Source organism: Mixophyes fleayi, chromosome 4 (assembly GCF_038048845.1).
Source record: "Mixophyes fleayi isolate aMixFle1 chromosome 4, aMixFle1.hap1, whole genome shotgun sequence".
In the NCBI taxonomy this organism is placed as follows: Eukaryota; Metazoa; Chordata; class Amphibia; order Anura; family Limnodynastidae; genus Mixophyes; species Mixophyes fleayi.
In genome coordinates, this window is record NC_134405.1 from 71574628 (window position 1) to 71646716 (window position 72089).

General features: G+C 40.9%; 2 protein-coding genes across 5 annotated transcripts; one reads left to right on the forward strand and one right to left on the reverse strand.

Annotated features, from left to right (window-relative positions):
* The first annotated feature begins 4385 nt into the window (after positions 1–4385).
* On the forward strand, positions 4386–29554 carry C4H2orf42 (chromosome 4 C2orf42 homolog). 4 transcript variants are annotated; one of them, XM_075207428.1, is made up of 9 exons: positions 4386–4510; positions 9299–10134; positions 12529–12654; positions 15960–16052; positions 21886–21990; positions 22946–23053; positions 23290–23390; positions 25115–25274; positions 28555–29554. In XM_075207428.1, exons 2-9 carry the CDS (start codon positions 9312–9314, stop codon positions 28764–28766), a joined length of 1728 nt encoding a protein of 575 aa, XP_075063529.1. In that variant the 5' UTR covers positions 4386–4510; positions 9299–9311; the 3' UTR covers positions 28767–29554. The 4 variants fall into 4 exon arrangements, with proteins under 4 accessions (XP_075063529.1, XP_075063527.1, XP_075063530.1 ...); XM_075207426.1 differs by having other exon boundaries at positions 4387–4514; XM_075207429.1 differs by lacking the exon at positions 4386–4510 and adding an exon at positions 4525–4622.
* An 18174-nt stretch (positions 29555–47728) lies between these two features.
* Positions 47729–56773, reverse strand: LOC142151608 (low molecular weight neuronal intermediate filament-like). Its single transcript, XM_075207430.1, has 4 exons — positions 55967–56773; positions 50046–50366; positions 48753–48877; positions 47729–48194 (listed from the first exon to the last, which is right to left on the reverse strand). The coding sequence occupies exons 1-4, from the start codon at positions 56663–56665 to the stop codon at positions 47951–47953; spliced, it is 1389 nt and encodes a 462-aa protein (XP_075063531.1). The 5' UTR covers positions 56666–56773; the 3' UTR covers positions 47729–47950.
* Between the last annotated feature and the right edge of the window lie 15316 nt (positions 56774–72089).

Below are 72089 nucleotides of genomic sequence, written 5' to 3' on the forward strand. Positions count from 1 at the left end.
GATCTAGTCTGCTTTCTAGCAGGCAACTTGACCCAAAAACCAGCTCTGCCATATTCAGTGCACTATGGGTAGGATTCTAATATTGTATTTATTTTGTAGAATTATAATACAATGAGACATTCACAAAAAGTAAGTAAGATTGTTGCATGACCATGTTTTGAGGGTAACTACTTTTTCTTTGTTACATCCAGACATCATTTCTGCCCCCTTCCTACTACTCGCCTCATTTGCTACCATATATTTTTGTAAAACAAATCTGTTTTGTCAGTCTTATGCCAGGGTGTGTCTACAGAGCTGCCATACATGGGCTCAAGGTTCGATGTTATGCAGTGTGTTCAGCACAGTGACAACATCTATAACACAATTAAAAATAGGGACGATTTCTGCTTCCACAATTTAATTTGCATTATTAGCCTTTATTTTATAAAGCACAAACCTAATACATAGTGCTGTGTAGTGATTGGATTATGATACAAGTAGCATACAATAATGAGATAAAAATGGCCCTGCTTAAATGAGCTTACAAGCTAAGGTGAAGCAACTGGTACATAAGGTAGCGGAATAACAAATGGAGCTGTTGGTGGGTAACGTGTCTGTGGCTACAGTAAGGCAGAAGAATTATCAGCTACCACTACAGAAGCTGGCATTTATGAGCAGACACCAGTAGTGTGGCATGCTGGGATTGAGGAAAGAATTGAAGTAGGGAATGCAAGACCAGTTACTGCAAAAATCCCAAGACAGTCGATGGTCTTCCTCACCACCTACAGTATATCAATTGAATCTACTTCCTGGTCTGAAGAAGGCTTTCAATTTCGTGGCGTACAAGCGCTCTCGTGGACATCTGCCAGCATTGTGTAAATGCGTGCTTGGTACCCTCCCCTAACATGTTCATTGCTAGACTGAACCCAAGACACCTGACACAAAAAAAAAAAATCCACAAACATGGTAGCAGAGATCACCAGAAGTGGAACCAACCCCACCCTTCATGTGATGACTCTCCTTGGTACTACAGTAATATCACACTGCCTGCACAATTTTTTTTTATTGTTTTATTATGTGGCCAGCAAACTGAGAAGATTATTTTGGAAATAGAGCAGAGTTCTAAATGATAGGATACCATTCATATTCATTCATGCTGTATTAAGTCTGCGTCTGGAGTCACCATGTTTAGGCACAACACCGCAGCAGAGATGCATATAAAGTGCCTGTGTGTGCATGCCCTAACAATAGCATATAGTTTTACAGAAAGGGAGCTTTGTAGAATAGGAATTTGAAGACTGACCAAACTGACATTTTTCCCCAGAAGGCGTCTACTGCCAGCAAATTGCAGTTTTTAAAGCACATCCAAAAGCACAGGAACAACGCTTGGAACGGCACGTGTATCTGGATATTTTTTTTCTCATATCGAGTGAGATCATGGAAGATTATACAAGCATCATTTTCCATGCAGTTAAGTGATTAAAAAACGTGCACAAACATTAACTGAAATAAATAGAAAAAAATATACATGTGGAATTGGGCTAAAACGAAAAAATAAAAATCTATGCAAATATGAATGTAAGTGTACATAGTAAAACCATGCACCACTTGATCACTGATTCCAGTTTTGTGCCATTGCTATTTGTAAAATAATTGATTTTGTGTACCCCTTTAAAAATAAGCACTATTTTTTCTAGGCTACAATAAAATAGAAAAGTAACTCCTTATATGTATCCTACCAAAAATGCATTCTATAGCTCCTTTTTCAAGCAGAATGCACATATCTGTAAACATACAAAAAAGATACTTAGGGCTCCACCAATGAGGGACCAGAGGAGGTTGGTCCACGGTTTAAATTTGGGTTCTCAAATAAGTACACACTACAGTGGTTTCAGCCGATTATTGGGTTAATATCACAGTAGTTTGTACCCTGGAAAGACAAACAAATGATCGTTCCAAAGCACATGAAATTGTTGATCGGGATTTTCAAACTGACTTGAAAATCTCGTTCAGCATTGGAACGATTACGTTCCAATTCCTGCGTGTGTATACATTCCATTGATGTAGAGCACATATCTGAAGGTAAAACGTGTATAGTGGGTGCACATGGAATAGCATGCTGATCAGGACTTTGTTTTTTGATCAGTCGTTGGTATAATCATTATAGATAACACATTGGGAGAAAATTTCTGTAGTATGTACCTAGCTTAAGATTGACATTGCATATTGAGTATGAGAAAATGTCATTTTTGCACTGAACTGTTTATTTATTGTACATTTGTACACTAAACCATAAAATCCAGTTTTATATGGTTACACAAATTGTTACTGTTGAAATCACAACGTTATTTCTCTTCATGTCAAACGTAGTGACTAGACAATACAAAGACATTCCTTTTGCAGACTTTTTTGTTCTCCTGTCACAACAAGAAACATGAAGTACAGGTTTAGAGTGAAGTCTTAACCTGGTCTGTTTTTCCATTCACTCTGATCTGAAACTAGGAACCTGAACATTACATAGAATGCTAATTCAGGTACCTTAAGGGTGTACAAAAATACGTGACATAACTTTTCAATAAAAAAAAGGCAAATAAATAGAATCAGCAATTTCTTGACATAATTCAAAGAATCATAATAATTTGTTAATATAGTTCAAATAATTTTATTTTATATATATTTTTTATTGGGTCTATGTCTACAAATCTGATACATCAAACTTGTAACAGTCCATCACAACAGACCATCTGTCCACATTGGACAGAAATGTCAGTGAATAGCTGATCATGTCACTCAAACTAATAGTTAGGCTTACTTTGTTCAAAACATCAGCAACTAGTTACCAACCAATATCTCAATGAGAAGTCATGTTACAAAGAGTACAGTACATATTATAATTAAGGCAATCAATTTCTTAATATGCTGATATATTAAGCATTGGTCATTAGCTATCATTTACAGCAGAAGGAGTTGATTATATATTTATTAGGAGAAATTATTGTACATGTCCGATTTGTAATGTGTAGCAATTTTTATGTATTAGCAAATTATTTGAGGGAGAAAGAGATTTAAAGACGATCCAATGTTATGCCACATTTATATAACATACTAGGGGGGAATTAAATTCAAATTTTAAACTTGACTTTTTGCCTTCCGTTCTGAGACCCCATAAAGGAATTACTCGCACAACAACAGCTAAAAAGTACAGCTTAAAGAGAGATACTTTTACTAAAGATTATAAAAAGGTATAAGAAAAATAACCAAACTATATGAAATTTAAGTCTCGTTATTTCATTTTTACGTAGCATCTAATACTGTTTTTATTTAACAACCCTGGAATATAAACAGGTAACAAACATAAGTTTTTACGCTAGCATACATCTTTGTTAACTGCACTTTGTTTGCTAATTTAGGTCAGTCAATGAGATACTTCAATGCTTCAAGCAAAATATAGGAGCATACATCACCCTGCATCTAAATGTATTTCTAAGGAAATACTGTGACATTCAAGTGAAGACGTCTTACGTTATGTAACGCTGTGGGGCCCAATCAATTCTGCCGAGAATAACGCGGCGTTAGCAGTTTTACCGTTAACACGGTAAAACTGTGCATAATTACCCTTAATACGGTAGTTTCAACGGTGGATTTTTACTCGCAGCAAGATGAAATCCAGGTTAAAATTACAGTATTAACGGTAATACTGTTAACCGTGCTATTCGCGGCAAAATTGAATCGGCCCCTATGGTGGGAATTCAATTCCCCCTGAAGTAGCGCCGTGTTATAGATATTACTGTTATTACGGTAATATTAACACGGCTTTCTGCTGAGCTGCGAGAAAAAATCCAGCGTTAGAACCACTGCAATAACGGTAATTACGCTCACTATTACCGTAATAACAGTAATAGTTTTAGCACAGCGGTGCTTCGGGGGGAATTGAATTCCTATGTGATGTTAAATACTTTTGTGTAACACTAAACATTACTCATTAAATGAGATATATGTATTTTAAACTCAGGTGCTGTAGATGCAACACACCATGACTTTTAGGTTACCCACCTGCCTAGGATTTTAAAAGAAAATACCTTAAGGCAATGTTATTAATAGGTAGTACAGAGCTAGACAGACATTCTTGAGCAAAGGTGGCAACCCTAGTGTCTTTATGTCAATAACACTTCACACCCTATATGTTTATGTATAATTGTATTTTACTGATACTCATGCTAACTGTTGACACGAAACACACTGACAGAAACCCTGCAATGCACAGCACATCTGTCTGAGTCACCATGCTGTGACTTGTAGTTACAGATCAGTAGGACAATCCACTCTCTGCAATACAGAGAGGAGTGCAGACTAAGCTGGACAAAGAACTACATTTCCCGTCATCCCTTTGTGACGTAGTTTTCCACGTGCTCAAGACCGTGCAATCACTCCCTCTGTTACAGAGCTCGCACCGTTTGTAAGGAGCTCCGGTGACGGGTCTGAGGCCGAGGGCTCGGCTGTGAAGATAGGGGCACCAGGCAGCGCTCATGCTGTAGGTAAGGGCGGAAGGAGGTGTGAGGGGACCGCTCGGTGCATAACGGCAATCGCCACCTACATACCGGCGGTGGCGGCTGGTACCGGAAGTTACGTCACGACGCGCCTAGGTCTCCATTAACATGGGGCTTTGTGTGGGCGCAGGGCTCCTGTTGTGTACAGATGTGGCAGTGTGATCTCCACAGGGGAGGGCGTGTTACTAGTCCTCACATACTGAGATATGGTCTTCTTGTCTGTACCTTCACCTATTGTCTTGCTAATTACAGGAATATATTCGGTTTATTTTATCTTGGTAACAGGGATATCATCTAGGGGAAAACCTAGAAATGGGTCATATATTTTTAGGTGTGAAATTAGCCCTATCAGGCTATGACACGAGTGTGGCTTGTGTCCAAAACAGATGTGAAAATGGACCACACACTGTACCAGGGCTGGTCAGGAGCCAGGTAGACATGGCACCTAAATAGTTGTGATTAAAATTCAATTCAATAGGATTCAAAATCCTTTCCTAACTTAATTATACTAGAGTTTTTTTACTTTGATTTTTTTAAGACGTTATCTTGGTTGATGTAGATTTCAGGAAAATTACTGCTTTTGTTAGTACATTTTAAAAAGAAAACCATGATTTATAGGTAAACTTCTCATGTTAGAACTAACTTGGGGGGTATTTTAATTTAAAGGAAATTTATTTAAACCTTTTCAAATTCGGTTTTATCATCATGCACCTTTTTCCTCTGGCATTTTGGACATTAGAATCTTGAAAAGATATCTCTGCATTATCTTTTATCCTCCAACCAGGCGAATGATCCCAAGAAAAATGTCCATGTGATTGTAGCCTTACGTTGGTGCTTGATTTCCTATTCTAGTTACCTGTAAACTGGGTGATTGACTGTTAGTTGGTTGGTTGACCTTGAACATTCTAAATTTTAAATTGCTGTTTCTCATCCTTTTTGTATCCCATACAAACTTGTGATGGTAAATGTTTATCAAGTAACTCCAATTGTTTGTCACTTTATCCCAAGCATGTAAGCATTTAAAAATACCCATTCTATTTTGTCTGGAAAAGTTTTCTTTTTGTCTAATATATTTAACTGTTATTTTGCAGGTTGAAGTATCCATTAAATGTGTCTGATGTGCATGGTTTATTGATCTGGCCCCTAGTTCTTTTAAGTTATTTTTTTTTATAACCTACATAATACTATACAGACCCACTGATTTTCCACTTCCAGAGAGAGTGAAAATAACTGTCTCTATATAAAATCATTTGACTGCACAGTGTTCTCACCAGAATGCTGGGTGGGGGCACTATAATACTTTGCAATAATATTGAAAAATGTTCGAGATTATTATCCACACCTGCCAGCACTGGTCAGACTGGTGGTCAGTGGTTAACACATACTGCTGTCTGTAGTGCTCACATAGTGCCTGTTCTAAAATGAGAAGCAATGGTTTATTCTCTTATAATAGGACTCTGGTGGTCTCCAAGTAAAAGCAGCTGGGTGGAGTACCTGGGAAATAGGTGCTGGGGAGCACACTGGTGCATATTGCACACACTGTGCTCCCATAGTAACAGCATAAAGTGTTTGTGGCTAATACAGCATGAACTGGCATGTACTGCCTGCAGGAGGCACCCATGCTTTCTATTTTGGTCTCAACAGATATGTCCAAAATGTGGGATATATGGGTTGTAAATAGTGGTCACTAATTATGTAAAAAAAGGAGTGTTGTTTTACACAGAAATACCACACGAGTTTGCTCACATAACTAATGCTAAATGAAAAATTAACCAATTGTTGATGAAGACAGATCATATACAATAAAATGAAAAAGAAAGAGCACATAAACATAATATGGAAAGATACACAATAGATATAGACACAAACTACATTTATAGGTTGAGGATCTGTTTTTAAAGTAGCCAATTTTACCACCACAAGGTAAAAAATATACACACACACACTCATTACATGTGTCCAGTTCTTGATCTGCTGGGCTTTTAAATATGGCATGCAGCTCCCATAAGATGATTATACAACTATGCTGCCTGGACCCAATGACCAGTATATAACGCTGGTGGCCATCTTACAAAACAGACCCCTTTCATGACCTCCGCTGGGTGGATCCTGGAGCTACTTTCAGCCCACCTGCTTTTCTCTCCCTCTTAGCCCACTCTTGCTTAAATGATCTGTTTCCTACTTGGCGCTCAACCCTGACAGCTAAAGTTCATTCCAGAGTAGTAAATTCCTTTAAATCTGCCCTTTGGAATGTACGCTCTGTTTGTAACAAACTTGTCAATACACGACCTCTTGCTCTCAAACAACCTCAACCTTCTGGCACTAATGGAAGTATGGCTTACACAAACTTTCTCACCTGTAGCCCTTTCACATGGTGGCCTCCATTTCACCCACACCACCAGACAAGGAGGTGGGGTTGGGCTACTTGTCCCACCCCACCTCCTTGGACCACAATGAACATTCACAGCTCTACCAAATGTCCCATCACTTACATTCACGTCTTTTGAAGTACACGCTATTCAGATTTTTAATCCATTCTCTATGCGTGTTGCTGTGATCTATCACATACTAGAGTAACAAGAAATCTACAAAAATCTCGTAAAGCACAACTTTACTGGCGTAAATCTTCTACCTCTAATGATTTCTTCACATATCTTCAATCTATCTCCTATCGAAATGCTCTGGATACTGCAAAACAAACATGCTTCCAATCTTTCATCTATGCTCGGGCTTCTAACCTCAAATGCCTGTTTAACACATTTAAATCTCTAACAGTCCTCAGTCCTCCCACCCCAAAACCTCCATCTATGATCTGTGCCCAGGATCTTGCTTTCTACTTCAAGGACAAAATTGATAAGATCAGAGTAGAAATGGTATCCTCTTCCTCAATAAGCAATCGGCTCAATTCCTTCCCAGCACCCTCTGACACCCTCTCTTCATTTGACCCCACAAATGAAGAGGAAGTTTCTACTCTCTTCTTATCTTCCTACTCTACCTCCTGTCCTCTTGATCCTATAATCTCACAATTTGGTAAAACCCAGTCTCCTCTGTTCATTCCACTTCTAACTAAAATATGTAATCTCTCGCTCTGTACTGGTATCTTCCCATCATTATACAAGCACACTGATTACTCCTATTCTGAATAAACAAAATTTTGACATAAACTCCCTTTCAAATTATCACCCCATCTCTCAGCTCCCATGCCCTTCCAAGTTACTAGCGGGACTTGCCTACACTCGCCTCACACGCTTCCTTTCCACAAACAACCTGTTGGATCCTCTTCAGTCTGGCTTTCGCTCTCAACACTCCACAGAGACTGCGTTGACTAAGGTTGTCAATGATCTGATCACTGCTAAAACTAAACGCCATTACTCTCTTCTAATTCTCCTGGATCTCTCTGCTGCATTTGACACCATTGACCACTCTCTTCTCATACAAACACTACAATCCCTAGGTCTTCAAGACACTGTCCTATCCTGGTTCTCATCCTAACTTTCTAATTGCTCTTTCAGTGTTAATTTCTCTGGATCCACCTCTGCTTTGCTTCCTTTATCAGTTGAGTACCACGAGGCTCAGTATTAGGTCCTTTGCTGTTCTCTATCTATATCGCTTCTCTTGGAAAACTAATAAGCACTTTTGGATTTCAGTATCATCTCTATGCGGATGATACCCAAATTTATCTTCTCCTGATCTCTCACCATTTGTGTTGTCCCGCATTACTGACTCTTTCTGCCATTTTATCTTGGGTGTCCTCTCTCCAACTCAAACTCAATCAATTTAAAACCGAGTTAATAATATCCCCACCCACCAACAGAAGCATACCAGACATTTCTATTTCTGTTGACAACATGACCATAAGCTTGCTGCCTAGGTGTGATCCTTGACTCAAAACTATTGACTATATATCTATACATCTCCTCACTTGTGTCAAAATATCTCCCAACTCGACATCTCCGTTCTGCACAAGATCTGCATCTCGCATCCACTCTCATTACATCCAACCATTTCCGTTTCTTTCAAGCTGTGTGATTTCTTTAGGATAGTATGGGATGGGAGTTAAATAAAAATGCATTATTGTTTCTTCTTAGTGGTGCTTTAATATATCTCCATGCATATACACAAAAGCAACCCTGACTTAAAATGGTCAAAAGCGATCCACCCATTTCTCTCTTACAAGCAGTCAGACATTTTATTGAAACTGAATGTGTTGAACAGATTGAAACTTCAAATGTGAATAAAGATTCTGTTTGAGTTACCTACTGAGTGCTTTCTTTTTTGTTTCTGTAATGATACATGTTGGCATTGGTTATTTCATTCTAATATGTGTATTACCAATGTTATAGTCTGTTTTTGTGGATTGTTGCTTGTGTGTGCATGTAATATTCCCAAGGTACATACAAGATCAGTGTCAGGAATGTCACATTCAAACAGTAGCGTCCTGATTAGCTTTCTACACAAGAAGCTCTGTGATACATGAGCCAATAAGGCATGATTTACTAATCATTTTTATCATTATGTGAATGCAGAAATTCCTGTAAAGTATATATTTTTATCTCATGTCTGGTGATATCACTGGTGTCGTCTGACTTATTTTGAGTGTTACTGTCAAGTGGGTGTGTTGTGATTATTTGGAACTAGACTACAGAAACGTGATGGGGCAGGGATTGTAAACATTCTGCTTCCTGTTGCCTTAGGTTGGACTTTCATGATGCTAGGTGAGGATTCAAGGAAATGTGGCAGTAAGTCTAATTCATTCTTTTCTGTCATTTCAGGCAATAAACAAGCATGGAACCTAGTCCTGTTAAGTCAAAAGTCCCTGACTTCCTCTCCAACTTGGGAAAACCTACCTTGCGTGGTGTTCGGAAATGTCCACGCTGTGGTACCTACAATGGAACCCGTGGTCTAAGCTGCAAAAACAAGAGCTGTGGGACTGTGTTCCGCTGTCGAAACAATAAGCAGCCAAACAAGGATGCCGTGAAGTTGCTCACAGGGTCTGATATGCAGATCTTCTCTGTTAGACAAAGGGACAGAGGACCTGATCACAGATGTCTGGTGGTACTGGGTATTTCTGAGACCACCATACAGACAGCTGAGGGGACAATTATCACCCAGATCAGCTCTGGCCGCTGCTTTGCTCCAACCTGTCTTAAAGCTGCAGCTCGAGGGGTTGTAGAGAACCAGTGCCAGCACATAAAACTGGCCCTAAACTGCCAAACCGAGGCAGAGCCGCTTCCGCTTAAAAGCTCAATATTAAATTCTATGCAGATCCCAACAGAAATCAAGCAGGATATCTGGGTACTAGCTAGTGAGTGCATGGGGCCACTCGTGCAGAGGGTAACCAAATCTGTCTTGGCAGTGCGATGCAAGACTAGCCAGCAGAACAGTCTGGGTTACCTTCATGTGTACTTCACACAAAAATCGGGCCCACAAAAAGGGACCAACCACCTCTTTCTTTGTTCCTGCGAATCCCAGAAAGCTTCCAAAGCAGCAGCATCAAAGACTGAAAATGAGGAGAAATGTGTGCATTTCTACACCTGTCTGGGGGCGTTTGCTAGCGACGACAGCCTTACCGAGGAATTCACAGAGTATTTTTATGTCCTGTCTGAAGGTAAGAGAGTATGACGCATCAAACTGTGTTGTGAGTAGAATTTCTTTTAGATTTTCCCTTCACATTAGGTACTGTATCCTGATAAATTTACTTCTAGAAAATGGGATTATTTTTTTATCTTCTCATATTGGTATTTATTTGTAAAGCCCTTTACATTTACTATAGTGATGTTACATATGTACATTGTTCTCTGTCTCTATAAATATATTGGGAGTTATTTACTTCTGTGTGAAAATATCGACTATACGGCTGTGAACAAAATTCTGTATGAGCCGAGGGTACACTTTCTGCAACTGCTGTAGCGTAAAAAATTCGACCATTGTGAATTTATGTGTTACGTATGTAAGCAAAAGAATAAACTTTGAAGCAATACCATTGTTCTTGTCAATATGGCACCATAAAATTCCACAGCACCTAATTTGCAAGTATCTGCAGAGCTTTTACAAGCTTAAAATGCTGGGTCATTCCACATCAAAGCAACACAATTTTAGGAAAAATTCTAACTTCTATTCACTAATTTGAATTAAGTTTGGTATAATACATGCTGCCATGGGTGTAAAGATAACACACATATATATATATATATATATATATATATATATATATATATATATTAATGTGTGTGTGTGTTTCAATAAATATGTTCAAATTCTTGATTTTCTCAAAAAGCCATATTTTTTGAAAAACCTCTCAATTGTTCATACTGTTGGTAATAAATCCCCAAACTTTTATTTTGGGATCATCTGCTACAATGCTACAAGAGCTTTTTTAAGTTTTTGGTGATTCATGAAAATTGTATTTATTGAGGCCCTGCACATCTGAGAAAATCAACAAAACAATATTTTTTCCAGTTTACTTCATTAGAGGAATGCACGTTCCTCTTCAGATGTATTTGAGGACAAGATTTTTACAGACAGCGTCTGTTCCCACTTCTGCGCAGGAGTGCAAACCTATGTTGAAAGATACTCTGTGGAAAGACACTTCAATTGTGTACAATAGACCTGCCTTTTACAGGGACAGGTTAGGTTTGGATGGGCTTTACTTAGTGAAAAAAAGCCTGGAAGAATGTGCGCTGGGAGCAGGGAGGAACATCAACTTGGAGAAGTGGTGCTGGAAGGGAGAGAGACAGCAGACTGGGAGCAACACTGTACTCACAAGAAGCGCCGGCTGTGCAATGTTTTTTTTACCAAGTCTTCTATATTAGTGTCAGCAAGTGGAAGCTGATATCAGAGGATATGTTAGTGCTGTCTATGACAACAAATGGTAGCTCGCGTTTATTCTGGAGGAAGAGGAAAACATTGGTGAAATGAGTGACATTCTTCCATCCACCTGGTCCATCACCACCTTTTACATACCCAGGGAAACCGGATGTTTTATGGATTACTATGGTAGATGTTCTGTGTAAGGTGAATCCGTTAACTCAAACAGGTCGAATATACACCCTGTCTGAAATGGAAATACTAAAAGCAAATGTCGCCTTCAGCAAGTTCCAACCCATCAAGTAGCACCATCCATCCAGAGAAGCAGCTCCAAATGGAAATAATCTGTATTAAGCTTTCTTAAGCTATGAGAAAGTCATAAAATTATCACAAATGTTTTAAATATTTCAGTACTTAACATAATGTGTCATTGTTCATAATATACATCAAAAGGACTGTTTAAGGAGATAAATTAAAAGTAATGAACAGGCCTAGGTAGATCTAATTTTCATTATATTAACAAAATGAAAGCATTTGTAGCAGAAGATCCCAAAATAAAATTTTGGGGATTTATTAACAACAGTGTGAACACGTTTTGAGATGTTTTTCAAAATTTAAAAATATGGCTTTTCAAGAGAATCAAAATATTTATTTTGAAAATGTTACAATTTTTTATTTATTGACACACGCTGCTGTGTTGTATATCATATGAAAGCCCATAAAAGAGGATTAAAATGAGACCTTGCCCAGCTCTCTAGCTCTATCAGGTGAGCTACAAATGCAATTTAAATAAACGATAAACGCAAGTTTTTCGTTCCAAAAAGTGCAACTTTAAAGGTGTATAACTTCAAAACCAGTGCACATATCAGCCTAAAATTTGAGGGTTTTCTTTACACCCATGACAGCATTTATTATACCAAATTTCATTACAATCTGAAATGGTCAGTTTGAAGCCCTGAGTTGATTTCTTGTGGAATTACCCTGTTGTTATTCTACACCTGCTTAGGTGTACCTATAGAAAATAAATGGATGAGTGGTTCATAGCCAATCAGATGCTGCCCTCTGCAGCACTAAACGCTGACCCTCTTCAAAGCACTTCATCCGCTTAACTGTACAGCGCCACACAAGTAGCTTTAGACATGAGTTGGATCAGCTAAACAAGCCATATACTGTTAACTACGCCACCTCTCTACAGGTCTTAAAGAGATAACCGTGTTAGAAACAGATAGCAAGATGGATACAGTGGAAACTGTGGTACAGATACATGAAGAATCATCCCCAATGCTGAAACCCAAGAAACCAAGAAAGGATGACGTACCAGGTAATTATACTCGGAAACCAAGTACTTTATTGTACTGTTGTGGGTACAGATCAGCACTTGTGATGTGAAACCATAAATTGGTGGAGAAGAACCTGTTGCTTTTCAGCAATAGAGGGATATGGGTTATTTGAATCAGCCAGGAAGTTATTTTATTATTGCATAGTCCATTGCTTCACACCCCAAACATTCCTTAATGATGAGCAAACTTTACTCATTTTCTTCACTTGATTAATTCCAGTTATTATTGCATTAGTTATACCTTTCTCAAATATTTTTTTCAAAATGTATTTTGGTTCAAACTGGTGATACTAAAGAGGTTGCGTTGTTTTTCACATTATGTAAAGGCATATTTGGATACACTCTCCGCACATTGCACACACTTCTCTTACGTATAGCAAAAGAGAGTCATTATCAAAATTGGACAGCATTGAAATATTTTATTAGTGTTCTAAGACCTCTACTGCCAGACAGTATTTGTATACACTAGAAATGTACAGTGTAATAGATACATGGAAATATGGGGATCACAGATGTCAGGAGGATGTCCTGTATTTACTGTGCAATTACTTCCTGTGTTTTGCTGTGTGAGCTCCAAAAATGAACACATTGGTTAGTTTATCTCTGCTTGTTAATTTCCTCCATCTTAAAAAACAAGGCAGTGACCAAACAGAAAGGACTATGTTCTACTCGGTGTCGGACTTGGGCATGAAGGGCCCACCAGGGGAATGTACTGATAGGGGCCAATGAAATAGTGTGTGCACCATTGCAAATCCTGAAGTGGTGTGGTCAGCCACCAGATAACAGCCCTAGTCACCTTACCCGAGTGATTCTTCTCCTGGCATAGTGTCAGATTTAAACAATCATCACTCAGGTGACTGGGGCAGTGATTCTTATTTCCTGGGACACATGGCGAGTTGGAGGAAGGGTGGTGGAAAATGCAAGATTTATACAGGGGTTTTTCATGCAATACTACCAGAGTCTGCATGACATAGCATCGCTAGCTATCATTTTAGCCTGTATGAGACTGCTTTTCAACCCCTACCCATCCACTTCAAATATACCGCCAGTGCTGCGTGCACTACTGCTATAGGTGCAAGCACCTCGCCTTTCACAAGCAGAGTAGTGTAAAGAAGGACATACCTGCCAACTGTCCTTGTGGTTGGGACAAAGTCCTTTCTGACCAGGACAGTCACCCAAAACTGGGACTGCCCCACCAGAATCAGGACAGTTGACAGACTGTCCTGCTCTCTCCTTCCTGTTCTTGCGAATGTGTCACTTCCTGCTGCTGGTGGTGGTGTCGTAAGCTCAGCTGCTGCTTCTCTGGATCCTGGAAGGTTAGGGCCCTGTTAAGAAAAATGGATAGATACAAGAAATATGGAAAGCCTAGCAATGCGTAAAGCCACCAGTCCTCCCTCACCCAAACCAGCCCCAACATTAAATCAATAGCACCCAAGTTTAATAGGCCTGCCTACCTGCAACCAGCCCCAAGATTAAATGAATAGCATTGACATGTAATAAATAGGCCAATTTCCCCCCAACCTGCATGACATTAAGTATTCACATTTAATAAAGCCATCCATCCCCCGGCAGCAAACTAAATAATTAGTATTCAGATTTAATATATAACCCTCATTCTATAATTAGACGAAAATTGAATTATTTGTCCCCAAACCACCCCAGCATGAAATAGTCCCGTCACCACAAATTAAATTAATAGGTACTACCATTAACCCCCCCCCCCCCCCACTATTAAATTAACTAGCCCCCACCAATAAATGAAAACATATCATACTGTCTAGGACTAGACCTCACATTAAATTAATAGCCCAAGCACCCACATCCATATTACATAAAGAGCCCTCATTCCCTCCACACCTATCTTCTTCACTACCCACCCCCTTGTTGGTTCTCTCAACCTATACACAGTCTGGGCATATACAGTTCATCTACTGTTCAAACTTTCAGATTTATACCCAGGATTCAGAACAAGGCAAATAATACTGAGCACTCCATAGGTACAGCACATACACAAACCTACATCTAACACACTGAAGAAGAAATGTGGTACTGAGCTCTGTTTATATTAAAAATAGGAATATCATCAAGAGTCACAATCTTTTAGGAAGATATTAAAAAATGAGACTGTTGCTTTTAGTTACTATGTCAGCGGCTCAACTACTATAGAGCGAATTACTAAAAGTGGAACCCTCAAATATACTTTGATTTGCACTATTATGAGCACAAAAAACTATTTTACAATGTTATAAGACAATACTAATATATACAGTATATATAACACATTTAGACATGCACTGATTCACATGTCTCTATCCTAATACAAATATTGTATAGAAGTAGTGTCCTTGAAAATGGTTAAATCACTGAAAAAGTGGATACACAATCCTAAAATGCTTGTTATGACAGCCTTGTTGGGGACAACTGAAATATGATTTTTATGCTGTGCTTCCTAAAATATAGCTTTGTATAGCTAACATCGCACTATTTTAAAAGAGAATGAATGCAGTTCAGTAAGCTTCTGATTGCCTATTATTCAGCATTTATCATTAATTTGTGACGGATTAATTAGAATTAGAAGAATGTAATAGAATAGGCTGCACTCCAAAACAATCCTTCTTTTTTTTTCTCATCTAATAAAGTACACGTGACGATACTCCCCTATCTCACTGTCCCTATAAAACCAATAAGTGACTTGGATACCCTAGTTCTCTGCCACCCTCTCATTCCCAGTTATCACTACACTGTCATCACCCACACTCAGTGTCTCTCTAATCACTGAGTCTGTTTACTTACATGTCAGTTTTGTCTCTTCTCTCTTCCCCTGCGTCGCTCAGCTGACACACGTGACTTATTGAATCACACTGCCTCGCCGTCACGGTTAGTATTCAGGGTGCAGGGAGCAGTACTCAGTCTGTTCCCCGCCCACCTAAGGTTGGTGAGGGACCCTTAGGAAGTGTGGCTCACCGGGGACCAGTACCCCGGTGGTCCAGTCCGACCCTGGTTATACTTTCTCAGCCAGCAGGCCTCACTAGATCATGAAAATTATGTTTGGGAACGTTTATGAAAACTGGTGCAGAGTAAAAAGGTGCTGTAACCAGGAGCAACAAATCTGTGTCCTACTGTCATATTTCTAGTAATGTTTAGAAATTAAAACAAACACCTGCTTGGTTGCTGTGGGTTATAAATGTCATGTTTTAATACTTTGGAATTGCTTTAGAGACGTATTCAGCAGTGCTCTTCAAGATATAATTTTACGTTCATGAGCAACTTCTTTCTCTGTGTTTAAGGCGCAAACACCTCGGTGCAAGATTCTGCAATTAACTGTCTTAAGAAGAATACATTGAAAAAAAATGCTGTCAACTCTGCTGCAAAGAGACCAGGTACACACAGGGTTACCAAGCCTGACAGTATTTTTACTTGAAACTTTAGCATATCTACTGATGCTCTCTATTATTTACTGATGTTTGGACAACAGGGCACACAGCTTTAGTTAGTGGACCAAGCCACTGATGCTGTGCTTGTTTTGTGTACACGGGTGTCAATACCGATCGCAGAATTATTATTTTCTCCTTCACACCAGTTGAGGGGACGCTGCTCACCTTGGGGTATAGAGGGCACTGTGGGAGTAAAGGCACTAAAAGCTTGTCTAGCCTGCTCCCCTTCCTTCTATGCTCCTTCAGCCGGAAGTACTCAGTTTGATTTAATAGTGCCTATGGAGTAGGGCACGTTTTTAGTCTAGTTCTTATTTTAAATTTTTATTTTTACAAATTTTAATATTTCAGTGTATTTTTTCCCACGGCTATCACCGCCCCGACTACTTCAGGAACGGCGCCCACAGTGCTTTAGTCCCGCCTCCCTCCCCCATGAAATTATGTATGGCTCCCGGACAAAGGGTCACCTGGCACTATGGTAGTGCTCAGGAACCAGCCACTTCAAGGGAGGTGTTGCGGGCCACTCCGGAAGCTGCGACAGCATCCTCCGGCTGCCCGTGACTGCTGTGGAGGCGGAGATGCCAGCGGCCCTTGCCCTGCCTGTCAGCCATATCAGAAAATACAGGTAATGGGGCAAAGTGACTGGGGTGGCTGTCGCTGGAACGCGGTTCCCACCAGTGTGCTGTGTGCAGGTAAGGTGTGCATTTTATTTGGTAGATAGCACATTTCATAGCAGGCCATAGTGGAGGTGGAGCTTATCAGGGGTTAACCCGCTTGATTTTTCTGCACTTTCTGAGCTCCGCAGCCATTTCCCTCCATGCCTGCGGTGCACACAACTTCCCTGGAGCAGAGAACCTATAGATAATGATATAGCTTGCAAGAGCATATTCTAAGTACATAATAGGTTCTATTTACATATATTGCTGGCACACTTGTATGCATACATACGTAGTGGTACAGCTTCACCCTCCTACAATCTAAGGGTGCCTATACTGTCAGACATTCTTTTTCATAAGTTCTACAACGTTTCTCTCATTTTCTTTCTGTTTACAAGATGTCCAAAAGAGGGACTGGTTCCAAGTCCAAGGCTTTCTCGATGATGTTTTTCACCTGCTTCAGGTGTGAATCCAAATTGCCTGGTGAACGGTCAGACCTGGAGGGCCTGTGCACTATTTGTGAGTCTGAGGACCTGGGTAGGCGCTCGTCTGTGAGTGCAGATGGCATTGTGAAACCAGCCTGGGCCAAGGAGCTGGCGTGCTCCATTGCATCTCTGATGTGGCACAAACAAAGTCTCAGGTTTCCATGTTCAAAAGGGCAAAGAAAAGAACTGTGTTCTTTCCTCCTTATTCCCAATTATTAGAAATTTGTGATGAAGCCAGACTTAAACCTGATAATTTCAGATACTCGGATGGTATAGGATTTATTACCCTTTCCCGACTCGGAGGTGGGGTCAGCGGAGACCGTTGCAGTTCTGGCAAAGTGTTATCATTCAGTTGTTGAGCGCAACCAATCTCAAAGATAGTACTGACAAAAAGTGTGAAGGGATTTTAAAATCCATTTCTCTTTCATTTGGAGCGTCCCTGTGCCCTATTAGGGCGGCGGCATGGGTCATTGTGGCCATTGAAAAATGGGCTACTGTTCTTCATGACCGCATTCAGTCTGGAATGGCTAGAACTGATCTGACTCCTCTGGCAGGTGCTGCAGAGTTTTTAGGGGACGCAGTTCTGGCTACAGGGCAGGGGTTGGCAAAAACTTGTTCCTTAGAAGTGGTGTCTTGGGAAGCAGATGCTGATTTCAAGAAAACCTTAGAGTCCATACCATACGATGATCAGCATTCTTTGGCACACCATTGGAACAGTTTATTGCGCAGGCCACAGGGGGGGAAAGAATTCCCTTTTTCTGGTGCCCATGCTTAAAGTAAAAGGGAAGTGTTTTCGCACCTTTTGGTTTGTCGGTCCTTCCAGAAGTGCCTCCTTGAGAAACCAGACCCCTGCTCCAAGGTAGGGGGGGGGGGTGGGGGGACAAAGCCAACCGACAAACCGCATACCTCCTTGCTTCCACCACAGACGCCTGGGTGAAAGGGGTAGTGTCCAGTGGGCTCGTTCTGGACCTGGCAGGGGCGCCTCCAAGGCGCTTCATGTCCACACCGCTTCCCAGGGAAACTGTCAAACGAGAGACCCTTCAGGGAGCAGTTAAATTGCTTTGGGACTCAGGAGTGATAGTTCCGGTCCTTCCAGGCAGAGAGGTCAAGGTTACTATGCTCATCTCTTCCTGGTACAAAAACCTGACTTGTCAATCAGGCCCATTCTAAATCTGAAGACCCTCAACACCAACTTGTTGATGCCCAGTTTCCGGATGGAATCCATCCTGTCTGTGATCAATTTTATGGAAAAAGGCAAGTTCCTGGCTTTGTTGGACATCAGGGATGCTTATCTACACATACCTATCTGGAAAGGTCATCAGAACGTCCTTCTGTTTACAGTAGTCCAGTACAATTTTCAGTTCAGGACCCTTCCTTTCGGTCTGGCCACTGCACCAAGAGTGTTCACAAAGGCGATTCTTGTCATGGCAACTCAGTTACGTCTACAGGGTGTGGCTATCTTATCTTACCTAGATGGTGTCCTGATAAAGGCTGAGTCTATAGGTCTTCACTAGTCACACCTGCGCCTGACCACTGACACCTTGCAAGCTCAGGGCTGGGTAATCCACTTCAAAAAGTCAAGTTTGGTAACTACCCAACACATGGTGTTCCTGGGATTGTTGTTTGACACTAGTTGTCAGAGAGTATTTCTATCTCCAGACAAGGTTGGAACACTTCAACGTCAAGTGAGAAATTTACTTTACTCGAGCGTATTTCAGTGCATGAAGCGACTGGGATGCATGGTGTCCTTTTTCAAGGTAATTCAATTTGCTCGCTTCTATTCTCACAAGTTTCAACAGAAGGTTCTGGCAAAGTAGTCCAGATCGGATTCTCATTTGGAAGGGCAGGTATTCGGGTTGTCGGTGACAACACGACTGTCCCTTCTCTGGTGTCTGAGGAAGGACAGTATCAATAAGGGAAATCCTTTCTCTGTTTGGAATTGGACCATGGTGACCTGTTGGGATGGGGTGCAGTCATTCTTCATCTCGGATTACAAGGGAATTGGACATTGAAGGAAGTTTACCTATAAATGTTCTGGAACTGAGGGCTGTATTCAATGCTTTACTTCAGACACTGTCCTTTCTGCAGCATCAGCCAATCTGAATCCAGTGGAACAATGCCACTGCAATAGCTCACATCAACCATCAAGGCGGAACAAGGAGTACTCTTACCATGAAGTATCCAAAATCGCTGGTGTTCATTCCGGAGGTGGACAGTTGGGAGGCTGACTACTTAAGTCGGCATGCACTTCATCCAGCAGAATGGTCTCTCCACCAGGAGGTGTTTGCTCATATAGTACACCGATGGGGTCAGCCAGAGACAGACATGATGGCCTCTCGTCTCTACCACAAGGACCAGGGACCCTGAGGCGTTCTTTGTGGACCTGTTACCTCCAATTACGATGCTACTATGGATTTTGAAAAAGGTAAGGTGCAAAATGGTTCCAGTGATTCTACTAGTGCCCGACTGGCCGAGAAGAGCTTGCTACACAGATCTTCTCACCATGTCCGTGGATCTGCCTTCGCGTCTTCCTCTCAGGGAGGATCTTATCAGTCAAGGACCATTCTTCCATCAGGACCTAGCACGATTGGCTTGGAGGTTGAATTCTTGATTCTCAGGCAAAAAAGTCTTTCTCAGAAAACGTTATTAAAAATATGATTAAGGTGTGAGAACCAACATTTTCCAATAACTGTCTTTGTATTTGGCAGTCTTGCATTGGTTTGTGTGAAAAACAAGGTGTCCACATCTTCCTTTCGGTTGGCCAGGGAGTTGGCGTTTCTTCAGGACGGTCTGGACAAGGGATTACGTCTGGCGTCCCTTAAGGTCCAGGTATCGGCATTGTCTGTGTACTTTCAGAGATGGCTGGCTCTGTCACCAGATGTGCATACTTTACTACAAAGGCCACTTTTTAAACCGTTGGAACCTGTTTTGTTGAAATTTTCTTTCTTTGAAGGTGACTTTTTTTGCTGCCCCAGGCGTGTTTCAGAGTTGGCGGCTCTTATGTTGCTCTCCTTCTGGTTTTTCATGATGATTGCGTGGTTCTCAGTACTAAACCTTTGTTTCAGCCGAAGGTGGTTTCGAAGTTCCACATAAATTAAGATATCGTTCTTCCAGTGTTTCCTCAGGATTCACTGTCTACCAGTCAAGACTGTCTTGTTAGATGTGGTTAGAGCTTTGAGAATTTATGTGGATTGTACAGTTTCTGTTCAGAAGGCAGACAATCTTATAGTGTTGTATGATGATCGTAAGCGTGGTTGGCCAGGCACAAAGTAAATGGTCACCAGATGGATCACCGATACTATTCGCCAGGCCTAATATTTCTGAATAATCTTAAGTTCCTGACAGTCTTGCTACTTATTCCACCAGGCCGGCTAGCGCCTCCTGGGTGGCGTGACACGGGGCCTCGGTTGAGCAGTTGCATAGGGAAGCTACCACATGTTCAACAGATTCTATCAATTTCATTTCTTTGCTGCCAAATCCGCCAGTTTTGTTCGTGAAGATTTACATGCAACTCAAGTTGGGCCTTCCTACCCATAGGGGCAGCTTTGGAACGTGTTCAAGGTGAGCAGTGTCACCCAACTAGGGAGAGAGAAAACAAGATTTTTGTACTTGCCGTAAAATCTCTTTCTCTGAGCACAAGTTTGGGGGACACTGCACTCCCATCCTATTGTTGTTCTGACAGTTCTGTTGACTGTTCTCTTGGTTGTGTTTCGCACTCTCTTACAGCTTGGTTCATTAAATAAGCTGAGTACTTCCGGCTTGAGGGGCATAGAGGGGAGGGGAGCAGGCTAGACAAGCTTTTAGTGCCTTTACTCCCACAGCGCCCTCTGTCCCCCAACTTGTGTAAAGAAAGAGAAATTTTACGGTAAGTAAAAAAAATCTTGTTTTTGGACCTGCCAGGCACAAATGTGATAGCTGGCAACAGTGGTAGATTGCATTGGACACCATTAATTTAAATGACATATTACAAGTTGTGTTGAATTGAAAAGATATGTTTTACGGTATATTCTGGAAAATGGACTGCATACTCACTGTCTGTCATGGTCTTTGTGCTAGAATGCAAGTGAGTTTCAGTTGAGGACTGCATATTTCATTTTTATGCATTTTCTTAAATCCAATAAATGTATTTTGTTATATCTAATAAATGTGTCTGAATGTCAACAAATAAAACATGCATGAAGCCTAAATGCACCAACATTTTCCCTGTAAATGAACTTTCTGGGTGAGTTCATGTTTGCTGATTTGATGTTTTTCTGAATGCAAAGAACTAACAATAGAAATGCATCCTTTCTTTGTATGTGCTGTTCATGCTGTTCTCTCTAATGCTATAGTCTGTGTATGAGAAACAGAGCTGAACGGATGACAATGCAGTATGCTGGGAGCCACTCGGCGTACACACTTGCAACTGCAAATAGTGCTAGTGGATGGCAATTGTTTTAATAGGTTCCTCATCTGGTTCTTGTCTAGTTAAGACGCATTAAAAATTTAAAATTACAATTCCTTAGTCTTCCTGATAATTTTTTCAGAATTATGCTAATCAGCAGACACTATCATTCATCTATTTTGCAATATCCTATTATGTTGACACGTTAAACTACGACCAGACCATGTGATCCAGCGCTTGTTGCTTCCTTTTCTCAGTGTGTAGTCAGCTGATGGATGAGACTCAGGTGTCCCTAACCTTCATGGAGTGGCTGTCCAGTGTGACGGAGAGAATCCACCAGACCATGCATTATCAGTTTGATGGTACGTAGCTGCTTGCGTCTCATTCCGTTCCTGGCACCCCAACTTCAGCACAGTGTGAGCTTGAAAACCACAGAGCCCGTTGAGTGTATGCACTTTAGTCATTTTAAAATTACCATTAGAAGTGAAGATGGCTCTTCTGTAATCTCAAGCCTCCCTTCCCCCTCCTCTTGCATTGGAATAGACCATTTCCCTGTATGTTTCTGTGCAACATTGGTTCACTGAATAGAAAGATGAAAGATTGGGAAGGGGGGGGGGGGGGGGGGGCTGTAGGGGCGTTTGAAAATTACCCAAATTTTTTTTTAATTAACTCCCTTTATAGCTCCCAAAATATAAGCTGGAGATCACTCTATTTGTTTTATTGGATATAAAGCATAAATATTGTTAGTGTTTTGTATGTTGGCAGCCTGTTTATAAATATCCCTTTTTTGTTCTGTCACTTCCTTACAACTACAGCCGCTCTATTCTCAAAGCTTATTTTACAAACATTGCATTTAAGTGTAACATTCTAACTGAGCATCAACAACCAATTGGACAATTGTGTTGCATCATCTAGCTTGTGACAGGCAGACAGGAGCAGTGTTTGTAAAGGAACCTTACTGGCTGCAAGCTGCTAGTTCCTATAGCTTACTCATCTATCTGATGACTGTGGTCCTAATGCAATAGACACAATAATACAGAATTCAGGAATCAGTCAGTCAGATCTGTGAGTCAACAGGATCTGTTTAGAAGCCAGGAAAGATATTCATAGTAAGGGAGATAGAACGGTACTTTTTTGTAGCATTTGGCTACTTTGCTTCTGGGATTTGCCACACTCGTCCACATACCCAAGGCCTATGTTAAAATAAGCTTCTGTGTAATAAATTAATTGCATGATTTCCTCTCTGCGTAAATGTAGGTCTGAGTAGGGGATCGTTGGTATGCGTTTTAATTATGTTAATCTTGTTTATATTCCAAGGTAAGCCAGAGCCCCTGGTTTTCCACATCGCCCAGTCTTTCTTTGATGCCCTGTCACAGAGGCTGTCCATGGGTAATGCAAGGATGCGGCTCCCCAACTGCACTACAGGTACTACAAGTCCCAGAACAACCTCACTGTTTTATGCTTTTGTTTTTATTACATAAATATAATTTTGAATAAACCAATACAGCTGTAGCACATCAGATAAATACCTCTGCCATATGTAAGCAGAGTGGATGGCAGTACGTTTGTTATGGTAAGGGACCATCGCTAATTGTTGAATGGTAGGGATTGTGTTGGGGTACTACCCATTAGAGGTTTAATTGGATGGTTGTATTTTCCAGCTTTCGTGAGAAAAGATGCCCTTCCCCTGGGGACTTTTTCCAAGTACACCTGGCACATAACTAACATTTTACATGTTAAACAGATCTTTGACACGCCAGAGGTAAGACGTCCGCTTTTTATGCATGTATATTTAATTATTGATAAGATTGGGAATAGATCCTATCCTGTGATGAGCATATAAAAATACCTGTGATTATGCCACCTATTATTCCTGAAGTGCTTACTGTACCCTTTCTGATCTTCAGTATGTCCACAAACTCTCCCAAAATTCAAGTGGCTTTGTAAGTAAAGTGTGGAGAGTGTATTCTAGTTGTATGCAGGGTACTCAACACGTTAGCTTTAAGGACATGAATGGGAAACATGTTGCTAAAAGTTTCTTTTTTTTTTTTTTAACATGATACCACCAGTGATTTCCATGTTTTGAAGGCTTGTCTGTGTATTTATCCTGATCGGGTCTACCCTACTAGGCAGGACAGGTAGATACAAGATCTAATGGGAAGCTGACATGTTCGTTATAAAGTTAGGTTTACACTGCACACGCTTAGCGATCCAATAGACTGATTCTACTAAGGTGTCCCCTTCATTCAATGAGAAAAAAAGAATGTTTCAAACTAAATATACCTCTAAGGGGGGTATTCAATTGTTTGTTTTAACGCGCTAAAACAAAAAAAAAAACGAGCGCTCTAAAAATATTACCGTTAATACGGTAATTACTCACTAAATTTCATCTCTCAGCTCCCTGAGCAGCGAGCTGAAATTCAGCCCGCTGGCAGCGAGTAAGTACCGTATTAACTGTTTACGCGCGCAAAATTACCGTATAATATGAAGTTTTTTTAGAGCGCTCATTTTTTTGGGTTTTAGCGTGTTAAAAGAAACAATTGAATACCCCCCTAACTGTGTTAACCAGTGTATCAATGTGTCTGGTATCCCTGGTTGCCATAAATAACCTTTCTTTTATTTATTTGTATAATTTTTACAGGACCAAGGACAGGACTCTTTCCATTAAAGGCACTGTATAGGGGAATAATGGGCAAAAACGTAATAAGAAGATGGATCTAATCTGTGTAGATGTGTATACATTTTACTTTGTGTTTTCTTGCTTAATGTTTTCTCCACCTTTTTTTCTTTTTTTCCAACAATAACATGAGTGCACACGTAAAACATAGCGTTGGATGTCAGGGACAGCATCTGCTCTAACACTAGGGGCATTGTGGTACAGCTGCTCAGAGTTTTCCCTTCCTGCAGGGAACCACTGGTGATTACAGGTTTCAGGCAGTCTTGAAGTGCCTTCGGGAGTACAGGATAGAGTGATCTGGGAGACTTGTCACCAGGAAGCAATCCAGAAGGACACCTGATCACTTTTTTTATGTGAGCCGTATTACTCCTGGCTCGCTAATGCTGTTAATTACAGTCCTAAACTGTGCACTGAGATACATAGAATTCATGGTTCCAGCTTCCTGAAAGAGAAGGGATGCAGCTGTAACCTATACCTATAGTGCTCGGAGCATTCCGCTACTTACTTCATTGTAGTAACAGAAGAGGGCTTGTTCTATTACAGAAAATACACACAGCTCCTGCTCAAAATACAAGTAAATTTGAAGCAGTCACTATAAAATCACAAGGACACAGGCTTTGAAGGTGACTTCTGATATGCTTATACTTTACCATAAGTTGCTTATATGAGGTGATCCACATATCCAGGTGTGATGTACAGTCCCTGACCTACAGACCATCGCAGAACGCTTTCATGATTAGTCATGTGACACCTCTACTCTCCAAGTACAAGGACATATTTGCTGATTGTGCTTTTTCTTTTCCACTCAGATGCCACTAGAGATTACCCGAAGCTTTGTTCAGAACAGAGATGGGACATTTGATCTATTCAAATGCCCTAAAGTGGAGGTTGAGAACATTGCAGAAACTTATGGCCGATTAGAGAAGCAACCCATCCGGCCTCTGGAACTGAAAACTTTTCTAAAAGTTGGTATGTCACGGATATTATTATTATTATTATTATTATTATTATTAAAAATACATTGATGCTCTGCTCTCGCCAGTTAACAATTAATGCTGTTTTAACTGCTTTTCTGTATTAAAAACAGGGACTGTTTGTTCCACTTGTTGCAGTATATGTAATTTCCTTGTTTATAGTAAAACCGAGCAATGGTTTGAAAACAAAAACTAATGACTTAGTCACAATGTTATGTTACATAGGTACTATTGGTGCCTAAAGCTATTGCATGATTGAACTGTAGCCCACAATACGAGTCTGGTAGCAGACATAGTAACCTGTGCATAAAACCAATACTGCCAGACTTCAAGCACTTGTTATAGTGCATTGCCTATGCTGGTGTAAATCTCTGTAAGACAGACCATTGTTAACATTTGTAAACCTCAGAAATAAAGAAATGCCCATTCTGGACTTGAATTACTTTCAGGCCCCCTCCGTTAAGAGGCAAACTTTTAATCTAGAGAGTGGGGCGCTCTCATTCCCTCATTACGGAAGGTCAGCTCTGCGCGTCCTCAATCGCAGGACCTTCTGTAAGATCTTGGCTGTGAGGGGTCAGCTCAACCAACTGCTATGCACCACGGGCCGGAGCCCAGCAGTGGCTGAGACGGACAACATAACAGACACAATCCTGGCTCCAAAACTGAGGGCCAAGCTCACTTATGATCTGACTTTGTATTCAAAAATGAAAAAAAACTCCCATATCTGGGGGTGATCATTAACAGGGACATCTCAAATCTCTTCACACCAATTTTTGTCCCATATTAAATAAAATATTCCAGGAGATAAGAGGAGTGAAATAAGAACTTCTCCTGGATAGGGAGGAGTGATTTTATTACAATGAACATACTTCACCACATCCTTTACCTCTTACAGACCTCCCTTTACACATCCATTCTAAGTGGGTTTTAGATCTCCACCGTTTGTTTACAGATCTTGTGTGGGGGGTGGGAAGAAATCATTCTTTATGCGCTTTTCAGACCTAGACATTTGGGAGGCCTCCAGCTCCCACATTTTGAGAGCTACTATGATCTTGTGCTTGGTAAGGTACTGGACGAACGAGGGCACAGAAAGGCAAGCCGTGGGAGGCAAGCAGATACTTACACATCCCATTAAGGGTCTGCCTGAAGTACAGCATGATTACATTGACCCATTGGATTAAAGTGCGAGAACTAGTAGTCCATCTACTTACAAATAGGCTCCAAAAAGACGCAGGCAGGGATCTTGCACCATTAGAGGCCATGTGTGCATCTTCTATCTGACCCACACACACACACATTATCATGCGTCTATAAGCTCTTACTAGGAAAAGGTTTTAACACCTAAAGTCACAGAGGACCGGGAAAGGGACCTAATCCAACAAAATAGCTGAAACTGTTTTTTTTGTTTGTTTGGTTTTTCTCTTATAACTCAGGCTAGCTCACTAAGAGTGTCTGTAATTGAGACCCACTACACGGTCCTATCCCGGTGGTAGCGGTGTCCCAGGCTTCTTTCCAAAATATACCTTTGAACTTCTAACACACGCTGCAGATGTAACCAGGCAGGTTTATCTATAAAAAAAACAAAATTTTACTCTAATTTCATATATAACATCTAAGATGTATTAAAAAATTATAAAAACACAATAATCTGCATCAAATGTGTATATATAGGATTACACTATAAGGGGCATATTCAATTACGTTTCTAGTATGTGGGATCGCACCGGAACGGGCTGCGAAGTTAATCCACGGTACCACAATAACGTGGATTTTTGTTCGCACCCCATAGGGTTGCGTACGAAAACCTGAGTTATTGTGGTACCGTATTACCGGCAATACTGCTAATCCTAATTGAATAAGGGACCTCGTTAAGAAGTGTAGCTGCATGTTCTTCTTATCGTAAATTAAGGAAATCCTCCAACAAATAAATCTATATATCTCAAATCAGGAATCTTGTGTATTTATGTAGTACAACAACTGCTGTTGAGCAAAATGTTTAACGATTAACCCAGTATGGGTATAACTGATACGGAGATTACAGACAGTTCACATGAGAGAGTATACTTCTTAGAGGGGATACTGCTTGTACATCAGCATGGCAGATCTCAGAGCACAGTCCATTCCACCAGGCTTTCACACATAAGTACTTCCACTAAAGTCCTCTCCATTAGTAAGATGCTCCATGACAAACAGCAATAGATGTATCCAGAAGAAAAGTTGTTTAAAGTGCCAGCAATTCTTGTGCAGACTAGGGGGTAAATGTATGAACATGCGGGTTCTTCAACACCCGCGTGTTCGGCGATTAAATTTCAAGCGGCGCTGCATTGTAAAGGGAAGTTTCCCTTTACAATGCAGCGCCGCTTGAAATTTAATCGCCGAACACGCGGGTGTTGAAGAACCGGCATGTTCATACATTTACCCCTAGATCATCTGATGTGTTCTTTTTATATGTAAGTATCTGAATAAATTTTGTGTTTTTGCTGTTTAATTTATGTTCGAGGGTTAGTTGCCACCTCTACAAGGCAGCTGCATATTCAGGTCCTTTTAGTGTTCCTTATTTTTTTTATAGTTATTATTTGAGCGATGTTGTTCATTCAGATAATCTTAACAAGGACATTCCTTTGGAGGAACTCTATTAGGCAATTAAATTGTCCAAAAACTGGGCTGCATCGGGACCAGATGGCTTAGTGGTGTTTTACAATAAAAAAAAAAATCTGATCCTGCTCTTACTCCATTGCTACTTGTCCTGTTTAACTCTTAATAGAGGAAGGAAATTTGAGACCATTAGCAGGACAGAGATAGCTTTGATAGCTAAAGAGGACCGAGATACTTTATTGTGTGCCAGTAATTGGACTATTTCTTTGTTAAATGTTGATTTGGGGCCTGGGAGCAAAAACTCTGATCACAAAACCCCACAGTTTGCGCACAATGAATGGATTTTTTGCAGTAGATCAGTTATAGGAATAGTCTGGATCAGGCCATATTTATATAAATAGGGGGGGGGGTCTTATATGTGTCATACAATATGAAGCTGAACAGAAGTTTTTGATAATTTTCACGTTTTGTTCTCTGCCTGTGATTGACATATCTGGAAATGTTTGTGTTGTTTAAAATAAAAGCAATTTGAAAAGCTACCCTGTAAGTGTTTGATATCCTTGTCATTGATGGGCCGTGACACGACTCCTGAGAGTTATTGTCATTGTATTGCTGACACAAGCTCATCATGAGATTAATATCGTATGCGCAATGTGTGCTAATGCTCTCTTCATTTCCAGGTAACACCTCTCCAGACCAGAAAGAGCCTACTCCCTTCACCATTGAGTGGATTCCAGACATCCTACCCCTGTCAAAAATTGGCGAGCTACGCATAAAGTTTGAATATGGCCACCACCGAAATGGACCCTTACCAGACTTCCAGGAGCCTTCTCCACACACACTGGAACACACCCTAGAGATCACTCCTCTCACCACCATCACCTTTGACTGAATCTGTACATTCAAATCCTAAAACTTACCAAGATGGCAATGCTGCAGCTTGATTATTTGTAATCAGATGGGCAAGACAGCCGCCATGTTGTTTTAGTAATTTAGCTGCCAAAGGAGGATTTTCTAATACAGTGACAGACTGACGGACCTTAACATTTCTCATGTGCAGTAATATGCATTTTTTTGCTGCTATGGTATACAGTTTTGTGTGTATGTTTGTGCGTGTGTGTTTAAGTGTCTTTATGAGACAACCCCCTTTTTTTTTTTTTTTTTTAATAAGTTGAGGTTGGTAGTCTAATCATTTGGCAGATGCTTTGCATTGTTGTTCATGGCAAGCACTGAGACTTTCAAAAGCAATGTTTTAAATTAACCATGTTTCCTCTTGGACAGTGGCTCTGCTCCGGTCACGACTAGCCCTCTCTCTCTGTAATCTAACAGCTTGCTCTCTTTGGCTTTGCAATATTTGATGATAAAAGACTTGGGACTGTTCTACAGGTGACAACTGATCATATTTTACCATTTAATGTGAGAGAAGGACTTTACAGCATTCAAAAGTATTCCCTCTGCCTAAAATATTTTGTATATTTCCAGTCTGTACATTTTACCTGTCTCCCTCTCCTACCCCTTTTTAAACAAGTGTATGTATTTAACATTGTGAGAGAAATGGTAGTTTATCATTCTGATGGAATGACTGTAACTTTTAGCTTAATTGGAAAAAGAAGTGTATAGTACCTGTGAAGGCCGAAAGTGAATATTTTATCAATATAAATGTAAAGGTGCTATAATCTCCACAGTTTTCTTTGCTTACTTTTTCCTAGCACAGGGAACTGGGTATAAACTATGTTGCTATTTCTTTACCTGCTCTATTGTATTTTAGGTCTTTCTGCACCGGTCCACACTCCAAATGATGACATACCCTGCCCCTAGTCCTGTTCCACATATCACTGCCCACTGGACAAGTGTTTGCATAGTGAGAGGATTACTACACTTCAGTAAGGCCCTATGCCCATGGCTGCCTTTATTTTTATCTCTCCCCTGCTCTGCTATTTGTCGGGAGAACAGACCGTTAACGCTGAATAGATATCACTATTCAATATATGAATAGATATCATTATTCTATATACTAGTGATTTACAGAGCTGGATGACAGTGCAGGGAAATAGGAAAGCAGAACATGCAACAATTACCCTGGAGCCTGCACATCTCTGCTATGTGTCAGTGGCGGGTCGGAGTAAAGAGCTGGGAAATCATACATGCATCATTTCCTGGCATCTCACACTGTTTATATTGCTGCTAATGGGGATAGCGATGGAGTGTAAAACACTGACCAGTAATGCTGGAGCTGCCCTGAATTGCAGAGTGGTTGGAAAGCAACGTTTGCAAAACCACATGTCAGAATGAGCCCTGAAGAAATAATTTAGTACAGTTTGCATCTACCTGAGCATAATCACTAAATACAGTTGCAGACACCACTATGTGTTTCAGCTGTAGATCAAACTTGTGTAATGAAGCATTATTTTCCCTTATTACATCAGCAACGTCACTGTTCCATCCTGTTTCTTTTCTTTAAGAATATCTGAACAATAGGTTTTTTACTCCTCATGGCTGCTCTTCAATTCCAAAAGGTGACCCAGAGGGTGAGGTGTGGCCACTGCATGATGATTGGCACAATGGATTTATTGTACTAAAACAATGTATACCCTACAAGTACTGTAATACTATAGAGAATAAAGGAAACAGCAACTGGTACTGTGTAACCAAAGTGTCAAAGATCGTAATGCAAGTTTGGTGACCTAGAAAGGTAAAAGATCAGGTACTACTGGAGCACATCAGCATATTTATTAGGATACTTAACAGATGCATGCTCACACTAATAGGTTTTATATATTAACCAATACAGGTCATTATAGATCAGTGTTTGCTACCCTGTGACACTCCAGGTGTTGTGAAACTACAAGTCCCAGCATACCCTTCCAGCAATAAGCTGCTATATATTGGCAAAGCATGCTTGTAGTTTCACAACACCTGGAGTGTCACAGGTTAGCCAACACTGTTATAGATGATGGTCACTGATGTTTAGCAACAGATCCTTTTTGCAGATGGATAGACAGGAAGGGATATCCTAGTCTTCCAGACAGCAGGAGAAAGTTTTCCATCCTCTGGTGACCTTGTGCACACGGGTGTCACGAACGCCGAACTTGTCCTAAATACAGCAATCTGAACAGCTGGCCATGACTGGTATCCCCTTAGTCACTTAGCAATGAATACACCTTTTCTACCACCACAAAGAATTTATTATGGTGTCCTTATGTTCACCAAACCCACTTTATTAATGTTTCGCACGTAAATCGCATACACATGTAGCATGAGCCTCCCTGGGCTTCGTAACTTCACAAAATCACGGAGAACACACTAGATTAAATTTATTTAATCTGAAAAATGTTTCCAAGGCTTAGTTCCAATAAAATTTATACATTAAGTTGCCCAAAAAGGAAATAAAACCAGAGTCACTACTTACTAGTTAAGACTTGGCGTGTGTGTGAGGGAAAACAATTGAGAAATATGGGACATTTCAGTCTTGATAGACCCCCCTCATGAAAAAGCACACGTTATTGTCTAAGGCAGAAAATTTTAAACCTTTTTCCGCATAGCTCTTACCCCCCACCTTTTGGAGTTTAGCTGTCAATAAGGGTAGATTGATCGTCCAAATGTCACAGGGCTTTCAAAGTGAGCTAGGGATGTCCTGAGATTGGGAATGTTCACAGGACCTGAGTTCTCACCTCTGCTCGTTTGGCTTGGCTGGTCAGGTCCACATCTGCATACCAAAAAGAGATTCTTATCTATCTCTTTCTGGCTAATTTCACAAGATTATTGACTCTTGCATAGGTTCAGACACATGTCATCTAGCAAAGCACACGTTGAGATTACATTGCAAGGTTACATATAATATACATGAATTCAACAGAAAATAACAATCGGTCATTAGATATACTGCATAATCGTCACAACGGGTGTTCATTTTTACATGTTTACCAGCGATATTGAAGTCTATTAAATATGCTGCAAAATCCTAGATATATATAGGTATGCATACATCTATGCTCAGTAAAATGCAATAGGCTTTGATAAGAACACTCATTAACCAAATAATACATTGTGTTGCAGGGCATCTTAGAGAACACACTTGGATGCTCTGGTAAAAGTGAAGACAAAGTAGAAAGGTAAACATAGAAAGATTGTTAAGTACAGTAGTTTTTCAGGCTATTGTATTGAAATTTGTTTATAAAATATTCACTTAAGACACCAGAGTCAGTTGATAGAAGAAAACAGGATTTCCATACAAGACAGGGCCTGATTCATTAGTGATCTTATCTTGTGCAAAAGTTAAGATGCTTATTTTTAAGAAGAGACGGGGAGATAAGAGTGAAGTTAAGATGGATTTTCATCTTAACTTAAGAAATTCTTCACTTACGCAGTGGATTTTGCTGCTTATTAGCCTTTTCTGAGCATGCACAGAGTGGATTTGCTTAAGATAAGCAAAAAACGGCAGATGAGATCACTAATGAATCAGGCCCAGAAAGATAACAAAGAGCAAGAAAAAAAAAAAAACACAGGAATTAGGAAGGAGAGTAGAGAGATGCATGATAATTAGGGACACTAAAGCTTAAAAGGTAAAGAAGATGAAATGAGAAGTGTGAGAATAAAGTATAGTTTCTTTTTGTTTAGAAATAGTTTTATTTTTAAGAAAACAGTAGGTAAGGGTGGATTAGTGAGTTTATGAGAACTTTAGTGGTAAGAAATTTTGGACAGGGTTCCTGATATCACAGATAACAGCCTAAAGCAGTGTTTCCCAACTCCAGTCCTCATGCACCCCCAACACCTCATGTTTTGAGGATTTCAGATGGGAAACAGATACAGATGGGATAATTACTGACCCAGCCAAGTAGACTAAGTCACCTGTGCATGATTAACAAAATCCTGAAAACATGAGCTGTTGGGGGTGCACGAGGACTGGAGTTGGAAAACACTGGCCTAAAGGAACCAGAGGCCTGCAATACAAAATACGGAGGATCCTCAAGAATGCTCACAGAGAAGCTTTCCAGGATCCGGCTGGACAATTACATTGAGAGTTGTATATCCGACGAGTCACATACACTTTAGCCAGTCCTGGCCAGGTGAGCAGGGCTATATTCTTCCTTCTCACACTCCGAAAGGATTTCGATTATAGTGACTTTAAGAGGACTCTGATATAAAAAAAATTATTAACCTCATAGTACCCATAGACTACTCCAAATATTGAGCCAGGGCCTATAATAAGTAACAAGTTAAAATTGATTTTGAAACGTAACTTTTATTATAGAAAATATTTTATTTGTCCCAGTAGGAATTTAACTTTCATCATTGCCTTTCATTATAGATTAGAAAATAAATAAAAAAGAAATTAGACTACTATAGTTATCAAACTTAATATAGAGCGATAATTGTTCTTCTAGCAAGCTAAGTAATACAATTATTTGAACCTAAATCAAATAATCAATTTTTTTATATAAGAGGTGTATGTATGCATAACCTGTAGGAAACCTTAATAGTGTAGGTTGAACTTTTACTCAATATATCTCTCCCTGCTCTTCTCCCTGAATTACTTAACCCATATAATCAAGGCCTTAACTGTGTGCATTTTGTGGTCTCGTCCAGGATTGTAGAATATGACCTTTCTCTGTCGATGTTAATGATTCTCACCTAAACAAGATTGTGTCTACCACAGAGTCCCGTGGGATACCACATATAGCTGAAGTCAACAAAATTGTGTTATTGTTCATTACAGTGTCTATATAGTTATTGTTTATATAACACTCCACACGATCAGGAAATAGAGTAACTTGTACTGACAGAGAGTCAGTGCTGTTTACATAGATTAGTACAATCCAAATGATTCTTCTCACATGTACAATCTGGAGTCTTCCTAATTTCCACCCAGATAAACCAATTAGTTGTAGTTATATTTGGAAGAGTAAATTTCTCCACTTCCAGGTTTTCATTAACTTTATGGATGCTCTCTTTGAGTGATTAAGGTACTGTAGATTGCCAGGATAATGGGATTGACTGCTCAAGGGTTTGATTAGTCCTTCCTTCTATCTGTTTGAGTGGGGGTGGTTCCCTGACAAGAGATGAAGTGAATTTACCAGCCCCATGTATAAGGCTTTCTAAAACGTTACCACAAAATGGACCCTGCAGTCAGAGACAATTTCCAAGGAAAGTGTATGAAGTCGGAAGACCTCTTTGGTGAAGATCTAGGAGAGTTGGAGGACTAACCAGTTTTTCCAAGGCTGTAAAGTGCACTTTCTCAGAGAACTGATCCACCACAACCAGCTCCCAAGGTGACACCACTGACAGTGGTGTTACCTTGGGAGCTGGGGAGGGCTGTGATGAAATACATGGAGACATGAGCTCATGGCCTCTGTGGAATGGGCAGGGGCATCAGAGCCCAGAGGAGAGAATGTGTGGTACTTTCGTGAGTGCATTAGCAGTGCAGGATTGAATGAAGGAGACAACATCCTTCCTTACCAAAGGCCACCAGAAATCCTTGGGGACTAAATTGATTGTTTGCCAATTGCAGGAGTTGCTGTTGACAACCAAGGGAAATAAAACTCTTCCTTCAGATGCCCCAGGCTGCTGTTTCCTGGACCTGGATCCTGTCGAGCAACTCCATAGAGATGCCCGATCACAAGAGCTTGGAGGGATATTGGCTTCTCCCTTCTCCCACTATGATGGATCATTGTGGAAAGAACTGCAGAACTGCCGGGAGAGTTCACCAGCCTTAATTTTGCTAGATCCCTGCTGGCATGTTATGATGAAATCAAACCTGGTCGTGAATATATATATATATATATATATATATATATCAAAAATAGAAATGAAGTAGGCGCCTTCTGTTAATAGATATATTCAAATAATGTGTGTACCAGAAAGATGATAATAATAGACACTTTAAAGATTGTGTTGAATTGATGATTCTTCCCGGACAAAAATGTCCGGGAAGATCAGGTACTCTCACGAAAGAAACAGAAAAAGATCATAGTGTAATATCTTCTAGAGACTGTGAGATCTACAACCATAAACACTCCACCATAAATCTGCGTACCAAAAAGTAAGATATTGTAGGCTTTGTATGCACATTATTTGAATATATCTATTTACAGAAGGCACCTACTTCATTTCTATTTTTGATATAATTTTCTCTTTTGGTGGACTAACCTACCAGTTTTGAAGCAGTGCTGCCACATGTACATATGGGAATTATCTTCACATGAACTTTAATTTGTTTACATCAGATATACAGTAAGCGCCAAGTGTATTCATATTTATATTGTTCTATATATATATATATATATATATAGATATATGTGCAAAGATTCAATATTTGCGTAGTGTTGAGCCTACATTTTTAAGACCTCTGCAATTGGCCCTGGCATGCTGTCAATCAACTTCTGGGCAACATACTGGCTGATGGCCGCTCATTCTTAGTTTGTCAGAATTTGTGGGTTATCGTTTGTCCACCCGCCTCTTGAGCATTGACCACAAGTTCTCAATGGGATTAAGGTCTGAAAACTTTCCTGGCCATGGACCCAAAATGTTTTGATCCCGAGCCAATTGGTTATCACTTTTTCCTTATGGCAAGGTGCTCCATCATGCTGGAAAAGGCATTGTTCATCACCAAACTGTTCTTGGATGGTTGGGAGAAGTTGCTCTTGGTGGATGTTTTGGTACCATTCTTTATTCATGGCTGTGATCTTAGGCAAAATTATGAGTGAGCCCACTCCCTTGGCTGAGAAGCAACCCCACACATGAATGGTCTCAGGATGCTTTACTGTTGGCATGACACAGGACTGATGGTAGCGCTCACCTTTCCTTCTCCAGACAAGCATTTTTCCAGATGCCCCAAACAATTTGAAAGGTGATTCATCAGAGAAAATTACTTTACCGCAGTCCTCAAAAGTCCAATCCCTGTACCTTTTGCAGAATATCAGTCTGTCTCTGATGTTTTTCCTGGAGAGAAGTGGCTTCTTTGCTGAATTTCTTGACACCAGGACATCCTCCAAAAGTCTTCGTCTCACTGTGCGTGCAGATGCACTCACACCTGCCGGCTGCCTTTCCTGAGCAAGCTCTGCACTTGTTGTGCCCTGATCCTGCAGCTGAATCAATTTTAGGAGATGGTCCTGGCACTTGCTGGACGTTCTTGGGCGCCCTGGTGCCTTCTTCACAACTATTAAACCTCTCGCCTTGAAGTTCTTGATGATCTGATAAATGGTTGATTTAGGTGCAATCTTTCTAGCCGCAATATCCTTGCCTGCCCTTTTTCTGTAAAGCAGTAACCATAGTTAATAGAGGAAGAACAATGATTTCAAGCACAACCTCATTTTAAAGCTTCCAGTCTGTTATTCTAACTCAATCAGCATGACAAAGTGATCTCCAGCTTTGTCCTCATCAACACTGACACCTGTGTGGCAGGGCTGAAATGAAGTGGAAATGTTGGTTTTGGCATAACGTTCACTGTCATGGCAAAGAGGGACTTTGAAATTAATTGCAATTCATCTGATCACTGCTAATAACATTCTGGAGTATATGCAAATTGCCATCATAAAAACTGAGGCAGCAGCCTTTGAGAAAAATAATATTTGTGTCCTACTCAAAACTTTTGGCCATGACTGTACATATATCCTTAGAAACGACACTTTCACAAAGTAATGTACCCAAGTCTGCACAGCAGAGCCCCTGATCTGGTGTCTGCCTTGCTTATAATTAGAACTGACCAATACTGTGTCCGTTTCTTACAAAATGTTTATTATTGTTTATTTCTAGACACATTTTCTGTTTGAGTCATTAAGACAATCAGGCTGCAGAGCCACAGGCTACATAATGATTATTTTCCTTCATCGCGGATCCCCAGAGATCTGTTTCATATAAGAGAGAGACTGGGCGAATCCTATTTCCTTCCACATCACTGAATGGTTCTGAAATTTACAGAATATATTTATCTTGAAATCCTGATCCTTTAGGTCCATATGGAAAATATATTTGAATAAAATGTTATTCTGTTCTATTTTTGATAATATACATACAATGAGAATTCCATCTATGTTAAAATCCTAATAAGATGGTATGATAATTATCATTTTTTGTCTGCTGCTTTATGGTGAAATACAGCACTTACAAATACTTTTTTTATTTCTGAGGCTTGATTTACTCACCTTATATAAAGAAGCCAACCAGGGCTTCCACAGTCCTTGCCTTTTTAACACTGAGCCTTGTATTGAATTTATTAACCAGACCTTGTCACTGATAGCTGTTTCATCTTTTTATTCTTGGATACAGAGAACCCTTAGCGCTGCAGATACGCTGATACAGTTAAACTGTACATTGCAATACAGCTGTTTAACATATTGAAAGACAGGTCCACATTTGTGCAATGCCCAGTCCCATCATCTTTATAGTTGGTGTCTGCTGTGGTCCCCTTCTGCAAAAGGAAGAAGGACCCCTGAAAAAGTCAGGCGCCCACAGAGGAGACCAGTCTTGGAGAGCTGGGCACTGTCAAGACTACCCTCATTAAACTATATCTCTTCTCTGACATAATAAAATGTGAAGGTCTAAGCACCAGTAGTTACCATGTTATACATGGAGAAACAACAGTTTCTATATTTACATAAAATTATTTGTAAATTATCTTATCCAGAGGATACAAGTTAAAGCAATTGTTTGTGGAGCCCCTGGTCTTTGAAGACACTAGTCATAGACTGATGGCTTCCTAAGATCCGTGCTGGATTACTTTGTTTATGCTGCTTGTAGCCCGAACATAATTGCTACATCCATATCTAAACTACATATTGGATCAATAATTATTCTGTGATATTGAAGTATATACATATGTAACACTACCTTACTCTTATTGTACACTATAACTTGTTAAGAAACAACACAATTTTCCTTTGTACACTTACCATGAACAAACTCCAGGTGACTTCTTGCTGTGTACCTCACACCCTTTGTCTCTTGTATGTGTAAGTATACCAACATTCCTGCTTTTGGAGGTGCGGTTTGCGTGCTTCACCCAAGAAGGACATGGTATGGGTGAGTTAGGCATGGTATAGACTGGCTGCCATCTGAACATATATGTTTTGCCTGACAAGTTACTAGTGTGTGTGGGTTATACCAGTGGTGCTCAAACTTTTTTTTTTGCTAGTCCCCAGATGCCAATATGCTATGTTCCTGGGCGGGGGAGGACTGGCAAATTTTAGCCCGGATGACAAGACTCAACTCAGCAGCCTATTTTAAAGGAAAAAAACTGCAGGTGGCCCAAGGTAGGCCCCTATGGGACCATCCCAGGGTGCAGATGCCCCCTGTCCCCCAGTCCAGCCTGCCCCTGCTCCTGGGACTCCATACCTTGGTTCTAGGGTCCCAAAAAGAGGTGTTTTACAATATAATATATTATGTATCTGACAACCAGGTAGCCTCAAAAATAGACACGGGCTCAGATGTTGCACCTCTGGTATATATCAGTTTCCCCTACAACGCTGCACAGAGTAAGCCCACAAGCTAACAGAGCTTAGATGTCATGTTGTCCACATTACAGATAATTAAATTTGGCCTTTTCCATTACCAACTTCCATGAACAGCTCTGTGATCTAAATGTTGGATATTGCAGGAAAGATTCTGCAGGCTTTGATAAATTCTTTAAGAGCAGAAAATATGTTACTGAAAATAATATAGAGATCTAGAGTAAATACATAAAACTGGTTTCATTAACATTATTGAGATATGCGGTGACCATGGGGTAGGGATGTTTATGCTAAAGAATAAAAATGTACATTATTCTTTTTATGTGCGATTGACAAGGGTCAGAGGACTTATTACATTAATTCTTCAAAACAGGCTACAGACAAATGTCATAGCACAGATCTGGTCCCTTTGGGAATATGGATCAATGATTCACTGCACCATTCCTTCCACAGAGGCCTCTGTCATCTTTGCTCTATTGATCTTGTAACCTCTACTGAGTGCTGACCTTGCTTTATTTGTTTTAGTACATGTCAGTTCTTCTTGATATTTGTCCAGTTACTGAAACATATATCCTGTTACAGCCGCCATCTCTATACTCCAACTAATTCCACTGCTGGAGTAATTTTAGATGAAGCACCTGTTATACTTAGGGGATGATTTACTAAAGTTTCTAAAAATGAAAAGTGGAGGTGTTGACTATAGCAACCAATCAGAGTCTCCCTATCTTTTATCTAGTACATTCCAAATAATGATAGCTAGAATCTGATAGGTTGCTATGGGCAACACCTCCACTTTTCCTTTTTAGAAGCTTCAGTAAATCTACCCCTTAGGTGGAAAATTTTTACCGTAAATGCGGTAAATTCTCCACTCATTTTTCCTCACAACTCTGTGAGGCGCAAGGAAAAATCAGCAGAGACTTCTTTTAAAAATCCTGCAGCCGTGACGTAATGAGGCATGTCGTGGCTAATTAAATCTCCCCCTTTATGTCTCTGGAGGGGACTATCTTCCACTTACCTTTCTTTGGGCTGAGTTAACCCCTATATCATGTGTCTTTGATCTTTTTTTTTTTATATAATTTTTTTATTTTCAATGGTCAGTATGGTCATCGCACATGGGTCAGGCTGGGGGAAGTGGTAGGTTGAGGCTGAAAGGCATGTTCCGCACTGAACCATGGGGCCCATACTTCTATCATGGAGGTAATATGTAATCTTCTCCATGACGACCACATGCCAAATCTGCTTTTTGAGGGCTGAAAGAGACAGGGGTGAGGTGTTTTTCCAATTAAGGGCTAAGAGTGATTTGGCAGCTGTCAGGATGTGGGTAGTTATTTTTTGAGAGAATTTGTACATGTCTTGGGGAGGGTAGCACAGAAGGAATACCCAGGGATCCTTCGGGATGGGAGCTTCGAATAGAATGCTTAAGGAACTATGGACTGTGTCCCAGAAGTAGATGATTGTTGGACAAGTCCACCAAATATGAAGCACAGTACCCCTGTGGCCACAGCCAACAGTAGGGTGAGGAAGAGGGAAACATTCTATGGAGTCTGGTGGGGCTGTAATACCAGCGGTAATACATTTTGTAGGAGGTTTATTTGAGTTTAGTTGATATGGAGCACTTAGCTATCCCCAGTCTCATGTCCTCCTAAGCCTCATCATCTGTGGGAGGACCAAGGTCCTGTCATTGATCTTATTAAATACAATTACTGTATTATTCTATGGTCTGTTTCAGTAAGTGACAGCTTACTTTCCGCTGCATTATATTAATAAACACACATAATATGAAAGTAGATCCTGCTCTCGGTGTGATCCCAATCCCTCAGCAGTAGTTCTCCAGAACTGTCTGCAGATGAGAGCTGCACCTCCATGTCAACAATATTACAATGATATTGTTGAACAGAATGAAGAGGGTGCATAGCTCATGCATTACCTCCAATAATATGAATGTATTGTCGCTATTATAACACACAATTAAAACTGTATCATGCACCAATATTTGACTCTGGTCTCCACAGAAAGACATGATTACTGAAGTTTCTGACCATAAATCCTTATCCAAAAATAAAGGTATCCATAAAAGATCTGCCTGGTGAGATGTATCTAATCCTGTGTGTTTTGCGGATCAATTCCACTTCTTCAGGATCTTACATAAAACCACAAGTGCAATCAGGTTACATAGACAGCAAGCACCATGCTTCCCAATCATATGACTAACCCAAAACCATGGTCAGCCCACATTTATAAGTGCCCACATCAAGTTGGTTGGAATACACTAGATAGAAACATAGAATTTGACGTCAGACAAGAACCATTTGTCCCAGCTAGTCTGCCCATTTTTACCCTATGGTAAATTCAAACCCTATTTGATCCTTAGTTCTTTGTAATGATATAACTGATAACCAGATGCCAACATATGTGGATGTCCTAAAGAGGAATGGATGTCATGATGGATATATAGAAATGATGGGATTCCTGAATATAGAAAATGATGGCTTAATCATTGGATGTGCTTAATGCAGTCTAAGGACATGTAGTAAGACATGAACTGCATGTAGGGAGAGGAGGTCTGTTATTTTACTGACAATAAATTAATGTTACCAGAGAGTACATTATATAGGGACTAGATGGTGTCCTTTTTATCTATCAATAAATGCACAATACAACCTCAATATTCCCTATGTGATGAGGAATCTGGAGCCAAACTCTAGAAAATAAGAATCTATTAATCAATTAAACCCTGCACAATTGTATTTCCGCATTGAATATCTTAAAAGGAATAATTCATGAGAACATTATGAAGCAGCATGAGAGCATTGGAGACTGAAGGCTCAGAGCACAGCGTGCCTCTACGGGCAGTCTTAGTGTAGGCAAAAATCAATTTATTCAACTGAATTTGTGAGCTACAAACAAGAAAAACAATTTATATTTAGTCCAAACATAGCAGATTAATGTATTTTTTTTGTTTTTTTTTCCCATGTATAAGACGCACCTTAATTTTGCCCCCGAAATCTGAAAAAAAAATATTACGGCAGCTGTCAAAGTGTGCGGAGATTGCAGGGGCTTGTTGCCAGCGGCTGCACACTATGTACAGGTCTGTTCGGCAGAGACAGGCAGGTAGAGTGTGCTGGCCAGCTGCTCTGATTAGAGGAGCCGGCCAGCACACTTTAAAAAAAATAAAAAAAATAATACTCACGTAGCAAAGCAGCATGACACAGGGTGACAAAAAGGGTGCCCGGAGAAGGGGGGGGGGGCAAAGCAGCATGGCACAGTGTGATAAAGGGGGCCCAGGAGAAGGGGGGAGCAAAAGCAGCATGGAGGGTGCAGTGTGATCATAAGGAGGCACAGCATGGTGATGAAGGGGCACAGTAATGTGTGTGTGATGGCACAGCGGGCTTGTGGCAAAGTAATGTGTGTGTGGTAGGTGGTGGTTAACTAATGAGTGCTATTCTGTTTGTGGGGTGACGATGGGGCAATTTAATTTTATAGTGGGGACTATTAATTTAAGATGTGAATATGAATTATTTAATGGCAGTGACGGTTGCGGGAAATAGGAATATTTATTATACATAAATGCTATTAATTTATTGCTGGGGCTGTCTGGAGGGAGGGAAATAGGTTTATTTATTAAATGGGAATACTATTACTTTAATGTTGGGGCTGGAGAAGGCCTAAGTATTAATTGTGGGTCCTATTGATTTAATGCCTGGGATGGTTGGAATTTTCTAAATGTACCCATCTTTTTTCCAAATAGGGCCCCAACATTCCAGACAAGCCGCAACTAAAGAAATCAGGTGGTGGAAGTGACAAGAACAAGTAGGACAGTCAAATGTTCTTAGTCTAGTTGGACAATCCTGATTTGTCGGAACAAAATTGTGCATGTGTCCAATGTGGAGGGAAGAGGAGAAAGTGTGTGTGCATCCCAACGATAGAGGCCAGTATAACGTCCAAATGTATAGCAAGAGCAGGAAAAGGAAATAGCTGCATCCCGCAAGCGCTTTGTACACCAAGCATGACAGAGCCCACCGGTAGCTCTGACTATAGCTGTCACTCATCGGACCGTGAGTGCCTCTGCGCTGGTGCGTGGCTCCCTAGCCTTCCTGCCGGCACCTATCCTGAACCGCAGCCGTCCGCCATCCTGATGGTCTGCGCATGCGCAGCTCCCAAGAACTCTTGTGACTGTTGCTTTTAATCCAAATTGGTTGATCAGGCAACTCCCTATTTAAGGCACCTGTGTGCATTACCTCATTGCCTGATCTTGGAGTCTCATACCCTGTGAGTCTCTGAAGGTGTCCCCTGTGTTCTACTAGTGTCTTCAGTTTCCTGCTGATTCCTGATCTACTCATCGCTGGTTTCCATACCTGCTTCTATCTCCTGTGTACTACTAGTGTCTTCAGTTCCTGTGGATTCCCTGTGCTACTCATCGCTGGTTTCCGTACCTGCTACAGTCTCCTGTTTCCTGCTTGTGTCCTCAGCTGGACTCTGATTACCGGATCTACTCACCTGTGGTTTCTACACTCGTCTCTGCCGTCCAGCGTCTCTGCAGTTCCTGCATCTCCCTGTGGACAGACTGTTCTACTGAATAGCGGTATGCCTATCTGTTATTGACTTTCTACATTTACTCTGCATATCCGCTAGGACAAGTTTCCATGCTCAGCAGCGGTATCCATACGCGCTATAGACTATTATTGTTATGCTGCATACCTGTTTGGAATTAACCGTACTACTCAGTCGTTATATGCATAACTGTGATTGACTATCCATTATTGGTCTGCATATCTGTGCTGAGCAAGTCTCTACCAAGCAGCGCCACACATACCGTTATATAGACTTTGTTGGATACCCTGCATACCTATTGGGATCAAGTTCCTCTGTGCTCTCAGTGTCTGCATCATATTATCTTTGTATGCTTCCAGTCATCGACACCTGTACACATCCTCACCTATTAAGCAGTGGTACAACTTGCTATAGCGCAGACCACTGACTTCCCCGCTACCTACCTGCACCTGGACAAGTCTTCTCACCATAAGCAGTGGTACAACTTGCTATGCGCAGACCACTGACTTCCCCGCTACCTACCTGCACCCTGACAAGTCTTCTCACCATAAGCAGTGGTACAACTTGCTGTACGCAGACCACTGACTTCCCCGCTACCTACCTGCACCTGGACAAGTCTCTTCACCATAAGCAGTGGTACAACTTGCTGTACGCAGATCACTGACTTCCCTGCTACCTCCCTGCATCTACTCACGTCCATCCTGATCTCCGTGTTCAAATCTGCCTTTCCTCAATATCAGCTAGTCGCTGATTCATTGACCAAAGATTGCTGCAAGTCACTGACTTTCCTATTATTTATTGGCATTCTCTCTCCATCTGCTGTGATATCTGTTCCGCTAGTCATCCCGCTATCAGAGGACCGTTGTGTGAACTTCACTACTCTGGTAAGCCCTGTCATCTGGTGAATTCCTGGGCAAGACTCCTAGTGCCCGTGACAATAGCCCGGAGAGCAGTGGAGACGAGTATGCCCCTGTCACTTCAGAGGAGAGTGGTTCAGACACCAGCGGTGATGCCCCGTTGCCCACCAGTCCAGCAGAGTGCAGGTATCCAGAGATAAGTTCTATGTACGACCATTCTTGACCTTCTGCTAGCCTTGTTTTAAACACAGAGGGTTGGAGTGACGACGCAGTGTCTGTCCAAATGCTATCCAGAAACAGTGATGGCTTCAGGGCGTATAACAAAAAGCAGTACTGCCTGTACCGTGGGAAGCCCCTCCCAAAAATTGCCCAGCACATGGAGCATGTTCACCGCAATGAGACTGAAGTAGCCTGGGCCCTGAAATTCCTGCTGCCAGCGGCTGCACACTATGTGCAGGTCCGTTCGGCAGAGACAGGCAGGGAGAGTGTGCTGCCCGGCTGCTCTGATTGTGTTTTAAAAATAATCAGAGCGGCCGGGCAGCACACTCTCCCTGCCTGTCTCTGCCGAACGGACCTGCACATAGTGTGCAGCCGTAGGCTACCTTAGCTGTCAAAAAGGGGGCGGGGACTAAATTGTTCCCCTAAATCACCCCCGATAAAATTATTTTCTAGATCCGCCCCTGGGTGTAGCACATAGTTTTACTAGGCAGAAGAACTTTGCCTTCTCTGTACCTTGCAGAGCCATAATGGACCACTCTACTTTCTTTCACGTTGCAAAGAAGTGCGGCGGAAATCCTGGGACAGAGAGGAGGTCCAGGCTGTGGAGAAACACCTGATGAGGTTTATACAGACATGCCGGGTGCCCGGAAAGCGAGACTGTGCTGCGTGCCTCGTGGCTGAACCATCCATACTCAAAGGTCTGAACTGGTCGGAGGTGAAATTCTACACAAAGAACTGTATAACAGCTTTAAAGAGGGGTCAAACCAGTTGAAATGATGAAAAGTGGTTTAACAGGACTGTAACCTCCATGGCTAAGTGTCGGTGTAAGCGGCATGTGGATGTCCTCAGACGGCCAGGATACACAAAACTTTCCCTACCATTGTTATTATTTATTCATTTATGTATGCGGGAATGTGGATGTCCTCAGACAGTCAAAATACATCACACTCTCCCCATCTTGCATCCGTGTCAGTACTTTATGCAAAGTCAAAGTGCAAATCTCATGTGGTAACTCTGGTGACAAACTGCTCCTACACATACCCCTATGATTGTTCTGTCGACAGGGCATTGGGAAAGGGGTGTCCCTATACACCATTTTCCAGACATGGGTTCTCACGATGCAATAAAAACAAGGGTGTGTGAGTGTGTATGTGTGTGTGTGTTTTTTTGATGTAATATATGACCGCTCATGTTACATATTTATTATGTAATATATAAAGCTCTGTGGCAGGTCTAACAAAATGACAGTTGAAACTCCATTTCGTTGTTTGTTCTTTCACGTGCGTATTATTTTAAGACTTACCTAACCAAGTAATTTTCCAATGTGCTTATATAATCAAGTCCTTTTTACAATCGTCTACTCATGCTTTCTTAGGGAGGTGTCTTTGGGCCTACTGCACATGCTCAGGTATCTTATCAGTAGCAAACCAATAGAAAGTCCAAGATCATGTTTATAAATTATATGCAAATGATTTTAGGGTCCTGGTCAATAAAAGCAAGAATTTGCTACATAATCTCGCCTCAGTTTGGAATGCTGCAGAATTGCCAAACACCTGTTGTTACCAGATGTTTTTCTTAGCTTTTGAGTTTGTGTGCCATCAGCTATACGGAGAAAGGTGGGGTCCTAGGAAACTTTGTGATTAAAATTATTTACTGGACAATGTATTTTCAACAGCAAAATATTTTCTTGTATTTACTCTTTGTACTAATCTCACTTTATTTTGTATTATATTTATTCTATTATATTGTATCTTTCACAAAATAAACTATATACCTGTTAGACAACCTAAGTGTCGCGTGTTATTATTATCGTCATAGGGATTGTTTTGTTACCATACACTCTGAGATCTGGCCCACTGGCCATTATCTCGGCCGATATTGTGTATCCAGCCTTAGATATGGCCACAAATCTGCTGTGCACATACTATTATATCTGCTTGTTTGCTGTCTTGTCCAAAGGCAGTAACAACATTCCAACATGGATGATGACTATTAGTGGAGGTGGAGTTCCCCTTTAACTAGTTAACCTGTGTAAGCATTGGTATTCTGTGAAGGTGTGGCTTTTCATCATATAAATGTCTATAAGTTGTAAGCAATGTTTTGGCTTGTACGTTTTCTTACTTCATATTCAAGTATTTTTTATTTATAATTGCTTTACGGACAAAATAACGAGATTCCAAATATCCACAGGTTTTCTCCCGGCAGCTTCCTCCACATAGCTTTTCTGTCTTGTGAATGCCGATGATGTTGGAGAACTGACAATTGGAGGAAACCGTCCAGGAAATAGTGCAGAAGGAATCTAGATTTGGAAGCCATTTTGAGCACTTACTGCAATTAACCCTACTTTACAGGTTCTATCCTGAAAGGACACATTATTTTATACCTGCATAGTGCACAAGGCGCTATATTACATCAAAGGCAAAGGCATTAACAACCATAGTAGCTGAGGGTGCAGTTGTAATGGGACCCGCAACTTGGTGGGCCCGGCCTTCCCTCTAACATCCTTGTGTACATATATATGTGTTTTGTACTCCTTGGGTGTTACATGAGGGCCCTTACAAAATGTTGCTATGGGGCCCACAAATGTCTAATTACACCCCTGGGCCTCTAAAAGCGCAAAAACAATAAAATGTTGCTTTATTTAGTGGCTACTAGTGTTAACTGCTATCTAGTATGTTGTAAGTGCTGTTTAAGGATTGTGGTAATCTCGGTGGGTAGTTGCATTTTTTATGATATAATGGAGTTAAAGAGGAGGGTGTATGTTCTCACATGTACCAAACATACAGATGTAATATAGCGCCTTGTGCACTATGCAGGTATAAAAAAATGTGTCCTTTCAGGATAGAACCTGTAAATTAGGGATAATTGCAGTAAGTGCTCAAAATGGCTTCCAAATCTAGATTCCTTCTGCACTATTTCCTGGACAGTTTCCTCCAATTGTCAGTTCTCCAACATCATCGGCATTCACAAGACAGAAAAGCTATGTGGAGGAAGCTGCCGGGAGAAAACCTAGTGTAGTATTCAGCTTGATTCTGGAGCAGAGTTAATATCATAGAGAATACACTTATTTACAGGCTTTCTCTCCGGTGAACACAGAGGAGCATCTCAGGGAACACAGATGAGCAACGTTTTCATTATACCTGTTGTGTAAACAGCACTACATGCAGGCCCAGCGCTCCCATTAGGCAAGGTTAGGCACTTGCCTAGGGCGCCGGGCTCTGGAGGGCGCCTGGAGGGTGCCACAGTATTCTAAAATACTTTAAAACTGTGCGGCGACCGCTGACCATACCTGTCACGGCCGCCGCACAGCATTCAGATGCACAGGGAGGGGGGAAGAGGCTATTTTGTCACCACCGCCGCCTCTCTGCTCCGTCTCCTCCCCTCCACTTACTAATGTCAGTGAGTGGAGGGGAGGAGACAGAGCAGAGAGGCGGCGGTGGTGAGACAAGGTAAGGAGAGGAGGGAGGAGGGCGCCGATTTTTTTTGGGGGGGGGGGGGCACCGCTTTTTTAAAAATGCCTAGGGCGCCGTGGACCCTAGCACCGGCCCTGACTACATGACAACAATGCTCACTTCATACCACAATATAAATCGCTATACTATATTGGGATCACTCAATAGACATCCATGGCCCCTGATTCTGTGGGTTCACCTCGATTTTGGCTCCCACACGGAGTGGTGAGGGCAGGACACCAGGTCACAGACAAGCAAACTGGGGTGGTGAGGTCTGTAACTGCAGGCAAATTGTAAGTAAACAGAACAATATAAATGTCAATAGATACATAGATTCCTTTGTGAGTTTATTATACCTGATGACAGTATGTAACTTTTTAGTACATTAGCTTATAGTTACGCTTCCATTACATATGGATGAATATCTGTATGGCTTCTCTTTTAAACCTCTACAGGTCAGTGCTAGTCTACTTGCAAAATGTTTAAAAATAAAAACATGGACAATAAGTATTAGAATGGCAGATGTGTGGGTTTCAAAATATTATAGCTAGGTCAGTTCTTTGAGGGGGATTTTTCTGAGGTGGCGTCTCCTGATTTTGGCGCTTTGGGCTGGACAGAGGCCCCTCCTTTATCTCCATCAGACACTTCTTTTCTCTCTTCTTTCCGGGTGGTGATTGTACTTGATGTGTAACTCTTACTTCCAGAATAAGAACCAGAGGAATATGGGTAACCAATGCCAAACAGGCCGCCTCCTCCTACCGTGGTCAAACGTGTTTCCTCCCCCTCAAGGAGTTTTCTATAAACAAATAGAAATTATTATTAATTAAATGGAGGTAAAGGGGTATAGGGTGTAGCCCTAATTTGGGGACGGACAGGCCAATCATTGGACTTCAGCACCAAATGACAATACAGACCTGATAGTGTGGTAAACAGATGACAATGAGACACACAGGTATATAGCAGTCAACTCCAGTAGGACTTACAGACAATGATCTATTTCTAAATGCATGATTCTGGTGCACTGATCTCATTTTGGGTCCACGCACACTCACAGACACACACACACACACGTACACACACTCACACACACAAGCACACACACACACACATACACACATGCATACACATACACACACACATACACACACATATACATATACACACACACGTACGTACGTACGTACGTACGTACGTACGTACACACATACAAACACACACACATACAAACACACACACATATACACAGACACACACACAGACAGACACACGTACACACACACACACACACATGTACACACACACACACGTACACACACATACACACTGTGATATCGGTTGTCACTGGCTCCATTACCTGTATGCTGCTATTTCAATATCCAAAGCCATCTTGACATTGAGGAGGTCCTGGTACTCTCTCAGATGACGAGCCATCTCTCCCTTAGTGGTTCTTAGAGCATTATCCAGCTGGTTGATTGTATCCTGATGAGAAAACATTGTGACAATATGACAAGTGCAATATAAAGAAGACACTTTAGAAAAGATAAATTCATATTACTTGGAGTTTACCTTTAAGGGATCATGCACATGAGGGTCGTTCTGCTTCAATAATGATCTGTTGCGTTAAATCATGTTGTATATGGACTGTGCTGTAAAGACTCCTTGTCCATACAGTAACCTTCTAATCCTGTATATGCATTATACTGTATGCTTTATGTATGCTCTGATATATGCTGGGAAACAGGCTAAACTGCCCAGATCTGCATCCATGTGCAATGCTATTTAACACAAAAAATCATTAATGGAGCAAAATTACCCTCATGTGATTGAGCCCTTAATATTTCATGCTGACTATACAAATATATTATTTATAGCTGCCAGTTAGTAATAAAATAATTTGCAATTTACTGGTATAAACTGCTGTCTTTTGATAAAAAGAAAGTCAAATATTTAATTTATCTACTTGTGGGATATAGAGTTCATCTAACATGTATCAATTCAGTTTAAAAATAATAGTGGTCTGAGGTCTGACATCAACCCTTTATTCATTCATTCGGCATTAGAACACAGCAGTCAGCCAGGACTACTGCAGAACCCTTATGGTTGTCTGAATCACCTCTAGCACCATTGGGTCCTGTTAGTATGGTCAGATGCACACCGATAGGGGTCATCTGCGGGGTCATCTTCCAACCGCATTTATATACATGCCCTATAAAATTATTATTGGGTATTTTGGTCGTTTTCAGACCATACACAATATGGTATCAGGTCAGTGGTCTGATATCAGCTGTGATACTGCTAGTATGGCCAGCATTAGTTTTTTAAATTTGGTGCTCTCTGATCTCTAGTTAACTCTTATTGCTGCAGTGAAGCTGATCTGTTTAATTGCTGTATTTCAACCATAAGGCATCAGTAAAACGAATAAAGTGCCTGCAAATCATCTTATTATTAATTGAGGACTATATATATGTTTATCTCGTCAGTATGAGCTATGTTTTTGCCTAGCACATGAGTTTTAAATGGAAAAGTAGAGCTAAGGAATGAAGAAAGAACACCACTCTCACGCTCCTGAGATTACTGTATAACTGCACATTATAAAAGTTCTATGGATGGAAGTGTGAGTGATATTGCAGCAATTGAGAGGTGTTACCTGCATCTGAGAAATCTCTTCGTTGTTCCTGTCCTCAGCCTCCTGAAGCTGCCTCTCCAGCGACTCATTGGCACCGCGTAGAGCGTCGATCTCCAATGTTCGGGCTTGCAGCTGTCTCCGGTATTCTGTCAGCTCTTCCTTGGCCTGGCGAATGTTATCATTGTTTCGGGCTGCCTCTTGGGATACGTTGGCAATCTTGGTCTGGTACCACTCCTCAGCTGACTGCTGGTTGCGAGTGGACAAGACCTCATACTGCATACGAATCTCCTTCAGGGCAGCGGTGAGATCAGGCTTACTGACCACATCCATCTCCACAGTAACCTGCAAAAAAAACCAAAACATTTTTTGTTTTTATCATGATTTCTGAATGCAAACATCATGTGATGAACTTTTCACAAGTGATAATACAAGTGTTACTTTCATGTTACTACTACTGCAACCTTCTCCTCACTGGCCTCCCTCTCTCCCATCTCGCCCCCCTCCGCTCCATTCTCAATGCAGCTGCTTGACTCATCTTTCTCTCACGCCGCTCCTCCTCAACCTCCCCTCTCTACCATGCTCTACACTGGCTCCCCTTCCCCTACAGGATCCTTTTCAAACTCCTTACCACCACTTACAAAGCTGTCTTCCAGTCTACTGCCCCCTATATCTCTAACCTCCTCTCCATTCACACTCCTGCCCGCTCCCTGCGCTTGGCCAATGACCGTCGCCTCTCCTCCACTCTGATCACCTCTTCCCACTCTAGAATCTAGGACTTTTCCCGAGCTGCCCCACTACACTGGAACGATCTCCCTCGCTCCATCCGTCTCTATCCCAATCTGTGCTCCTTCAAACGGGCACTTAAAGCCTACCAATCATCCACCTAACCCCTCATCTACTCTGTCATTCTCCCCTCTCTCCCCTGGCCCCCTCTTCTCTCCCCCTGCTTCACTAGCCACCTTTCTTGCCTGTTTTTGTTTCACCCTCCCTTAGTATGTAAGCTCTTATGAGCAGGGCCCCCCCTCCCCTTCTGTCTCCATACCGTTTCTTCTGCTCTGTCTTTACTCCATATGTCTTCCTGGAGTTCCTGAAGCATTGGTACTTTATGTTTATTGTTCTGTACTTTGTCACCCTGTTTTGTACTACTGTTTGTACTGTGTATGACGCTGCGGAAACCTTGTGGTGCCCAACAAATAAATGATAATAATAATAATAATAATAATAATGTTATATGAAATGGGTCCTTTCCCACCACACAGAGGCTGATGAAGCACATAATTGAATCAGTCGTATTTTAAGATTTTTTTTTTTCTTTGTTGATTGAATTGTTTATGAAATGTTTTAAAATCTCATTCTTAATAGTACAGAAATATTTTTTTATTTTTATAGGAATTGTTTTGCAAGATCTTCTTTTAATCCATTAAGAATTGCCCAAGCAGTTTGCAAGTTAACTTCATTGTTTCACTAATTGACAGCTTTTCTTCCTTTATGTGATGCTCTTTGACACTCCCCATAAAGGAAAACAATCCTAACTCTTCCCAAAGCAATAAAGATGTGTTGTGATGGAGTTTAATGAGGAAAGGATGTTGCCAACACCAGTAGATAGGGGCTACCTTTAGTCATACCTGACTGTAAGAGCCATTTACAAACGTACAAATAATATGGGATAAAAAACATTTATTTCTATTGGTACTAATGTGCACACATAGGCACATGTCTATCCTTCATTTTGGACCCCAAATAAAAAAAATCAGCACTTATTTTTACAGGACTGCCATGCTATCTGGAAACGCGCATGATGGAAAGAGTGAAAATGTTATTTCAAAGTCCTACCTATTAGTACTTGGTGTTCCTGCAGGACCATCCACTTCATTCATTTCAACTTTTCAATTTTCTCTTAAAATATTTATCTCCTAAAATTTGGTTTAGACTTATTTATGTCTTAAATTAATAAAGCAAACCTAGAGCATGCAAAAGGCATGTGATATAGGCCATCTATAAAGGCCGACTCTTGGTTTCCACCACTTCAAAATACATTTAAAAATAAATCTTTTGTGGGGATAAAAATGCTCTGCATACCGTCGCTAAACAGGCAACACCCCCACCCGGCAAAAGAAAGCTTTCCACCCCTTGAATGTCATTTAAACAATCAAGTCCTGCAAAACAATGTATTGTATTTGTATGTGGGAGCAGAACAAGGTGCTTTCATTTTCTTAGGCCCACACTCAGCAAGGAATGTCCCAAATATACCCAGCTTCTATTATCAGACAATTTTATCCAGACTCCCCCATTTTCATGTGTAAAATAAAACTGGGAGCATTTGCACCAAACGGGCATTTTTACTGTGTGTGGTGCACATTTGTGATTTTACCAATGAATTGTGGCCTCGTTCTCCACTGCCAGGTACCCGATCAATACCATAAAGTCACATGGTCAAAATCTGACATGTAAGTCTTATTATATTCACTATGTGAAAAACATGAAACATCTTTACCAGCACTCACTTTAATGTTCTGCAGCTCTGGCTGGCAGTGAAAGTGTTAACCCAGTGACAGCTGACTGTAAATCCCAGAGGTGGAACCCAGGGTATTGTGGGTAATACAAATGCATTAAATGGACATCTGGACAGAGGAGATTGAGGGAATAAAATTCAAGCTGCACAGTGCGATCTTTAAATGTCTTATTATCATTTGTCTCCCAGAGGAGGAGCAGGGGCTGTGGACTAATGAAACCCTCTAAGATGTTTGTGTACATAGTGCACATTTATCCACAGATTAAGATTTCTTAGGTACAATGTGTAAATATCTTTTAGTTTTCTCCATTACCCGTATTATATGACTGTGGCGATATAGGTCCATCTGTTATTTTCTGGCAATAAACACACGTCGGAGGGAGGGAAGAGGGTGCATAGTGGAATTGCCCATTAAACATATACAAAACATTTGCCTTCTAGTCCAGGGAAGATGCTGTGTTACACTCATAGGTACAAAGCCACAACCCCACCTGAGTATGGCCAAAGGGTATAAAAGTGTATACTGTTATATAATATTCCCCTTTACTAGACATGAAAATAGTAGATATGACATATTTATTTATATCAACACTTGCGAAAGTATATAAGATTAAGCAAAGTGACTGATCGTTACTAATTTAATGAAACAAGCTATAAGGGAAGATGGTAAAAGACAAAACTACATGAAAAATTTTGTAAATGGTTAGAGCATTATTCATACAGTATCTCATTAAACAGACAATGGAATAAATTAATATATGCACATCCTTATCCGTCCTGTTACTACTGGAGTGATTATCTTAGCTGGTGGATTACCGGAAGATGTGGTACAGCATATTACAAGTAGGAATTCAGAACTGTTTGGGATTGGCAGATGGCTAATCCTGACTGCAAGGGATCAGAAACAGGTGTTGGTAGGTACCAGAAGTGAGTTTGTGGGTCAAATGGATCATCTTGTTGTCCAGATGTATTATTTACAATAACTTTTTTTTTTTCTCCATGTGTACATTTAGTTATAGAATTAAAAATGTTGATCAAGATGTTAATGTATTATGATCATTTGGTGCTTTTGGTTATCCTGGGCTCATATTTGCTAAATTGTATCGTGTACTGGATCTTTCTTACATCTTTTTAAGGTGTGGTCCAAGCTCCATTCCAAGAGGAGGTCAGTAAGGATATCCTGTACATCTTTCTTACTGCATCAATCTCTCTCTCACACTCCTCTGTGAATGAGGACGTGATGCCTACATTGTCCTTCTAATTCCTGACAATAAAGATATCCTCTACTCATGCCTGCATGGATCATGTCATTGTTCTCAGATCACCTATTGTAGAGGACAATAATTCATTCTCATCTGTCAATTCTCCCCAACACCAATACAGGCAAAGCATAAATTGACAGATTGTCTGCCGTGACAAGGACAAAGCTATTATTACATTAATCTCTGTTCCCATTTCCCCTACCTCTTCTAGTCCTGTGTGACTGAATTGTATATAAAATACCTATGTCTCATGTTAGCTATTTGCTCCATAAATACCTACTTTCTATAGTAGTAAGATTGTATTACATTAGAGTAAAGATAAAATATATACAAAAATATCAGTGGGTGTTGACTTTACATGAAAAAGGGTGTAGTTGGTAAACTTATAAAAATAAGTGTTAGTGGCAAATACTTATAGATTTAAAAGACAAACCATAAGTTAATTACTAAAGTCACAATGAGTCAGAATGGCTGCATCTTGGTCATTAAAATGGTCCACTAAACTAAAAGGACTAGTTCCCTTACATACAAAAAGCAGTAAAACATTCTGTAATATAAATGTAACAGTATCAGGAGCGTCGTACTGAAGATATCCGAGATAAAGTAGTGGGTGATTATTTTTCCTATGGGTAACTGACTTGATATTGTCCATTGAAGGACACATAATGGGTCTCTCTATGTTGAAAGTGCAGATAACAGAACATGTGCATGCTATTAGGTGCATAGCAAGTATAAATACAATAAATATACCTATACATATAGACATATATAGCTATATACATATATATATATATATATACACACATATGTTATCATGTGTATTTATATTCGCACATATGTAACTATCTCAATTTTCAGTTCAAGCAAAATTGTAGTTGTTAGTACTTATTGTATCTAAGGCTACTTTATAATTTGTATGTATATATATATATATATAATTGTGAAATTGCCATTTTTCTCTAAATCTGGAAATCTACATTATGACTTTGCAAATATTACCACATAATCAAAATAAACCCACAGCTTTAAGATCCGTATTGGTATTACTTTATTATAAAATATATTATTTTGTACAGCTTAAAAATCAAGAAAAAATTATTTAAAAAATATATATATTATTTTGTACTATAATATGTGTTCGTGTGTCCCTGTGCAGATACACGCACACATGTATGATACTGATATCTACAATAATAGTGTACATTATAATAGTTTAATAGAAATGTTTTTCTTTTATTGTTTTTTATTTTTCCTATTCTCATTACTTTTAATGCCCAAGTGGTTTATTGTGACCAAACCTCACTTTGAGTACACAGTATGCAGTAGTGTTGTCAGGGTTCATGTTCTGTGAAGCTGTGCTGCTGCCTGCAGTGGTCTTTATCTGGAATTCCCGTACTGGTGAGTAGAATACACACCCACCAGTGTCAACTACTGTAACTCCTGACAATACATCCCCTGCCTTGTACTTCTGCTAAATCCTCCTATTCTTGTTTCTGCAGCTCAGTCTGAGCATTCAACCCTGTCCCTAAATATATGTCCTTCAATGGACAGGAGATATAATGTATATAGTCAGTAGGGACTCAATCACTGCTAGTGACACAGACAACGTGTTACCGCTGTCACATCGACAGATCCACACAAAGATATTACGACCTTTATATTGAGCTCCAGCCCGATTACCACCCACTGAATAACTGTACTCTCCGCTTACCCCATATACAGTGTAATCTGCTCATTGCCACCTGCTCCAGACATCTCCCCTCCGCAGTGCTATGCTGTTATATGTCCCTAGAATTTGTCCACACAAAACAGCTTTGACTTTACAATCACAACATTGCCGAGTTTATTTAACCCCTTTACGCCTGCAATAACATAGTTTAATAGAAAAGTAGTAATTAAATGAAATGCAGCAAAACCAATGCACTTGCTGAGAAACATGTATATATTAGTCTCCAGTAAGCTGCATCTATATCACTACAACAGAATACTGCAATCCTGTAGTATTGCAGCAGAACCTTTGGCGTCCACTTTATTACAGGACCGCATCACATGACCTCTTTGTGTGCTCTTATTTGTCTCCGTAAAAGAGATACTGATGCCCTCCTCCCCTCCTCCCATCCCTAAACGAGCCACCGCCCTGCCAGACAGCCCCTTCCCCTGGGACCCACCTGCGCCTCTGTCACTGCAGCCTGAAGCTCTGCCACCTCCTCCTCATGGACCTTCCTCAGGAAGGCCAGCTCATCCAGCAGGGCTTCCACCTTCTTCTCCAGCTGCAGGCGGTCCAGGGTGGCTTGGTCCACGTCCTTCCTGAAGTTCTTCATGGCATCCTCAGCCTCCTCTCTCTTCCCAGCCTCTTGCTCCAGTTTCTCCTGCAGTTGCTGGATGCAGTTCTCCAGGTGCTGGCAGTCCATATGGGCTTGGTCCTTCTCATGGAGCTGTTCCTCCAGCCTGGACCTAAGCTCCCTGATCTCCTGCTCATAGATCTGGCTCAGCCTTGAGGGCTCTGACTGCTTCTGCCTAAGCAAGGTCACCTCTGTCTCCAGTAACTTGTTCTGCTGCTCCAAATGGTGGACCTTCTCGATGTAGGTGACAAAGCGGTCATTGAGACCCTGCAGCTGTTCTTTCTCATTGGTCCTCACTATCTTCAGCTCGTTGCTTAGGGCTGTAGACTGGGACAAGTCAAAGTGATCTTGGTGGGTGGTGGGGGACCTGCTTACTTTCCTATAGGAAGACACGCTGGTGTAGGTGTCTCTGGGTCTGTACGCCTGGGAGGACCTGGAGCTAGTGCTGTACAGATGGCTGGATGACCTGGGAGAATCCCCAAAGATCTTCTTGTAGGATGAAGTGTAGAGATCCCTGGAAGTCATGGTTAGACCTTGAAGATGGGCGTGGGATGCTTCTGGTGATGGCTAAGGATGTGGTACCCTCTTCTTCCAGTCTGCACACAAGCACACTGCGGACTCACGGCATCACTATATATACAGGCACATGCTGCACAGCCACCCATATTAACAGCTAGGCACGCCCAGAATTACAGCATGTGATCTATCTATGCAACATTTTCTGCAGCTCTTTCAGCTATCCCGTCCTGGAAGGCTTAATTATTCCACCTCAGCGCTGTCCTGCTGCAGCCAAGGAACACTTTGTAATTGTATCAGTACCTACTTAGTTGATATATTTATTAATACAGCAGTTATAAATAGTTATATATATATATATATATATATATATATATATATATATATATATATATATATATATATATATACACGCACACACATAATATATATATATATATATATATATATATATATATATATATATATATATATATATATATATATTTTTAAAACGACATAATGAATTAGATTTAGCATTAATAGGAAAACACATAGTTCTAAAATGCATTGTATTTAGCAAAATAAAAAATGACATGAACACTATTGCATCGTGGGTGGTACACACCCTTTTTGTAAGTGCAGAATGGATGGATGCCAAATGTTTTTCCATGAGTATACCTCATAGGAGTCGACTTTTTTTTTTATGATGGTGGGGGCTCAAAGATCAATGCCTCCCCCCAAAAGTCTGAAAAATGCCATTGCATAGACATGTTTAGTGGCAGCACAAATATCGGGGGGGTTTGCAAACATTAATAATGTGTTTTGGTAAAGTTGTTTTATTAAAATCAAAACAAGCTACATATGTAAGCTTTTACTTTATTTTTAAACGTTTTGTTTTAAAATAATCAAACTGATGTTTACAAAAGCAGAGCAATTATGTAACGTTTCTGAAATTCTTAAACATATATTAGAATTCATAAAAGGGCTCTGGACTGTTATATTAACAGTCAGCAGTTATGGGAAGTCATCCTGCAATGAATTAAAAACAGAAAATACATCCTAGTGCCATAACCTTTTAATTGTCACATCAGCCACTTCTTACAGTCCCATAATATGCCCAGTCTCTCTCTCTCTCTCTCTAGCTTCATGGCCCACCCCACTGCAGGAGGGTGTGGGAGGCTGTGATGGTCCCACAATCCTGCAGTCTGACCGAGGGATAACTGCAGCAAAGCTCACTCCTACTACCCCCTACACAAACACTAGAAGTGTGTACCCAAGTGTCACAGATAACAGATGGTAGAGACACACAGAGAAGGTGAAAGATTATATTTGTTGGTGTATATAAAGATAGATAGATAGATAGATAGATAGATTGACATAGATAGATAGATAGATAGATAGATAGATAGATAGATAGATAGATAGATTGACATAGATAGATAGATAGATAGATAGATAGATAGATAGATAGATAGATAGATAGATAGATAAATTATGCTGTCAGTGCATTTACAATGATGCAAGAAAATAACATAAATGAACACAAAATACACATATTTTACTTCAGACAAGCTATGAAAATAATAATATAATAATATAATACACCATCTGTAGAGATTTAAAGGAAGGGACAGTTCTATCTTCAGCAATGAAAAGAACAGATAAGTGCAATAAAGATGCTGATTTTTTTTTTCTTCTGCCAACAGAGGTAGCCATGAAAGATTTTATTATATCTTGTGTGACTTTAATTTTGTTTCAGTCGATTAATGGGATCTGTGCAGCTCAAACATTATTGCAGAAAGAAATACAATCTGCTGTGAATGAGATAGTGCTGCACCGTCTAACTGCCTCTCGATGGTAGAATTGTGTTCTATTATTAATATTATCGTTTATTTATGGTGCTATAAGATTCCACAGAGCAGTGCAGTGGGGAAAATACAGCATAGTGCTAAGACATAGAGGACCAACAGTCTACATACAAAGCAAAGAAATAAAAAGTTACAGGACACTTAGGAAGGAGTAATGCAGGATTAGCATGAAATTATGCATAATATTGTACATAAGACATAATAGGTTAGGGATATAAGAAACAAGTGTCGTTCAGAACATGCAAAAGGCATGAAACAATGACGCACTGGTGGACAAGGTTGAAGCAGATAGGAGAGAGGGCTCTGCTCGTAAGAGCTTACAATTTAATGGGGAGGGACTGAGCGAGAATGTAGGAACATGCTGGGGCAGCGAGAGTGGAGTTTGGTGGGAGGTTGGTAGGCTTTGACGAACAGGTGAGTTTTTAAGGAGCGTTTAAAACTTTGGAGGCTGAGTGGGCGTGGAGGTGTTTTCCGTAGGTGAGGAGTGGAACAGGAAAAGACTTGGAGGAGAGAGTGGGGTGTGGTCACCAGTGGGGAGTTAAAGGGCTGGCTGTTCGCTGAGCGGAGAGGGTGGGATGAGGTGTGGGGGGTGAGATGAGGTTGGAGATGTTGGCAGAGTATTAGTTGAAGTTGGAGATAATGAGGGAGTTGATGAGATTTTTGGTGGTGTCAAGGGTGAGAAATGGTCTTATCCAGGCAATGTTTCAAAAGAACAGGGAAGAGTGTAGAGTTGTCCAAGGAGGAACTGGAAGGATTGGTGGTAGTCAGCATATCGATTCTGAAAACCCTGACAACACCCCGACATCTTTAGGGCGAACGTCTCCTTTCCAACGCACTTACAATAACAAGTGTTGTCAAATGCGACTTCAAACAATTGCGATGATGGAAGAAACCAGCGCCACTTGATGACGTCACTGTGATAGGCGACGGTATTATTGCTGCTGCTAAAGGGATAATGGAAGTATGCGGCGATGTACAATGTAGTTTACAAACGCTTCTACATCGCTGCTTACTTCCATTACCCTCTTAACAGCAGAAATAATACAGTCGCCTTTCACAGTGACGTCATTACATGTCGCCGGCTGCTTCCGTCATCACAATTGTTTGAGGTCGTATTTGACAACACTCATCATTGTAAGTGCGTCAGGAAGGAGAAAGTAGCCTGAAAAATGCTGGGGTAAGTGTTGTCGGGGGTCTAAGCATTGATATGCTGTATCCAACCTGAAAGGAGACAGTTAGCGAGGTAGGAAGTGAGCCAGGAAACAACAGTGCCAAAAGAGTAAATGGCATAGGAGGTCTAGGAGGATGAGCATGGAGAAGTGACCCTTGGACTTACAAGAGAAAATATTGTTGTTGACTCTCTACCTTACACAAGTTATATATATATATATACAGAAACTTGTAATGGGATAACCCATATACATGTGTATATCGGTGAGCGCTCCCTAGTGGCCGTTTAACGTGACAGGGGAGGGTAGAGGGAAAATGCTGCCACTAATCCCAAGAAACGAGAATGTCCTGACAATCCTTAATCAAAAGCCAATAAAAAAACAGTGTATGGGATAAAGATATTCATTGATGCAAATGTTTATTTTTACAGCATTCTGATACACTTATTGTATTGATATATTATTTGTTATTGTTTATTCATTATCCTAGTGTTACCCCTATTCCCTTTCCTTTTTTGCGCCCATCCCATACACTGTTTTATTATATATAAAACAGTGTATGGAATGGGCACATTGTATACTCACTGTGCTTTTCTTGTAAGAAAAAGGTCCCGGAACTCACATCACATAGGCAATCACTGTACACACACCCACACACGTCAGTTGTGTAACAAAACATAAGGTCGCCGCCCGCAGTAAGCATTCAGCGAGCAACCACACAACCAATCACAAGCTGAGCAGCGCCACAAGCCGAGCGGTGCCAACACAACTAGCGCGGACGATGTACTCATGCATCGGGCTCGACACACAAGCAGCCCGCATGTACCGTTTTAATGATTTTGCCGCCGACCTTCTACGCTTGACAGGGCGATTGAAGTCCACGTGGACCAAACATCAAATGTTCAAAAGTTACTTTTAAATCATGGAAAATCCGTCTAAAAAAGATGCCGGAACTCCATATATATATATATATATAACAATAATATTACCCAGTACAGTACAGTGGTAAGGCCTGGCTAACCTGTGACTCTCCAGGTGTTGTGAAACTACAAGTCCCAGCATACCTTGCCAGCTATTGGCTCTCTAACTACTGGCAAAGCATGCTGGGGTTTGTAGTTTCACAACTCTTGGAGAGACACAGGTTGGCCAGGCTTAAAAGAGGCTGCAACTTGCCAAAACCATTTTATACTGCAGAGAGGGGGAAACAAATTTGAAATGTGCAGACATAATAAGAGGTGGGAAGGGGGGGTGCATCCTCATTAACTGTAAGTCAAAATGTTAAAATAAAACTGCCAGTATTTGTGCACATGCAAGGAGCAGGCAGCATTTCCCTGCATGCAAAAAAAAAGTGCATTTGCACCCCCCTGCATTGTAAAGTGGTTTGTCCATGTGCAAACTTGCACCCTTTTTAGCTGGATTTACCCCTACATATCATATATTTGCAATCTACATTTAGGTATCGGGGAAGCTGCAAATCATCAACAGCACATGGCATTACTGTTATGAGGCATTGTGGCACTCTGCATGGCGCTTCAGTGTAATTTTGTCTGCGGATATTTCCTCAGAATCTATGCATAGATGCTCCCCAGACAGTGATAAAAGAAGTGGACAAGGTAGCTTTTTCTACAAACATTTACAACAGATTGTCAGTTTTGAATGAAAGCATCTTTAGTGCAAACACTGCAACCTTGGAAGTTGCTGAGTCAGCTTATAGAGCTGAGTCTCCGTTTGTGCTGCTGACGCCCCTCTCAGCATCACAGCAGTGGACGTTGCTGCATCTGCAGAGGATTGTCCCACAGATAAGTTATTGATGCAGGGCTGCCGCAGAGAGAGAGGGGGAGAGAGAGAAACCTCATCTGCATGCAGGCTGCTTCACTGCAGAGCTCCTGTATCTGGGATATGGCAGACTAGCATCGCTGAGAATAATGAGTCATCCATTGAAACCCTAAGGGCCCTGTTACATCTTGAAGACACTGATTAAGCGCACATAGCAGAAAGGGATATATGAAAGATTTATGTTATACTGTTACATCAGGAGGCAATGTTCCAAGGCTGCTGCTATGCAAATAGATGACAAGCTTGCTGGGACATGGTCTTCCTTTATAATGGAAAAGATAGACAGAAGTTACCATGTAGTGTGGTCTATCATTCTACCACTAGACTGTAAGCTCATTGGGTTTACTTGTTATACTACCGTATCTATGTGACGCATTTGCCTATTTATTAGAGATATTTATTTGATCTGTACTTAGGGCTCACCCGTTTCCCAGTCCCATTTGTTCCGTACCAAATATTTACCAATAAATATAATTATGTTTTTTAAGCTCTTTTTATTTGAGCTCAATATTGAGATACATAAATAAAATGGGGAAAAGAACACATGTACATGATTACAAAAGCAACAGACAAAATAAGAATTATTGCATATTACATAAGAAGAATAAAAGTGTAATTGGGGCTGGTTGGATGTAAAATAATCCTTTTTGCATTTATGTAAATTTATGCCTGTTCGCTTGCTTTTTCACATTGTAGTTTGAGTAAGATACACCTTAGGATATGTGTGACCCCAAATATAGCACATCAGTAAATATCAGTTGCATGACACATACTTTGCACCAGTCTTGTGTATGCGAAGTGACATATTTAAAGATATGTGTATCCCAAAATACCAACGCATCTCACAGAACATAGCAAGAGTGCATTTCCCAACCATTACTGTACTCCCCATGTATCACCCCCCTCTCAAAATGTGTAGAAACTTGTGTCCAACTGCAGATATTCGAGCAAAGTTCGAGCGAATTCAAAATGTAATCCAGAAGTCGGAGCAGGCAGGGTACAGGCAAAACCCTAGCAGAGAACTTTAGAGAGAAGCACACACTAGTAAAGATAAACTACACAGGAAGCAGGAAAAGGAAGCCTTTTAAAGAACAGGTATCCATTAGCAGCAGCCCAAAAGAATGATTGACAGCTGTATCTCAAAGGCAGCGATTGAGCACATTAAACAGCTGATTCCAAAATGGCTGCGCCCAGGGATGAAACTTTCTGAATAGACTGCAAAAGAACTGTTCATTAGATGCAACCTTTAACCTACACAAGAGATGGCCAAAAACATTATAGAGGCTACCCTACTAACTTAATACAGGATGCCCTTATCTATGCATGGTCTTTAAATAGGGACTCCTAACTTCCTCAAAAAAACGGAAATAGTTCCTATTTTACATCAAGTAGGTAGTCCGCTATCTTTCTATATTTATTATTAGATAAATTAAGAAAATGAAAATGATTAATAGGAGCAATCCGTTATTTTAACAAGACTCTACTCTGAATTATATTATCCCCCAAAAACCTAAAGAGCTTTCAGGCGCCAAGAATTTTGAAACCAGTAAAGAAAAGAGATAACACACAAGGTGATAAATAGTTACCTAAAAAACCACAAGGCTGCTATTGTTGTAACAAAATGAGATTCACTACGTGTGACCATATTGTTAATATGACACATGAAGTATCCTCTATCCTAAGGTAGATTTAAAATGATAGATTTCTTTAACTGTGACAGTTTATTGGGATTTACTTATTGCAGTGCCCCTGTTCATTACAATATACAGGAAGAACAAGAAAGTGTTTAAAACTCTGATTCATAGAACACAGAAGAAACAGCATTAATAAGCTAGCTGGGCACAGTATATGTGAGTGTGACAATCTCCTGGACCTGCCCACTTCCTAGTGAGGAATCGCAGCATTTGGCCCCGCCCCCTGCTGCAAAATTACGCATTTGCGTCATCACGTCCCGGGGGCGGGTCCAAAATGACGCAAATTTTGAAGCCCCACCCCCGTCACGCTCACCTCCCCCGGCAGGCTCCCGGAAGCCAACTTTAGAAAGTTCGTAAGGATGTATTAACATCACGAGGTGGGGATAAATCCTGCAGACTCTGCCTCATTGAGGTCTTCTGGATGATGAGACTCTGCACACTGTATCAAACTAAGGGATCTATTTATTAAAGGGAGATAAGCCCCATATCCGGGGAAAAGGGGGTATTTACCAAAGTCCCCAGCCGGTAAAGGTTTCCGCAACGAGTAGCCATCGCTGGGGGCCATCTGCTTTGCATGGGGAAGCCTATTTACCAAGGAGAGCAGCAGTGTAAGTACCGCTGCTGTCGTTTCGATTGCTAACGTGGCCGTCAGCAGAGAGAGCCAACATGACAAAATGCTTTATTATTATTTAAACAAAAAAAGCATTGTTTTCTGGGGATTTTTTTCTATTTTTTTTGTTTTATTTCTTCATTTTAAACTTTAATATATTTACTGTAGCATAGACTGGGCTTCCAGTTCCAGTTTGCATGGTCTTGCCGCTGCCAGCCAGTATCACCAGGGAGCTGAGCACCGCTCAGCTGCCAAAATGACATGTTTACAGAAATGGAAGTTGTTCAATCACTTTATAGGTTCACATCAGGTGCTTGAAACGGTGGGGTTATCCAGAAAGGTTAAAATATAGAGTAAAATCCCCCGGCACACTGCTGTGAACCAATAAAAGAGCTGCTATTTTACTTGTACATAAAAATGCAGAATTCTCAGCTACACACATTTGCAAATGTATGGTAAGCCACCTGCTCCGTCAAGGTGCTTCGGCTATTAGGGTGGTCCTAACTGTAAACAAGGAGGATCCCTATATTGGGTCATACATTCATGTGCTTTCAAATTAAGAGCTAATTTTTGTAATAAATTGCATGTTACGGGCCTAATTCATCTTTGAATGCAATGTGAATGCAACTTGCGTTTAAAAAAACGCATGTAACTTGCATACACGTACGCCCGTATTCAAATACAAGTGAATCTCAAGAAACGTTTCCATTGAATAAGTACCCTCTGGCTATACGTCACTTGATGTATGCAGATAGACATAACACACTGCAGGATACACACATGCCTATCTACAATATAAAGTCCCAATGAAAGGCATGCAAAAAAAAAAGGTATTATAAAATAAATTAACAACTCTTAATATATAATCATTAATAAAAAATATGTCTTTAAAAAAATCTATTACATAAATTACATAAATCAGAATGCTCTTAATGTGCACTTAACATAAGATGCATTTTTATAGTTTCTCTGACTTGCAGACACATGTCCTGACATGCCTATATGTAGTCATCACTATCAAGCGGCACTTCCATCTGCCCTGTAGCTGGGGCAAGTGATGCGGCTACAAAACACATACTTAAGAGATGCCCTGAGTTTGAATTGCATGTGCGTACGCTTGGCCTGGCACGCCCTTACTGTACACTGCCTAAAAACGGCCGCTCCTTACCACCCTCATTGTGTTCTTCAAGTGGTAGGCATGAATTGCATACAATTGCGTTCACTGGCGTAAGTCCCATTCTGGCGTATGCGCTGAGCTATTTCATGCAGGATACAGCATGCCATGGGACTTAAGTCCGAAGATGAATCAGGCTCTAAAAGATTTTCTAGATAATCTAGTGATCGAGGGACTTGTGGTAAACAGATCCCTAAATGAGACAATAGAATTTAGTGTTTTGTATAATATTGTTACTTTTTATCGTTTTCTTCTGTCTTTTTCACTTTATACACCTACATTTATAATATTTATTATATGATACATTAGTGTTTATCTGACTTTGTATTCCATTCATCCACTCATATAATTTCCTCACATACATATTCATCTTCTCTGTACTATAATATACTCACATCACTCAGTGATCCACATTACCCACATTCTACATATTAACATTTGGCCACTTGATTTTGTTCTCCTTACATTGTGTAATGGTGCTATACTGCAGACTGACTAGTAGCTGTCTGAGCGAGACGTACCTGTGTTCCTGTGTCTACAATCATCCAGTCTGAGACAAAGGGGAAGTGTACCATGTACTGCACAGTTACTGCATTGTAAATGGTATTACATTTTTTCATTATGAAACCCTTTTTTTGTTGTAGCCTTTAGGTCTTAATGATATACATTTCATGGGCCTGATTCACCTAGGCACGTATATGCCTATTTTGACCGTGTCGTACGCAAAATCGGTCTGTGCATGTCCAGGACCGAGAGATACGGCCCTGTCGGCTGTGTAGTCAAATGCAAAGGACACTTACTACGGCCTAATATTTCGGGGAGTGAACAGGACAGGAAGGGGCGTTGTGCTGTAGTCTATTTAGAGTAGGGGTAGCCAAACTCAAGTGCACGCTGCGACTTCCGAATCCAGCTCTGGCCATCTCATAGTTACTTGTTATACTGCCAAATCTCTTGCTGCAGCTAAAGAGCTAGTCTAAGTCCTGAGCAGTAGTGATGACAGTCTCGTATGCATGCTATGACATGTGTTTGCAATCAGGAGCAACTGTAATTTTTTTTTAACTGATTTATCACTAATACCTATATTATTGACAGGTGACATTAATTCAATAATTTTCCTGTGTGTTTTTAGGTGAATTTATGATCCACATAGGTATTGGACGTATACTGCAACGACTTGTGTAGTAAAGCACAGCAGACCTACACCCGATTTCAAAAGCACACATATCTTGATGAATTCGGGAGTACGCAAAGCACATAATACTGAACGCTGATTGCTCTCAGAACACATATCTTGAGGAATCAGGTCCCATGTGTCTGAATGACTTGAATTGCCTCTAGCAATACAATGATGACTCATGTTCTGCTAGATCGCAAATTTAGGTATACTATGTGTAAAGAATTGGCTTGGATATCCAAAAGTAATATGTAACTGTTAAATACAAAATTGTAACTAATAGTTATTTAATCATCTTCGAATTTTTGTAATGTTGACATGTTGATATATATGTGGGCTCCCTGTACCTACACAGTTCTGTATTATAATTGCAAATTGATTGGTTAGTTCTCAGAAAAGCAATGTACAACTGTTCATGAGAAATGTTTACTATTTAGACGAAACCGTCAGGTGGGTGCTTATAGGGAGGAGAACTAAAAGACCTAATTCTATGCTATTATGCTACTCTGGACTACAACAGACAGTGTTACTGCTTATCAGCCTACCAGAGGTCATTTCAGCTACTTCCTAAGGGGTGAGTGGCCAGAAGGTGATCTGGCCACTCACCCCTTGCAAGAATCTTCACTTATGGACCAGTGCACTGTCTAATTGGGACCAGAACATCAGAGATTTTCACACCTGAGTTGGATTTGTGTAATACCATCTTTGGAAGCACCTTTTCTTTATAGCCTAATATTATTATTGTCCTAACATTTTATCTTTGTTCTATGACTTATTAGTTCCTTACTCAGGCAATTTATAATGATTATAGAAAGTAATGTTTAGCATGTATCACAGCACTATATTGATCTGAATTATGTCATAAATCTTACTACTTAATATGTGGTTTCACTTGTTTTATTTACTTTTATTTATTTATATATATTTCAAGTTTATATTTTCATTTTCCAGTGTTGGCACTGTTCATTTGTTTTTTCCTTTGTGTCCCAGTATGGATCGGTAGTCAGCTGGGAGAGGCTTAGTGGGCAGGAGCACCCTATGACTTATTACTTGTTACTAATGCAGGTGTGCTGCCTGCATCTGTTATGATTCAGTTGTTAGTAAGGGCGTGCACCGGCCACTTTTGGAGTTTTGGGTTTTGGGTTTTGGGTTCTGATTAGCTTGAGGTTTTGAGTTCTGATTTGTTTTGCCAAAACACCCCACGAAAGGTTTTGGTTCTGATTTTGGGTTTTGGGTTCTGATTTTTTTAAAAAAAGCATAAAAAGTGCTAAAATCCATATTTCAGTTTTTTTTTTCTCACTCCTACACTATTATTAACCTCAATAACATTCATTTCCACTAATTTCCAGTCTATTGTGATCACCTCACACCTCACAATATTGTTTTTAGGCCAAAAGGTTGCACCGAGGTAGCTGGATGTCTAAGCAAAGCGACACAAGTGGGCGGCACAAACACGTGACCCATCGTAGGTGGCTGTGTAGGCTTGAATGGCCTTTTGCTGCTCCTCCATCCTCTGCAGCATATAGAGGGTGGAGTTCAAGCGCGTCACTACCTCTTGTTTTAGTTGATGGCAGGGCATGTTCATGCTTTTTTGATGTAGCAGGAACAGTGAACGTAGTTTAATATCTGATACTAATATTTCTGCACTGCAGGAACAGTGAACGTAGTTTAATATCTGATACTAATATTTCTGCATTGCAGGAACAGTGAACGTAGTTTAATATCTGATACTAATATTTCTGCACTGCAGGAACAGTGAACGTAGTTTAATATCTGATACTAATATTTCTGCATTGCAGGAACAGTGAACGTAGTTTAATATCTGATACTAATATTTCTGCACTGCAGGAACAGTGAACGTAGTTTAATATCTGATACTAATATTTCTGCATTGCAGGAACAGTGAACGTAGTTTAATATCTGATACCAATATTTCTGGACTGCCTATTGAAGTGGAATCTCGACGGGATTTGGTACCGGGGACACAATACCTCCATCAACCGTCTAGATCTCACTCCACTGATGGCGGACACCGGACGCACGTCTAATACCAACATAGCTGTTACAGCCGCAGTTATCCGCTTTGCAATAGGGTGGCTACTGTCGTACTTTGTGCTCATGGCAAATGACTGTTGGACGGTCAACTGTTTGGTGAAAGACGTAGCATTCTTGCGACTTCCCCTCTGGGAAGATGACCGACTACCAGCAGCAACAGCAGCAGCGGCAGTAGTAGGCGTACCGCTGCAGGATTCCTCGGATGAACCCCGGATTGAAGAGGACTCAGTCTGGCTGGTGACATGGCCTGCAGAACTAAATCTGATGGAGATCGCGGAGAAAGTTGACGAGGAGGGTGTTGGTGGTGTGTATCCAACAGGACCAAGGGATTTAGGTGTCCCTGGACTGCTGACGGTCCTAGTCACAGTTCCAGAACTAAACACAGAATTATGAAGGTTCTTCAGGTGACGTATAAGGGAGGATGTCCCTAGGTGGCCAAGATCCTTACCCCTGCTTATTTGAGCTTTACATAAGCTACATATGGCCATAGATTTGTTGTCCGAATTGGGATAAAAATAACTCCAGACAGAAGAGGTGGATTTCTTGGTCTTCTGGCCAGGCATGACGATGGGCTTTTTCATCCCATTGACAACAACTGTTTCCCCCCCTGGTGCCTCATTTAAGATAACCACATCAGCATCCTCCTCGTCAAGTTCCTCAGCGCCAGCTACATCAATATCCTCCTCCCGGTGTACAACATTCACACCTTCATTAGCCAAATCTGTAACTGGACTGTGGGTGATCCTTCCAGCATATGCAGAGGGCGTGCTGCAAATGGTGGAAGGAGCCACCTCTTCCCGTACAGTGATGGGAAGGTCAGGCTTATCAACCACCAACACCCTTGGACTCGCCTTGGGGATTTGTGATGACATCTTTCTAGAAGGCAGAGTTGTTTGCTGTGTTGTTGATGACAGCTTAAGTCTCTTAAATTTTTTAGAGGGGTGGGGAGGAGGAGGGCTTAGATTCTTGGGTGAAGCTGAACCACTAGTCATGAACACGGGCCAGGGCCTAAGCCGTTCCTTGCCACTCTGTGTCGTAAATGGCATATTGGCAAGTTTACGTTTCTCCTCAGATGATTTGAATTTTCTTTTTTTTACTAATTGTAGTGAACTTTGGCTTTTTGGATTTTACATGCCATCTACTAGGAGATTGGGCATCGCCCTTGGCAGACGACGTTGATGGCATTTCATCGTCTATGTCATGACTAGTGGCAGCAGCTTCAGCATTAGGAGGAAGTGGGTCTTGATCTTTCCCTACTTTATCCTCCAAATTTTTGTACTCCATTATATGCAGCACAAGAGAGCGTACCCCTAAACCACACACACTTTGGGACTGCAGAAACAGTGAACGTAGTAATATAGATTGCAGTACCTATTTTTTTTGACTGCAGAAACAGTGAACGTAGTAATATAGATTGCAGTACCTATTTTTTTTGACTGCAGAAACAGTGAACGTAGTAATATTGATTGCAGTTCCTATTTTTTTGGACTGCAGAAACAGTGAACGTAGTAATATAGATTGCAGTTCCTATTTTTTTGGACTGCAGAAACAGTGAACGTAGTAATATAGATTGCAGTACTGCAAGAACAGTGAACGTAGGTAAATTTAGCAGTACTAATAATTCTGGACTGCAAGAACAGTGAACGTAGGTATTTCAGTACTAATATTTCTGGACTGCAATAATATATTTGTCTAGAATTTTTTTATACTTTTTACATTTTTTTTAATATTATTCAATTTTTTTTTTTAGGAGTTTTTAATAATTATAAAATTACTATGGACTTAGCACAACAAAGCACAGGACTAAAGCACCACTGGACTCAGCAGGACAGACACTGGCCAAAGCACCACTGGACTCAGCAGGACAGAGCACAGGACAAAAGCACCACTGGACTCAGCAAGGACAGAGCACTGGACACAAGCATAAAGCACCACTGGACTCAGCAAGGACAGAGCAGTGGACACAAGCATAAAGCACCACTGGACTCAGCAAGGACAGAGCACTAGACACAAGCATAAAGCACCACTGGACTCAGCAAGGACAGAGCACTGGACACAAGCATAAAGCACCACTGGACTGATCACGCAGGAGCACCACTATCCTACAACCTCCCTCTTCCATGATGTCAGGTGAAATGAAGATGGCGGCCGCAAGCTGAGAATTTATGACATCCGAGTCTCGCGAGATCCGACGCGAGACTTGGATGTCATAGCCTCGTTTCGGATCTTTTTGCTGGGCGGAAGTTTCCGAACAGTGCTCGGATCCCGTCGGATCCGCACTGTTCGGGTGGGCTCGGATTAGCGGAATCCGAGCCCGCTCATCCTTAGTTGTTAGATGTCGGGTTCTGCTGTATTTCCCTGTGTATGAGAGCTCTCTGCTTGCTATGAGGCTGAGCTGCATTGCAGCTGTGTTACCTGCATTAACCTGATTGGTTATCTGCACTATTTAAGGCCTGGCCTGATTCTCCACCTTTGCCAGTGATAGCGTTCGTTTTGCTTCCAGCAATAGTGTCCTGGTTCATGTTCTGTATTATCCTGTGTTTGCTTTCTGGTTCTTATCCCTGGCTACGTCTGACTACGAATCTGGTTCTGATTCCTGGCTACGTCTGACTACGAATCTGGTTCAGATTCTTGGCTACGTCTGACTACGAATCTGGTTCTGATTCCTGGCTACGTCTGACTACGAATCTGGTTCAGATTCCTGGCTACGTCTGACTACGAATCTGGTTCAGATTCTTGGCTACGTCTGACTACGAATCTGGTTCTGATTCCTGGCTACGTCTGACTACGAATCTGGTTCCGATTCCTGGCTACGTCTGACTACGAATCTGGTTCTGATTCCTGGCTACGTCTGACTACGAATCTGGTTCTGATTCCTGGCTACGTCTGACTACAAATCTGGTTCTGATTCCTGGCTACGTCTGACTACAATTCTGGTTCTGATTCCTGGTCTGACCATTCATGATCCTGTTGCCTGCCTGGCTGACAAATACTCCGTGCTTCATTCCTGGCTTAGGTGGTCGTGTCCCAAGAAAGCTGCAACAGTGGTACCATTACCATTTATACAAACCGTTCTATTTGTTGACGTCAGGTGGTACATCTTTCTGGTGTTCTGTTATACCACATTCACTCAGGCCTACATCCTGACCATTAGTTGTACAGCTCCACTCAATCCAATTACAGTGGTAAGAAATTAGTCAATTCAGATTGACTTTTGTACTGCTTCAAGCGCTGTTGTGGCCAGCTGTTCTGAGGGACTCTGGGCTTGTCTCAGAATACTTTGGACTCTTTCGACTTTGTGATACTGATGATAAGTAAATCGTGACATTCCACTGTACCACATCTGCTGATTTGGGTTTACTTCCTGCTCTGGCATTGGGACTTTCTGTATCCTGCATTTCTGCCTGTTGATAGCAGAGCTATCTGCTTATGTTTCTGATCCTGATAATCTGTATCTGATTCGAATACTGACAAATCTGCATCTGATTCTGTAACTGATAAATCTGCATCTGATATCCTGCATCTGATACTCTGCATATACTGTTTATCGCTGATCATTTGTGTTGTAATATAAAGACAGACACCTCGTAATTTCTGCTGCTAACTTAACTGCTTATTTGAGAAAAAAGTTGCTTATTATATAATAGCAAGGAATGGCCCACAGCTGATGGATTGTCCTGGCAGGAAGTGTATGACAACCCCCCCTTCCCCAGCTAGTCCCCAATAATAACAAAGGCTGTGGGTTCTGGATCCAAAATAATCTACTGTTGGCCTGCATTGATATGGAGGAGGGGTAGGAGTGACCTGGTTTCCCAGGCCCTACACCCTGCATATGCTGCAGGACATGTTTTATTTAACAATGCCATTGCAT

Excerpts from the sequence above, each read along its gene's own strand:
- C4H2orf42 (XM_075207428.1), top strand. The coding sequence starts at position 9,312 with ATGGAACCTAGTCCTGTTAAGTCAAAAGTCCCTGACTTCCTCTCCAAC. Across the intron at positions 10,135-12,528 it reads TTTTTATGTCCTGTCTGAAG|GTCTTAAAGAGATAACCGTG; the intron begins GTAAGAGAGTAT and ends ACCTCTCTACAG. Across the intron at positions 16,053-21,885 it reads CTCTGCTGCAAAGAGACCAG|TGTGTAGTCAGCTGATGGAT; the intron begins GTACACACAGGG and ends TCCTTTTCTCAG.
- LOC142151608 (XM_075207430.1), bottom strand. The coding sequence starts at position 56,665 with ATGACTTCCAGGGATCTCTACACTTCATCCTACAAGAAGATCTTTGGG. Across the intron at positions 50,367-55,966 it reads CTGCAGTGACAGAGGCGCAG|GTTACTGTGGAGATGGATGT; the intron begins GTGGGTCCCAGG and ends TTTTTTTTGCAG. Across the intron at positions 48,878-50,045 it reads AAGAGATTTCTCAGATGCAG|GATACAATCAACCAGCTGGA; the intron begins GTAACACCTCTC and ends TTTTCTCATCAG.